Genomic DNA, 71,501 nt, shown 5'->3' on the forward strand with positions numbered 1-71,501 from the left:
GTACTGCAGTATTGTAATGAGAATGTTGCAGTTAAAGCGTCACAAGACGGCTGTTTGTCAGGACGATCGCACACGCAGTAGTTAGGAAGGAAGCATCAGATGTTGTTTTTTAGTTCATAAAGTTTCTGCGAATGTTTAGAACTATTTCAGTTTACTTCACTTTCGAATGACGTTTTAATAGCTGATAAGAGCTTTGTCTTAGTCAGGCGCACGCCCTTGTCGCTGTTTTTTTAATGGAGTAAATTTCATGTCAATTCATGTTTTTAGTGTCATATTTTCACTGCCTTTTATTATTTATTGATTTTAATTTATATATATATAATTTGTTATTTCAAAAAATATATTTCTCCTTCAGATTTTGCAAAATGGAGTCTCTTTCCGTGGCAAACACCAATTTTGCACTTCACCTATTCACCAAGATCAAGGAAGACAAAAAAACCGGGAATGTCTTCTACTCTCCTCTCAGCATCTCTTCTGCGCTGGCCATGGTGTCTCTCGGAGCTGCAGGCAACACAGCAACTCAGATGTCTGAGGTCAGAACAAAAATAATAATCATGCAAAATCATAATAGTTATATTAATACACATAAGACAATAAATGTTAATAATCATGGAGTAAATAAAGGTCGAAACATGCTTGGTTAGAAAAATAGGTGAAGAACCAGTTCATCATTGGAGTGGAGAATGTAGAGTCCTGTAGCTCATCACCTTGGGAAATGTGTTTTGAAGACAGGATGTGGAGGTTGGCTAAAACTTAATTCCAGAGAGATGCTAGAATAGAGAGAGCATGATTACCAGTGCTGTACAGCTTGGTAGCAGGAATAGTACAGTCACAGAAGGGAAAAAAAGGGAAGGTTTGGATGAGTAAGGGTTGGTAAATGGTGACATGTTCAGACAAGTAGCAGTTAGCAAGACTGTTCAGGGATATTGAGGGTATTTTAGTCTAATCGGTACATTTCCACCATTGGCATTTGAACGTGTATTTTATTAATAAAGAAATATTTCATAAATTTCTTACCCGTCTGTGATTTTTCTATCACAGCTTAACTGTGGTGTCTTTCTTGCATGATGTTGTCTTTTGGCAGTATATCATGAATCAAACCTGTTAGTTTGCATACTTGGAGATTTGTGACTGTTCAAACAGGATCAATCCAATGAGTAGCCTGTGAATGTAAAATCCAATCCCAAAACCATTGTGCTGTTAGCCGAAGTGAGTGTTTTAACGTTGAGCATGCTGATACTGAATGGAACTAAATTTCAGCATAGTCTAATTTCAGCCTAGTCATCCATTACAAACCATCCACAGCATGTGAACTAGATACAGCAGTAGGTCATTTACTTTGTACATTTTGGCAATACATAAAGAACAGGTTCCCAATCCTGGTCCTGTAGTCCCTGCTGCCGTGCACATTTGAGTGTTTTTCCAGCTCCCAACACATCTGATTGAACTAGTCGGCTAACAGCTCTTAACACTAAAATGTGCAGGATAAGAGGTACTCCATACCAGTGTTCGGATCCTGTGCTCTGAAGACATGCACATAAATTCATCATTGTCATTTCTTTATAACTGAAGATCTGTTTAGTTGCTACCCCAACTCAGTTCCCTTCTTTTGATGGGGTAGGATTCAGTTTGTCTACTGTGATTATAAAGAAGGAACATCACAGGACGCATGGTGAATGTGGTGGAAATTCACCCAGATGGTACAATAACGTAAGAAGATATGTAAATTTCTTCATGTTCTGTGGTGACTGGTAGAAATTCTGTGGAAAATTGCTCAACTAATGCAAATAAAAAGCAAGACTCATCATACAGCAGCCATTCAGACTGTTTATTGGGCCTTGGCAAAGGTTCTCACCACATGTCACATCCACTGCTTGTGTTTTAGCAACATGCCCCTAAAGCAGTTTGTTTAGGGAGTGTGATTCACTTCACTGGAATTGCACAATAGCGACATCAAGGGTTGTCGAGAGAAATGGAAATCTTGCTATTTACTCTGGGCCTGGTTTGACGTTAGATCATCCTGAAACATGAGTAGGGTGTAGGGGAAAGTGTGTCCGTTTAATTCCTGTATGAACAGTTTGTTCTGTGCAATGGATCTGTATATTATAATAAACATGGTAAAATCCTGCTTCATGATTTTTAAGTCCACATTTATATACTAAGTATATGACCATGCAGGCACGCACAAATTTTACTAATGTTCACGCAAACAACTTGTGTATGCAGTTAAAAAAGATTTTGCAATTCTGATGATTAATATGTTACTGTAGGTCTTGTGCTTCAACAAACCAGTGAAGCCTAAATCTGTTCAACCAGTAGCAGTCCAACAGGCACAGCAATCTCAGAAGGTCCAGTTACCATCGGCTTTACCAAAGGTTATTGGATGCAAATACTCCGTGGAGGCACTAACATCCATGGGGAAAAGGCATTATTTTGGCAATAACATTGGTGATGGTAGTTAATGGGATACATATAGGTGCTTCTCCTTGGTGGCGGATAACTGGGACCAGTGCTGCCCTTCTTTTTGTGCATTTGTACTACACAGCTTACATATTAAAAAGTATGACATATGAACCACAGTTTTCACTTGTTTCTACTCTTTTATTCATGATTTGTTACGTGAATCTAAAATTCTCTCAGGATGGAGGTAATCTTCATTTACCACAAAGATTTCCTGCTTTTTATTAAAAACAAATAAAAAAAACTTTGATTATATCTCCATCCATATTACCTAGGTTCTGCACCACAACAAAGCCACAGACGACGTCCACGTCAGCTTCAACAAGCTGATGGCTGAACTGAACAAAGCAGGAGCTCCGTATGCCCTCAGCACGGCCAATAGGCTTTATGGAGAGCAGACCTACAAATTTGTGGAGGTAAGATTTGTGGATACAAAGATGTGCAAAATAACATTTCTACCATACACACTATGTATCATGATATAGAGCTGTGCTAATAACAACCCAACAACAAAACAGTAGTTACACACAGACACACACACATATATACACGTGTATGTGTGTGTGAACTAACATTTGTAATATAATGAGGCAATTTCTATACAATATATATTATTCTATATGGACATGGTAGTGGGTCCTGTGTAGTGGGTCCTGTGGGGTTTTGACTGGGTCCTGTGGAGTGAGAAATGCTCACTCCATTTTAATTGAAATCATTCTCGTATTCATGACTGAACTCTAGAGCCTTTAAAGCAGTGGTCACCAAACCTCTTCCTTGAGATCTACCTTCCTGCAGGTTTCATCTCCAACCAAAATCTAACACACCTGTTTTAGTTGACCAAGAACTTCTTAAAGCAATGATTGGGTGGTCATGAGGGCATGATTATGTTTGGAGCTAAAGTCTTCAGGAATGTAGATCTCCAGGATCAAGGTTGGTGACCACTGCTGTAAAGACATGTGTGTATACAAGGTTGTAATTCTATCTGGATAAAAACCATGTGTCAAATGATTAAATAAATCTGAATTATCTTAATAATGTGTGGTTGGGGTACTCGATCCCGGACTCTGGTCCAATTATGCACAGACTCGCACTTGTCATGCACTCGGGTAAATCTGTAGTTGAACTTGACACGGACTCGGACACTTCGGAAGTTTTCTGAGTACAGTCGAGTCTGCCTCATGAGACGCATCAAATAATTGAAACGTCAACTCGAACTGCAGGATACAATATAGTGTGATACAAATTAAGCTGTTTTATTATTGTATTTTCACACACTTGTAATATAATAAGTTCTACATACACCTCTATATCCCTTTTTTCATTGAAACCATTTTTTATAGGAAACTATTTGGAGTGCTGACATGAAATAAAAATATTAAATGGCAATGGCAAGATGTAATAGTGGTATTTTTTGTTATGTTTATGTATTATGCCATTGGGTTGTGAAGGTTAAAATATTAATTTAACAGCTCAGTGTTGAGTTTACAATTGTGATTTCAAATCTTTTCAGTTTAATTACTTTCTGGACTCGACTCGGACTCGGCCATTAAGGACTCGGACTTGAGTCTGCCCCTTTTGGACTCTGTTGAAGTTCAACTCGGTTGCATTTATTCTCCAGTAATTGTTGATCTTCATGTATTTCATTGTTTTTAACTGATTTTCTTTTTTTTAAAACAGAAATTTCTGAAGGAGACAAAAACACACTACCATGCTGAGCTGGAAACTGTTGACTTTAAAGCAAATGCAGAATCTGCACGGGTCAATATTAATAACTGGGTGGAGAAGCAAACAAAAGGTTAGTACTTAAACATGTTTTTGAGATTTCCATCTAAAATGTATTCATGTAGTATTTACACTTCCATGGGAAGTAAAATAGTTTGATTAACAGATTGTAAAATCCTTGAATGTAATTTCACTGCATCAAACATTCCCAAAGTAGGAATGTCACAAAGTCGGATAGCAGTTAGCTTTAATCTTCAGAAAATCCGTTGCTGATAAGTTGAGCCATGATATTGTTATTGGAGCAATACCATACAGCACTGTGAAAAAGTATTTGCCCCATCCTGATTTCTTCTGTTTTTGTGTATCTCATACTAAACAGTTTTAGATCTTCAAATGAAATACAACATTAAAACAAACGCAACCTGAGAAAACACACAATAGTTATTTATTTATTTTTTTAAAAATGTATTGATGCAAAAAAAAAAATCCAGCACCTATCGCCCATGTGAAAAAGTAATTGCCCCCTTAAACTTAAAATCTGGTTATGCCACCTTTAACAGCAATAACTGCAACCAAACGCTTCTGATAACAGGAGATCAGTCTTTCATGTAATTTTGACCAGGATTTACTCCTACGCTTTGGATAATTGTCTTGCTGCATAATCCACTTTTCAGCACTGTATAGAGGGCTCTTGTGACTTTAGTGAAACACTGACAATAAATTGTGTGTATTTTATTATCAGCATGCTTCTTAAGCTGATGAACTTTTTCTATCCATGTTTACCTTCCACAGATCTAGTTTAGCTATAATTCAAACCCACTTTGTAGATTGTTCCTGTCATGATTCCCCCTTGAAGCAGCGTGCTCTAAGCGCGAATGCGTGAGCACCTGCTTTTCCATAGTTGACCGTAGTGACATCTGGACACGTGTGTTTTGTTTATGTTTCTGTCATGTCTCCTCCTTGTTCTGTCATTGGCTGGGATTTCACGTGTGTCTGTATTGCCCTCAGCTGCTAGCAGTTTAGACACTGATCATGTCCACATATATACCGCGCGCCTCCCAGCACAGGGCACGGAAGATGATCGTAGAGTTAGATTAGTTCGTTTAGTAGTCCTAGTCCTAGTCCTAGTCACGGTCCATGTTTAGAGTTAGTTGACGCTGGATTATCCGCTCCCAGTTCCTCGTCATAGTTCATGTTTCTCATTTTGTTTATTGACCCTGTTTTCCGTGACCACGACCTTGATTCATGTTTAACCCTGTGTATGCCTGTTTGCCGATCGCCTGACCTTCGCCTGTTTTGGAGTATGTTTTTGGATCACGTTTGGATTTGTCTGCGTGTCTCTCTTTTAAAATAAACAGCTGTTCATACTGCACTTGCATCCGTCCTATCTCCGCTCCGTCATGATACATGACAGTTCCCCTGTGATCTTGTTGATTTTCAGTTATATTATTTTGTGTACTCCCTCAGTACTAGGATACTACTACTTTCTTCTCCTTCTTCTTCTTCTTCTTCTTCTTCTTCTTCTTCTTCTTCTTATCATTATTATTATTATTGTTGTAGTTGTTGTTGTTGTTGTTGTTACTATTATTATTATTATTATTATTATTATTATTATTATCATGATCATGTTCTACTTAACTGCATGAAGAAATGTTTTTTTTTCTATGCAGTGTTTCTATATGAATGTTGTGTCTGCGTAACAATGTTTTTGTGAATTGAAATTCTCACAATAGAAAAGATCAAGAACTTGCTGGAAAAAGGAATTGTTGATCATTCGACCAGACTTGTCTTGGTGAATGCCATCTACTTCAAGGGCAGCTGGGAGAAGCAGTTTAAGGTTGACGCAACACAGGAGCTTCCTTTCAAGCTGAACAAGGTGGGTGCCATGCAGTTACAAAAAAATGCAGCCTCTTACCCTTTCCTCTCCTCCTTCCTGTCCTCCCCTGTGCACTCCTGTCTTCTTTTGTGCACTCCTGCCCTGTCCTATTGTGTTTTGTGAGAAATTGCACTGATATCTTGTGGCCAAGAAACTAAATGGTAAATGGTGCACTTATATAGCGCTTTTATCCAAAGCGCTTTACACGGTGTCTCATTCACCCATCAATGGTGGCAGAGCTGCCATGCAAGGCACTAACTTGTCATTGGGAGCAACTCGGGGTTCAGTGTCTTTCCCAAGGACACTTCGGCATGTGGAGTCACGTGGCCTGGGAATTGAACCACCAACCCTACGATTAGTGGACAACCCGCTCTCCCACCTGATCCACAGCCGCCAGACTAAATATAGATATAGCTATTTCAGGTTTTTTAGAAAAAATTTTAAACTGTAAATCTAAAAAATCTTTACCTAATAAAATAATTGCATGAATCTCGTCTTTCCTCCCTTCTCCTGTGCACCCCATCCTCTTTTGTCTGCTCCTGCTTATTGCCATTTTGGAACCTCTCCTATTTTGCTTTGTGAGAAATTGCACTGATATATAACAAAATATAGGCATTTAAAAAAAAGTAAACAAAAACAACCAAGCAAAAAAACTCCTAAAGATGAAAAAAAGTAGCACTGTAACTTGCGTACATGAATAAGGTTTTCTCTGTAGTGGAGGTAAAATCTCTCCAGTTAAAAATCACAGCATGATCCCCTTGTGGAAACGGTGGTGATCTGTCATGCATGTTTGTGAATTGTGAATTTTTGTGCCCCCCCCCCCCCCCCCCTTACATTAATGCATAATAATGCATTTTAATATGTTTTACATGCAGAAAGAAACTAAACCAGTGCAGATGATGAATCAGGAGGCAAAGTTTCCGCTGGCATTCATTCCTGATCTGCGGTGCAAGATTCTTGAAATGCCATATAAGGGCATGGAGCTCAGCATGCTAATTATGCTACCTGTTGAGATTGAAGACAACACTACTGGCCTTGAGAAGGTGAATGATAAATCTACTTAATTTATGTATAAAATGATTTTTTTTATAGTGATATATATATGTATATATATTATACAGTATCTCACAAAAGTGAGTACACCCCTCACGTTTTTGTAAATATTTGATGATATCTTTTGATGTGACAACACTGAAGAAATGACACTGTGCTACAGTGTAAAGTAGTGAGTGTACAGCTTGTGTAACAGTGTAAATTTGCCGTCCCCTCAAAATAACTCAACACACAGCCATTAATGTCTAAACCGCTGGCAACAAAAGTGAGTACACCCCTAAGTGAAAATGTCCAAATTGGGCCCAGTTAGTCATTTTCCCTCCCCGGTGTCATGTGACTTGTTAGTGCTACAAGGTCTCAGGTGTGAATGGGGAGCAGGTGTGTTAAACTTGGTGTCATCGCTCTCACACTCCCTCGTACTGGTCACTGGAAGTTCAACATGGCACCTCATGGCAAAGAACTCTCTGAGGATCTGAAAAAAAAATGGTTGCTCTACATAAAGATGGCCTAGGCTATAAGAAGATTGCCAAGACCCTGACACTGAGCTGCAGCACGGTGGCCAAGACCATACAGCGGTTTAACAGGACAGGTTCCACTCAGAACAGGCCTCGCCACGGTCGACCAAAGAAGTTGAGTGCACGTGCTCAGCGTCATATCCAGAGGTTGTGTTTGGGAAATAGACGTATGAGTGCTGCCAGCATTGCTGCAGAGGTTGAAGGTGTGGGGGGTCAGCCTGTCAGTCCTCAGACCATACATTGCACACCGCATCAAACTGGTCTGCATGGCTGTCGTCCCAGAAGGAAGCCTCTTCTAAAAATGATGCACAAGAAAGGCTGCAAACAGTTTGCTGAAGACAAGCAGACTAAGGACATGGATTACTGGAACCATGTCCTGTGGTCTGATGAGACCAAGATAAACTTATTTGTTTCAGATGGTGTCAAGCATGTGTGGTGGCAACCAGGTGAGGAGTACAAAGACAAGTGTGTCCTGCCTACAGTCAAGCATGGTGGTGGGAGTGTCATGGTCTGGGGCTGCATGAGTGCTGCCGGCACTGGGGAGCTACAGTTCACTGAGGGAACCATGAATGCCAACATGTACTGTGACATACTGAAGCAGAGCACATACTGCCGCAGGGCAGTATTCCCGCATGATAACGACCCCAAACACACCTCCAAGACGACCACTGCCTTGCTAAAGAAGCTGAGGGTGAAGGTGATGGACTGGCCAAGCATGTCTCCAGACCTAAACCCTATTGAGCATCTGTGGGGCATCCTCAAACAGAAGGTGGAGGAGCACAATGTCTCTAACATCCACCAGCTCCGTGATGTGGTCATGGAGGAGTGGAAGAGGACTCCAGTGGCAACCTGTGAAGCTCTGGTGAACTCCATGCCCAAGAGGGTTAAGGCAGTGCTGGGAAATAATGGTGGCCACACAAAATATCGACACTTTGGGCCCAATGTGGACATTTTCACTTAGGGGTGTACTCACTTTTGTTGCCAGCGGTTTAGACATTAATGGCTGCGTGTTGTGTTATTTTGAGGGGACAGCACATTTACACTGTTACACAAGCTGTACACTCACTACTTTACACTGTAGCAAAGTGTCATTTCTTCAGTGTTGTCACATGAAAAGACATCATCAAATATTTACAAAAATGTGAGGGGTGTACTCACTTTTGTGAGATTATGTGTGTGTGTGTGTGTGTGTGTGTGTGTGTGTGTGTGTATATTATATATATATATATATATATATATATATATATATATATATATATATATATATATATAATATATAATGATGTGTACGTATAGTATTTCTGTATTATATAATTTATTATCTTTTTTTTTTATGTTATTATTTTATTTTAAATAAAATCAGCTTGAGCACAAGCTCACTTATGACAACTTCATGGAGTGGACACGGCCTGATAGGATGCGCACTGTGGAGGTGCAGGTGTCTTTGCCACGATTCAAACTGGAGAAAACCTATGACATGAAGGAGCTGCTCATCAGCATGGGCATGGTAGATGCCTTTGACATGGGGAAGTGTGATTTTTCACACATGTCTCCTTGCGATGACCTGGTGCTCTCCAAGGTGGTGCATAAGTCTTTTGTAGAAGTGAATGAGGAAGGCACTGAAGCAGCTGCAGCCACTGCGGCCGTCATGATGACGCGTTGTTTCAGGCCTACCCCCAAAGAGCGCTTTGTGGCAGACCACCCCTTCCTCTTTTTCATTCAACACAAACCAACCCGAAGCATTCTCTTTTGTGGACGCTACAGCGCTCCTTAAATTGCCCGATGCTCTGAAGTGCAATTATAACTCTATGCAGTCATTTGATGTCATAACTAAATAAGTGTGCACTGACTAAACATGTTTCGCTTAAAATATGGAAATATATTTCCTGACATATTTCCAATAAAGCACTTTGGCAAAATAGGTTGTTATTCATTACTTACATAATGACCTAAACATGTTCTTCACATCACATATCAGTGTCTTTTATTAAACAATCTTTGTCTTTATATTTAAAAAATATGCCGCACGGTGGAGAATTGGGTAGCATTGCCACCTCACAGCTTCAGGGCCCCTGATTCAATCCTTACTCTGTTCCTGTCTGGGTATTCTCCCCCTGTTCATCTGGGTCTCCTCTCACTGTTCAGAAACATGCCGATAGGTGGACTGGCTACACTAAATTGTCCCTATGTGTGAACGAGTGAGTGAATGTGTATGTGCATGGTGCCCTGCAGTGGACTGGCATCCTGCACTACTGCAACCCTGACCAAGATAAACAGTTACTGAAGATGGATGAATGAAAACTATTGAAATAACAGTAATAAGTGTATTTTAACATTAATTAATAGCTTCAATTAATTATCGCTATAATTAATTATTAATTCATCAGTTAATAATAACATTAATTGAAAGTAAGGTTCCACCATCTACAGTTTTAACATATTTAACCAATTACAATGGAAATAAGGGAGGCACTTGAAATGTAATCCTTTCTGCTGTCTCAGATAAAGCAGCAGTCAGACAAAACAAAATGAACACAACAGCCAATTCACTGACGGGGAAAGGAAATGGGAGAAGAAAGTCAGGAAGGAAGAAACTGCTAACTGTTGAGTAGCTGTTTTCTTACTGTTTGGTGTACACATGGCAATATATAGCTGTCTTATCCACTGTCCTACGCTAGGGTTTTTGTGGTAAAATTCAATTTCTGGAGGAGACTCAAGAGGTTATGATCCATGTGCAGGAGGTTTATAATAATGTATGCAGATCCAAGATTTGCCTTTTTTCGTATTGAAAAGGCCATGCAGAGTAGTTCCTAGGCAAAAACATTCCAAATCACAATCTCAAGAATGAGAGTAGAGACTGGTGGTGTTATACTGGTGGAGACTATTATTCTGTTAATAATGAAGTCGTGTCTCTCATGAAATAACAGGTAGCTTCACTAATGGTTCGCCACAGTGGTAGACAGCCAATCAGAACTGATGTTCTGGAAAATGAGTTAGCCAATGATATTTGAGGCTACGGTCAAGCCAGTTGGTCCCGCCCACTGCTGACAAAAAAGAAAAAGTATTCGCGCGAGCAGAGCACAGAGATTGTTCCCCCTTTTCCGTGCGTGAACTTTTGTTTTCCTCTCGCGGTTGTAGTTTACCGCGCGTGCGGGCGTTAATAACTCGCTCGGATTTTTGGCACGGATTTGCCGTCATGTTTTACGCGCTCAAAATATGATCTTGCGCGTGCAGAAATTTGACACAAAAATAACGTCATAACCTTTGTAAGGATCTGGCTAGATCCTCACGAGTTTCTCAGGAAAGTTAATATAACTCAGCCGGACACAAAGTGAAAGTGCTGTTCTTTGTTTATTGCATTGAAGGATACCACAGGCTTACACATGGTTACAGGTCGGTCAGTAGAAGAGGATTAACCGAGTAAAACATCCCAAAAATGGTACCTTACCTGAGACCCTTACCTAAGTAGGGCTACAGAAAACAGTACCATTAATCACACTTTGCCTGTTCCACATAACTATAGTCCAACATTCTGCAACAAGAACAGCATTTCTTTTTTCCAATGTGCACTGAATTAACATCTTCAGAACTTCACACTTGCCTGAAACAATATCATAACATAACAGGCATTAACGGTATTTCAAAATAAAGCAGTATGTCACATTACCCTATTAAGAAATGTTCACGCTTGTAAGACAGTAGACTGCCAAACCAATATAAGACCTTCACAGACATAGCATTAAAATAAATAAATAAATAAATAAATAAATAAATAAAGCAGAATAAGGCCAGAGAATGAGGAAAAACTGAAAACATATCACTTCAATATTCAAATGGAGGAGCAAAATAAGGATTTGTCCACCTGTTAACCTCCCAGTTACAGGTAACCCTTGGTGTGTGCCTAGGGCGAAGGGCGTATGAGTGCGTCCCTGTGTGAGTTAGCTGTGTATGCATATGTGTGAGGTAAGGAACCTCTGCATGCCTAGGGCCAAGGGCGTATGAGTGTGTTTCTGTGTGCACAGACTGTGGGTGAGTAAGGTGCACATCAGTGTGAGGTAAGACAAAGTCAGGGTGTGTGGACACAGGCGTATTGTCTGAGGGAGCTTGTGCCACCACTGGCTTTAGGCAGCCCGCCGGCTTCTGGTTGGTCGGCTTGGACAGCTGGCAGGTTACACAGGACAGTACATACTTCTTAACATCACCCTGCATATCTGGCCAGTAGAACCGCTTCTGTTAGCACTCAAGTGTCTTGGTTACACTCAAGTGGCTAGCCATGCGGTGATCATGGAAGTGTTTCAGCAGAGTGCCCCTTCAGAGCTTCTGGCACTTAGAAGCGTATATCCTTGTGTGGATGAAGCCAGCAGGATGTCCTCTTGTCCACAAAGTAAACCAGCCCATCCAGAATACAGAAGCCTGGCGAATCCACACAGAGGCCGCTCTCCAAGTCAGTATATATTGATAAGATGACTTTGTCAGCCTGCTGGAGTGACTGAAGCTGTTTTTTGTCTTCCAACACCATTTGTGGCTGGCGCCTTAGGTTTAATTTGCCAACTGTGGCGTAAGGTGGTAACAGGTCTATAGACCCCAAAGGGTCACTGATAGGGTTTCGCGAGAGTGCATCTGGAACTAGATTGGCCGAGCCGGGTCTGTGGACAACCTCAAAGTGAAAGAAAGTCCTGCAGTCGTCCTGAGGGAGAGGGCCTTGTCATCAACCACCTCAAGCTATTGTGGTCCGTCACCACTGTGACACTAGAGCCCTCAATGTACGGACGAAAATGTTCCAGAGCCCAAATTATCCCCAGGCACTCCTTCTCTGAAGTGCAATATGGGTGTTCCAACTTGTGCAGGGTATGGCTCGCAAAAGCGACAGCCCTCTCCAACCCATCTTCCCCAGTCTGGGTCAATGCGGCACCAAGGCCCACATCACAGGCATCTGTGTGTACTGCAAAAGACTTCTCAAAGTCAAGCAAAATAAGGACTGGGACACTGATTAGCTGTTGTTTTAAATAATCAAAAGACACCTGGCAGTCAGTGGACCACACAAATGGGGCATCCTCCCTCATGAGGGCAGTCATCGGCTCGGCAATACGGGCGTACGCTGAGATGAGCCTACGGTAGTCATTCCTAGGAATTGTCGCACATTATTAACTGTCTTCGGTGTGGGAAACTGTTTAATCGCAGCCACCTTACCCTCGTCAGGGCCAAGGCCTTCTGGTGTCACCAGATAACCCGAGTAGCGTAATTTTGTTGTACAAAAATGGCACTTAGCCAGCTTCAAGGAAAGGCCTGCATCTGCCAAACGCCCTAACACACTGGCGAGATCTTTCAGGTGCTGGTTGAAGGTCGGTGAGGTGACCACAATGTCATCCAGATACACCGTACAGCAGTTGTGGGTGAGCCGTGCCAATACAGTATTCATCAATCTTTGTTGCAGGTGCATTTGATAACCCGAAAGGCATAACTTTGAACTGATAGAGCCCTTTGTGTGACACGAAAGCTGTCTTTGGTTTTGCATCTGGGGCCACTGACACTTGCCAGTAATCCCGTGCAAGGTCCAGTGTGGAAATAAATCTACCATGTGCCAAAAAAATCTAGAGCGTAATCCACTCTTGGAAGTGGGTAGGAGTCCTACACTGTATATTTGTTCACTTTCCTAAAGTCTACACAAAATCTTGCATCTGCGCCTGGCTTTTCGACTATCACAATTGGAGAGGCCCAGGACCCTGAAGCGGGCTCAACAATGCCATCCTCCAACATTCTGGAAATCTGCTCCTCGATAATCTTTCTTTTTGCAGGTGAAGCACGGTAGGGAAGAAGACACAATGGCTTTGCAGTCCCAGTGTCTATTGTGCGCTCAACCAATGAGGTACGTCCCAGATTTGCCCCAAAAAGATGAACAAAGTCTCCCAATAGGTGTGCCAGTTTTTTCTTGTCCGCTGAAGGCAGGGCTGCTTGTTCCACCACTGGACCAAGATTGGTCTGTACATCCTTAAAGGTGAGGCTAGCTACGTGGCCCTCCAAATCATCAAACTCCAACAAGCATAGGTCTGGTGCTGAGGTGGCATTATCTCCCAATTTAACGCTTCCTGTGGCTGGGTGGATGTGGACATCAACCTGAATCATAAAATCTGTCCCTAAGAGAATGGGACAAGACAGGTCTGGAATCACGGCAAAGCGGTGAGTAAACGGTTGCTCCAGTAGTTGAACAGGTAGCCATACAACACCAGATGGGGTGCATTGTTTTGAGTCCGCCAACTCCAGCAGGGAAAAATTCCAAGGAAGAACGACGTCTCTTTCTATCCCGCATTTAAGAAGGGTGAATGGATGGACTGCTGAAATGGATGCGCCTGTATCCAGGGTTGCCTTCATTGAAACCTGATTGACGACCACCACTGCCGTCAGTGGACTATTCTTTGACCTCTTTGGGTTGTTTTGCACCAAATTAACTGTGTGTGAACTCTCTGTCCGTTGTGCACTGGTCCCTGACTCCGTTCCCTGCTTACCCTCACGAGTCCTTTGAAACCTACGAGGCCAAGCACCAGTCCCACCTCTAGTGACCTCAGAAGTACCTGGGGTCTCCTGGACTATCTTAGAAACTACAGCAACCCCTCTGGTATGTTCAGCACTACCACTCTGCCTATTTTTCCTACAGTTCCCACAATTGCATGTGGTGACCCCCAGAGTCAAACATTTGTAGCAGTGCAGGTCCTGGCGAGGAGGTGTCGGGGCAATGGGGGTTCTACTAGAAGAAACAGGCCCTAATGCAGCATGTAGCTCATGAGCGGTCAGAAGTAGCTCTGTTAAAGTTGTAGGTGCGGTAACATGAAGGGCTAGTCTATACTGATCAGAGACATGCCAGCAGATTACTTCAATCTGTTCTCGCTCAGAAAGCGGTTGCTTTAGTCACTTGAACTCAGTCACTAGGTGAGCTACAAAAGTGGGGAGTGGCTCATTTGAAGTCTGAACTCTGTCCCAAATCCCTCTCCAGAATTTCTCTACATTGTCTGTAGGCAGGAAGGCCTGTCGAAAGAGATCTGAGAAATGCACCCATGAGAGTAGGTGTGGCTGCATGGCAGAATACCACTTCCGGGGCTCCTTTCCAAATAACCTTGTCAACTCAAGGAAGAACTGAGTGTCAGATAAACCAAGCGTTGTCTTGTACCAAGAAACAGACTGAAGCCATTCTTCTGGGTCAAGAGATTTACCCCCATCAAACATGGGTGGCATAAGTCCAGGGAGATGGGCTGAATGAACAGCAGGTGTCTGTGGATGTAACAGCTCAGTGTGGCTAGTGAGAGTGTGTGTAACCGGGGTTGAGCTAATTACAGGGTAGGCATTAGAGGCTTGTCCCTGTGTCTGTTGAGAAGTCTGATGATCTTGGTTGGTGTGGCTAGCGAGTGTGCGCGCTGCAGGGGTTGAGGTAAGCATAGGGTGTGCCTTTTGTGTCCTGTCTACGTGAATGCTGAGAGGTCTGTTCATCTAACTGCTGCAGCAAGCTGCTTTGTAAGTCAACAAACATACTAAACGCCGAGGTCAGCGTGTCTAACTGTCGTTGCAACTTATCTACCTGTCGTTGCAACTTATCTACCTGAGCAGCAAGATAGTTAGCAAGACAGCAGAAAAATATTTTTTGTACAAAACAGCCGTCGTGTTCTCTGGGCCAAAGAGGAAAAGGACCGTCCAGGCTGTTATCAGCGTCAGGAAAAATATGTACACATTTTGGAGCAACATATGCTGCCATTCAGAACAGGACAACATCAAACCACATTCTGCCCGGATTACAAGCGTAAGCAGAGAGTGCGGGTGCTAGCTTGACCTGCCTGCAGTCCTGAACTGTCTCTGATTGAACGTGTGGCACAAAAAAGGCCCCATACAGTTGTGCAGCTGAATAAATGCATAAAGGATGAATGGAGGAAAGTTCTACTTGGAAAACTGAACCAATTGGTGTCTTCACTCGGCCCCCAAACACTGAAGTGTTATTCAAAGAAAAGGTGATGTTACACAGTGGTAAACAGTCGACTGTCCCAACTTTTTTGTAGTGTGTTGCAGTCATCAGATTTTAAATGAGTGTATATTTTCAAAATAAATTAAATGTACAAAGTAAAACATCAAATAATGTGTTAACAATGTTTCCAACATAGTACAGGGTGAAATGAATTTTAAAATGATTCTTTTTGGGTTTTTTGCATTTTCCATACTGTACCAGCTTTTTTGGAACTGGGGTTGTACATTTATTTTTTGTATTTATTTATCCATCCATCCATCCATCCATCCATCCATTCATCCATCCATCCATCCATCTTCAACTGCTTACTCGTTGTCAGGGTCACGGGGAACCTGGAGCCTATCCCAGGGAGCATCGGGCACAAGGCGGGGTACACCCTGGACAGGGTGCCAGTCCATCGCAGAGCACACAATTATTTATGTATTTATTATTTTTTTCTTGATTTTCTTTCTTTAAAAAAAACAATTAATAACTGGGTAGAGAAACAAACACAGCATTAGTACTGAAACATTTTTTAAAATGTATATGTAAATATATATATGTATATATAAATATTTATGCTATCATAAAATATTTTGCTAAAGAGAAACTAAACATATTTTGTGTTTCTTGAAAACTAACTTATTTTACTGCATCAAAATGGAAAATTTTGGCAACATGGACAAATTGTCTGTAGTTTCTAATAGGCACACATGTGAAACGAATTAAGCTAATTAACAACAAAGACATTATTCATATCCTTTGTTATCCATCTTTAACAATGCCAGAATACTCTGCACCTTTTGATTGAAGCAAGCAAGGTGGATCATTAAAGACACTCGGGTACTGTAGCCCATTCAGTTCTATAATAATAGTATTTTGTAATCAATGTGAAATTTTACTGGGAGCCAGTGCAGTGTGGATATGACATGTGGTCATATTTTCTGGTTCTAGTAAGGACTCTGACTGCTGCATTCTTTACGAACTGGATTTTGTTTATGCACCTACTGGAACATCCAGACAGTCAGTGTCAAGAATTAATCAACCTTTTTAGCCTAAGTCAAAAACTGCAGAGACAGAGAGTTTAGTAGATGTCAAAAAGTAAATAAACTTTATTGAAAATCGATAAAGTGTGACAGTCTGCAGAAAGTCCAAATTATGCATATACAATCATGTCTTTATATACCTTTCTCCACAGCATAGTCTTTGTAGGTGGGGTTTTGCCTTTCCTCATTAAAACAGACCAATCTTTTTTGCCAGAATTAAATATTCATGTCTATGTGTTATCTTAAATTTGTGGAGCATGCGCAGTTAGTTGTTTTTCTTTAAAAGGTTTCATGAGGACAAGGTTTCTTTTACAAAAAAAGGTTTCACACAGGCTTGTGTGTCTTGACCTTGGCTCCCTTCTTAGGCCTCAATGAGCATATGTCTGTCTCTATCGGTTGTCCCCGCTGATATGTACCTCCTTTCCCGAGGCCCTCTCCTAACTCCCTAATTGGTATCTGCCTCAAAGTTATTTACTTACGCATGCACATATCTACTGCCAATTTATTGCTGTGGAGACAGGTGCCAGCTAATACAGAAGAACAATCGTTGTACACTGAAACACAGAGTTCATTCAACTCAAATCCACTCAGAATATAACTTGACCAAACTTTGTTCTATGGATTTAGATTATGCTTCTAACTGTTGATTATATATATAATGTTTTTAAACCAATATAGATTATACGATTATGCTCAAGTAATAATTCTAAATGTTGGTTACATATTGAGTACACTTTATTAACATACTCAAATGTCAGTTACACATATTGTTTACACTTCATAGATATTTTCTATATCAGGCATTGCAATTATCCAACCTAGAGGTAACAAAAACATGAACTGTTAATTATTAAGTACTAGATGTGTTGGGAATTTAACATGTAACATTTTAATTATATTCTGCTGAAAGGAACGAAACGACTCGAAAAAATATTCGTTCATTTTTCTGGGCGAGATTCAAAGAACCGAGTCACTAAAATGATCCGAAACTTCCCACCACTATTACAACTTACGACGTCATTTCCTGGACTTGCCTCCAATGAGGTGGGACTCAGAGGGGAGGTGGGACTTAGAGGGGAGATGACAAGGAAATGATATATATAAATATAAAATCGCACAGTTTGAGGAACACAGCATTTCAGACAGCAGGTCAGTGTAACAGTGCAGGAGTTAAGGTAAGTGTACTGCAGTATTGTAATGAGAATGTTGCAGTTAAAGCGTCACAAGACGGCTGTTTGTCAGGACGATCGCACACGCAGTAGTTAGGAGGAAGCATCAGATGTTGGTTTTTAGTTCACAAAGTTTCTGCGAATGTTTAGAACTATTCCAGTTCACTTTCGAATGACGTTTTAATAGCTGATAAGAGCTTTGTCTTAGTCAGGCGCACGCCCTTGTCGCTGTTTTTTAATGGAGTAAATTTGGAGTAAAGTAGTATGGAGGTTATGTGACGGGGCGTGGTGCAGACAGCCCACTGTAAACTACTGGAGTCTGTCCCAGGCGCGGAAGAGAAAGGCGGACACCAGTCCTCATGCAGAACTGAGAAGAGGGACAGTGAGCAGGGACAACGGGGTTGGTTGTAAGAGCACTTGAGTATATTTGATACACCATGGGGTCCTGTTTAAAACGTTGATAATAAAATATTAAGTTATAATATATATGTGTGTGTGTGTGTGTGTGTGTGTGTGTGTGTGTGTGTGTGTGTAATATACATATAGTGCTGGGAAAGTTGTAATCTGATTACATTACTGAATGTAAAAAGTCCTCAGATTACTAATTACTTTACTTTCAAAACCTACAAAAATACACTACAAAGTGAGACTCATAGTTCTTTCAGTAATTTTACCGTTCGTCAATGTATGACATGATCAGAAAAAGTCGGATTTATCATAAAACTTGCCTCGGGTGTTGTTAGTGTTTGTAGGATTACCAGACCGATAAAATATTAATCTTTTCTAACTAGGCTAGTTTAGTGTCGCTAGCCACAGGGAGGCACAGCTAAACTATCAGTGTATGGGTTTAGCTGCTATAGTGCCATGCAAAGTACATTATCTTTCCTTCTGCTCTGTTCATATCATGTTCACGTAAACTGGAAATCATATTTACACACCCTTGTTTTCCTGCTCAGCATCAGAGGATGTTACTGTGTCAATTTCAACACCTTTACTGGTTAAAATTTTTGTAAAATCAGCGTATATCCATTTTTCTTCACAGTGACACTGTGAGTCAGTGTTTGGCAGCCAATAAGACACGAGTGTTTCCATGTATTTTCCTGTGAGCCCTGTCTGATTGGTCTCGCTTCCGTCGACACCGCCGTCTTCTTTCACTGACCTTCAGTTATCTAAAAGTATCTTCAGTTGACCTTCAAGTGCATCTAAAAGTCATCTAAGAGTACAGCTAAAAGGTCTAATTTACCAATAAACCTTACTGTGAAAGACAATTTCATGTCAATTCAAGTGGTTTACCACACAAAAGTATTAAAAAAAAAACCTCTGAAAATTGCATCGTATAATAATAATAATAATAATAATAATAATAATAATAATAATAACAAATAAATAAAGCCACAGCAAAATCAATGTGGGAATATGTGGTGAGAAAAACGTGGGGGGGAAAAAACATCACATCTATCAAAAATGCAGTGTATTATGTTTTTAGTGTCATATTTTCACTACATTTTTATTTATTATTAATTTTTTTTTATTTATTTTTTACCATCCAGGGCTTTCTTTGCCAATTTGCTATTTCAAAAAATATATATTTCTCCTTCAGATTTTGCAAAATGGAGTCTCTTTCAGTGGCAAACACCAATTTTGCACTTCACCTATTCACCAAGATCAAGGAAGGCAACAAAACCGGGAATGTCTTCTACTCTCCTCTCAGCATCTCTTCTGCGCTGGCCATGGTGTCTCTCGGAGCTGCAGGCAACACAGCAACTCAGATGTCTGAGGTCAGAACAAAAATAATAATCATGCAAAATCATAATAGTTATATTAATACACATAAGACAATAAATGTTAATAATCATGGAGTAAATAAAGGTCGAAACATGCTTGGTTAGAAAAATAGGTGAAGAACCAGTTCATCATTGGAGTGGAGAATGTAGAGTCCTGTAGCTCATCACCTTGGGAAATGTGTTTTGAAGACAGGATGTGGAGGTTGGCTAAAACTTAATTCCAGAGAGATGCTAGAATAGAGAGAGCATGATTACCAGTGCTGTACAGCTTGGTAGCAGGAATAGTACAGTCACAGAAGGGAAAAAAAGGGAAGGTTTGGATGAGTAAGGGTTGGTAAATGGTGACATGTTCAGACAAGTAGCAGTTAGCAAGACTGTTCAGGGATATTGAGGGTATTTTAGTCTAATCGGTACATTTCCACCATTGGCATTTGAACGTGTATTTTATTAATAAAGAAATATTTCATAAATTCCTTACCCGTCTGTGGTTTTTCTATCACAGCTTAACTGTGGTGTCTTTCTTGCATGATGTTGTCTTTTGGCAGTATATCATGAATCAAACCTGTTAGTTTGCATACTTGGAGATTTGTGACTGTTCAAACAGGATCAATCCAATGAGTAGCCTGTGAATGTAAAATCCAATCCCAAAACCATTGTGCTGTTAGCCGAAGTGAGTGTTTTAACGTTGAGCATGCTGATACTGAATGGAACTAACTAGCATAGTTTAATTTCAGCATAGTCATCCATTACAAACCATCCACAGCATGTGAACTAGATCTAAATATAAAAGCTTTGTGTCTCTTCAAAGATCTTTGCAGCCTCACGGATTTCCACATTGTTTTACTGTCAAGATAACTGTCTTTAGATACACCCAGTTGCGCAAGCTTAGATTGCCTAGAGTCCATCACATTGTATTTAGCCGAGAGTGGAATTGTTACAAAATCCCCATGTCAGCTCAAAGGATATGTGACCTTTTACAATGAGTACACACTACAGCTTTTATAGTCATGTAGGTGTGACTATGTTGTGTTTCTATGGTTACATCGTTGCTGTCAGCCATAATCTTATCTCTCATTATGATGATGACATGGCTTAGGCCTAGTTAAACAGTCTGTTACTGTTTCTCAGACCGCTCCACATTTTTGCTTTCTTCCCCATCTCCGAACAAGGCTGTACCAGGTATTTGGTGTTCCTTATTGCTTGATTTGATTGAAGTATGTAGAAGTAAAGTGCAGAAATGTGGACCATCTTAATTAAAGGGGAAAAAAAATCATTTTGCATTTTATGTGGATTTTCTAAGATTTCAAGAAAAACTGTTTTCTACACTGCCACAACCAGTTCAGCAGAACTCGAGTATAAAACATTCCTCTGGGTTTGACTGAGTTTGTAGTTCCTGTTCACTAACATTGCAAAATGCTACAGACTCTTCAGTCAGTTAAGGTCACAAATGCCGAGTACAAGAAGCAAAACAGCAATCATCAAAGAGAAAGAAGATCTAACCAAAGATGATGAGTTTAAAATTAAATGAGGCCATACTGATGGCTGATGCACAGGAATCTTTGTGCTGTACTACAGCAGTAGGTCATTTACTTTATACATTTTCGCAATACATAAAGAACAGGTTCCCAATCCTGGTCCTGTTGTCCCTGCTGCCGTGCACATTTGAGTGTTTTTCCAGCTCCCAACACATCTGATTGAACTAGTCGGCTAACAGCTCTTAACACTAAAATGTGCAGGATAAGAGGTACTCCATACCAGTGTTCGGATCCTGTGCTCTGAAGACATGCACATAAATTCATCATTGTCATTTCTTTATAACTGAAGATCTGTTTAGTTGCTACACCAACTCAGTTCCCTTCTTTTGATGGGGTAGGATTCAGTTTGACTACTGTGATTATAAAGAAGGAACATCACAGGACGCATGGTGAATGTGGTGGAAATTCACCCAGATGGTACAATAACGTAAGAAGATATGAAAATTTCTTCATGTTCTGTGGTGACTGGTAGAAATTCTGTGGAAAATTTCTCAACTAATGCAAATAAAGCAAGACTCATCATACAGCAGCCATTCAGACTGTTTATTGGGCCTTAGCAAAGGTTCTCACCACATGTCACATCCACTGCTTGTGTTTTAGCAACATGCCCCTAAAGCAGTTTGTTTAGGGAGTGTGATTCACTTCACTGGAATTGCACAATAGCGACATCAAGGGTTGTCGAGAGAAATGCAAATCTTGGTATTTACTCTGGGCCTGGTTTGTCACGTGGACAATATACAGTACAGTGTAGTAGTTGATAAATTATGTTTTACCAGGCACTCCTTATTTGCAGTCCTTCTTATTATAAAGGCATTTTTGTGCTTGTTTAGGCAAGGCCACTTGCGCAAAGCTTAGATCATCCTGAAACATGAGTAGGGTGTAGGGGAAAGTGTGTCCGTTTAATTCCTGTATGAACAGTTTGTCCTGTGCAATGGATCTGTATATTATAATAAACATGGTAAAATCCTGTTTCATGATTTTTAAGTCCACATTTATATACTAAGTATATGACCATGCAGGCACGCACAAATTTTTACTAATGTTCACGCAAACAACTTGTGTATGTAGTTAAAAAAGATTTTGCAATTCTGATGATTAATATGTTACTGTAGGTCTTGTGCTTCAACAAACCAGTGAAGCCTAAGTCTGTTCAACCAGTAGCAGTCCAACAGGCACAGCAATCTCAGAAGGTCCAGTTACCATCGGCTTTACAAAAGGTTATTGGATGCAAATACTCCGTGGAGGCACTAACATCCATGGGGAAAAGGCATTATTTTGGCAATAACATTGGTGATGGTAGTTAATGGGATACATGTAGGTGCTTCTCCTTGGTGGCGGATAACTGGGACCAGTGCTGCCCTTCTTTTTGTGCATTTGTACTACACAGCTTACATATTAAAAAGTATGACATATGAACCACAGTTTTCACTTGTGTCTACTAATTTATTCATGATTTGTTACGTGAATCTAAAATTCTCTCAGGATGGAGGTAATCTTCATTTACCACAAAGATTTCCTGCTTTTTATTAAAAACAAATAAAAAAAACCTTTGATTATATCTCCATCCATATTACCTAGGTTCTGCACCACAACAAAGCCAAGGACGACGTCCACGTCAGCTTCAACAAGCTGATGGCCGAACTGAACAAAGCAGGAGCTCCGTATGCCCTCAGCATGGCCAATAGGCTTTATGGAGAGCAGACCTACAAATTTGTGGAGGTAAGATTTGTGGATACAAAGATGTGCAAAATAACCTTTCTACCATACACACTATGTATCATTGTTACGAAATGAGACTAGAAGCAGAAGCTTCTAGAAGCAGATCAAAGTCTTTATTTACAAACTGAAGTCACTAAACAAGAAATGCGGTCTAGACTGGAAGAGATAATCGAGGTTAAACATAAAACTGGACACGTAAACACAACCACTAAGCATGCTTGAACGTCTTCACCTTTGCATTCACTTATTCCGTTGATACTGCACAAAGTGCACAGCAACACGAGGGCTTTACATAACAAACATAATTACTCTTGAACATAGACAGCTGGGACCAATAATGAGACACCCTCGAACATCAACCAATGCCTGAACAGGAAGAGAACAGAACCAAAACAAAGGCACGTGTCCATAGGAAATAGTTCTCATTCTGTGATATCGTGTGCGCGCGCTCTGCAGCCGTCCGTGCACGTCGATGCTGCAGCGCAATCTGCCTGCGAGATCGTGACCATCATGATGTAGAGCTGTGCTAATAACAACCCGACAACAAAACAGTAGTGTTACACACACACACACGCACACACACACGCACATATATACACATGTGTTAGTGTGAACTAACATTTGTTAGTTGATATTATTGTCTGTCTATTAGTATAATGAGGCAATTTCTATAATATATATATTATTCTATATGGACATGGTAGTGGGTCCTGTGGGGTTTTGACTGGGTCCTGTGGAGTGAGAAATGCTCACTCCATTTTAATTGAAATCATTCTCGTATTCATGACTCAACTCTAGAGCCTTTAAAGCAGTGGTCACCAAACCTCTTGCTTGAGATCTACCTTCCTGCAGGTTTCATCTCCAACCAAAATCTAACACACCTGTTTTAGTTGACCAAGAACTTCTTAAAGCAATGATTGGGTGGTCATGAGGGCATGATTATGTTTGGAGCTAAAGTCTTCAGGAATGTAGATGTCCAGGATCAAGGTTGGTGACCACTGCTCTAAAGACATGTGTGTATACAAGGTTGCAATTCTATCTGGATAAAAACCATGTGTCAAATGATTAAATAAATCTGAAATATGTTAATAATGTACGGTTGGGGTACTCGATCCCGGACTCTGGTCCAATTATGCACAGACTCGCACTTGTCATGCACTCGGGTAAATCTGTAGTTGAACTTGACACGGACTCGGACACTCCGGAAGTTTTCTGAGTACAGTCGAGTCTGCCTCATGAGACGCATCAAATAATTGAAACGTCAACTCGAACTGCAGGATACAATATAGTGTGATACAAATGAAGCTGTTTTGTTATTGTATTTTCACACACTTGTAATATAATAAGTTCTACATACACCTCTATATCCCTTTTTTCATTGAAACCATTTTTTATAGGAAACTATTTGGAGTGCTGACATGAAATAAAAATATTAAATGGCAATGGCAAAATGTAATAGTGGTATTTTTTGTTATGTTTATGTATTATGCCATTGGGTTGTGAAGGTTAAAATATTAATTTAACAGCTCAGTGTTGAGTTTATAATTGTGATTTCAAATCTTTTCAGTTTAATTACTTTCTGGGCTCGACTTGGACTCGGCCATTAAGGACTCGGACTTGAGTCTGCCCCTTTTGGACTCTGTTGAAGTTCAACTCTGTTGCATTTATTCTCCAGTAATTGTTGATCTTCATGTATTTCATTGTTTTTAACTGATTTTCTTTTTTTTAAAACAGAAATTTCTGAAGGAGACAAAAACACACCACCATGCTGAGCTGGAAACTGTTGACTTTAAAGCAAATGCAGAATCTGCACGGGTCAATATTAATAACTGGGTGGAGAAGCAAACAAAAGGTTAGTACTTAAACATGTTTTTGAAATTTCCATCTAAAATGTATTCATGTAGTATTTACACTTCCATGGGAAGTAAAATAGTTTGATTAACAGATTGTAAAATCCTTGAATGTAATTTCACTGCATCAAACATTCCCAAAGTAGGAATGTCACAAAGTCGGATAGCAGTTAGCTTTAATCTTCAGAAAATCTGTTGCTGATAAGTTGAGCCATGATATTGTTATTGGAGCAATACCATACAGCACTGTGAAAAAGTATTTGCCCCATCCTGATTTCTTCTGTTTTTGTGTATCTCATACTAAAGTTTTAGATCTTCAAATGAAATACAACATTAAAACAAACGCAACCTGAGAAAACACACAATAGTTATTTATTTTTTAAAATTTTATTGATGCAATAATAAAAAAAATCCAACACCTATCACCCATGTGAAAAAGTAATTGCCCCCTTAAACTTAAAATCTGGTTACGCCACCTTTAACAGCAATAACTGCAACCTAACGCTTCTGATAACAGGAGATCAGTCTTTCATGTAATTTTGACCAGGATTTACTCCTACGCTTTGGATAATTGTCTTGCTGCATAATCCACTTTTTTCAGCACTGTATAGAGGGCTCTTGTGACTTTAGTGAAACACTGACAATAAATTGTGTGTATTTTATTATCAGCATGCTTCTTAAGCTGATGAACTTTTTCTATCCACGTTTACCTTCCACAGATCTAGTTTAGCTATAATTCAAACCCACTTTGTAGATTGTTCCCCTGTGATCTTGCTGATTTTCACTTATATTATTTTGTGTCAGTACTAGGATACTACTACTTTATTTTTATTATTATTATTATTATTATTATTATTATTATTATTATTATTATTATCATGATCATGTTCTACTTAACTACATGAAGAAATGTTTTTTTTCTATGCAGTGTTTCTATATGAATGTTGTGTCTGCTTAACAATGTTTTTGTGAATTGAAATTCTCACAATAGATAAGATCAAGAACTTGCTGCAAAAAGGAATTGTTGATGATTCGACCAGACTTGTCTTGGTGAATGCCATCTACTTCAAGGGCAGCTGGGAGAAGCAGTTTAAGGTTGACGCAACACAGGAGCTTCCTTTCAAGCTGAACAAGGTGGGTGCCATGCAGTTACAAAAAAAATGCAGTCTCTTACCCTTTCCTCTCCTCCTTCCTGTCCTCCCCTGTGCACTCCTGTCTTCTTTTGTGCACTCCTGCCCTGTCCTATTGTTTGTTGTGAGAAATTGCACTGATATCTTGTGGCCAAGAAACTAAATGGTGCACTTATATAGCGCTTTTATCCAAAACGCTTTACACTGTGTCTCATTCTCTCTCACACACACACACACACTCACAAACCAATGGTGGCAGAGCTGCCATGCAAAGCAGTAACTTGCCATCGGGAGCAACTTGGGGTTCAGTGTCCTTCCCAAGGACACTTCGGCATGTGGAGTCACGTGGCCTGGGAATCGAACCACCAACCCTACGTTGGACAACCTGCTCTACCACCTGATCCACAGCCGCCAAACTAAATTTAGATATAGCTACTTCATGTTTTTTAGAAAAAATGTTAAACCGTAAAGCTAAAAAATCTTTACCTAATAAAATAATTGCAGAAATTGCACTGATATCCAACAAAATATAGGCGTAAAAAACAACCAAACAAAAAACTCCTAAAGATAAAAAAAAAGTAGCACTGTAACTTGCGTACATGAATAAGGTTTTCTCTGTAGTGGAGGTAAAAACTCTCCAGTTAAAAATCACAGCATGATCCCCTTGTGGAAACGGTGGTGATCTGTCATGCATGTTTGTGAATTGTGAATTTTTGTCCCACCCCCCCTTCTTTATTTACATTAATGCATAATAATGTATTTTAATATGTTTTACATGCAGAAAGAAACTAAACCAGTGCAGATGATGAGTCAGAAGGCAAAGTTTCCCTTGGCCTTTATTCCTGATCTGCGGTGCAAGATTCTTGAAATGCCATATAAGGGCATGGAGCTCAGCATGCTAATTATGCTACCTGTTGAGATTGAAGATAACACTACTGGCCTTGAGAAGGTGAATGATAAATCTACTTAATTTATGTATAAAATCACTTTTTTAAAAATATAGTTTGTGTGTTTATATGTTTATATATATATATATATATATATATATATATATATATATATATATATATATATATATATATATATATATATATATATATACACACGTGTGTGTGGTTTTTTTTTTTTTTTTTTTTTTTTTTTTTTTTTTTTTTAATATACACACACTGTATCTCACAAAAGTGAGTACACCCCTCACATTTTTGTAAATATTTGATGATATCTTTTCATGTGACAACACTGAAGAAATGACACTGTGCTACAATGTAAAGTAGTGAGTGTACAGCTTGTGTAACAGTGTAAATGTGCTGTCCCCTCAAAATAACTCAACACACAGCCGTTAATGTCTAAACCGCTGGCAACAAAAGTGAGTACACCCCTAAGTGAAAATGTCCAAATTGGGCCCAAAGTGTCAATATTTTGTGTGGCCACCATTATTTTCCAGCACTGCCTTCCAACATGGAGTTCACCAGAGCTTCACAGGTTGCCACTGGAGTCCTCTTCCACTCCTCCATGACCACATCACGGAGCTGGTGGATGTTAGAGACATTGTGCTCCTCCACCTTCTGTTTGAGGATGCCCCACAGATGCTCAATAGGGTTTAGGTCTGGAGACATGCTGGGCCAGTCCATCACCTTCACCCTCAACTTCTTCAGCAAGGCAGTGGTCGTCTTGGAGGTGTGTTTGGGGTCATTATCATGCGGGAATACTGCCCTGCGGCAGCATGTGCTCTGCTTCAGTATGTCACAGTACATGTTGGCATTCATGGTTCCCTCAATGAACTGTAGCTCCCCAGTGCCGGCAGCACTCATGCAGCCCCAGACCATGACACTCCCACCACCATGCTTGACTGTAGGCAGGACACACTTGTCTTTGTACTCCTCACCTGGTTGCCGCCACACACACTTGACACCATCTGAACCAAATAAGTTTATCTTGGTCTCATCAGACCACAGGACATGGTTCCAGTAGTCCATGTCCTTAGTCTGCTTGTCTTCAGCAAACTATTTGCCGCAGTGTGCGGTGTATGGTCTGAGCACTGACGGACTGACCCCCACCCCTTCAACCTCTGCAGCAATGCTGGCAGCACTCATACGTCTATTTCGCAAAGACAACCTCTGGATATGACGCTGAGCACGTGCACTCAACTTCTTTGGTCGACCGTGGCGAGGCCTGTTCTGAGTGGAACCTGTCCTGTTAAACCGCTGTATGGTCTTGGCCACTGTGCTGCAGCTCAGTGTCAGGGTCTTGGCAGTCTTCTTATAGCCTAGGCCATCTTTATGTAGAGCAACAATTCTTTTTTTCAGATCCTCAGAGAGTTCTTTGCCATGAGGTGCCATGTTGAACTTCCAGTGACCAGTATGAGGGAGTGTGAGAGCGATGACATCAAATTTAACACACCTGCTCCCCATTCACACCTGAGACCTTGTAGCACTAACAAGTCACATGACACCGGGGAGGGAAAATGGCTAATTGTTCCCAATTTGGACATTTTCACTTAGGGGTGTACTCACTTTTGTTGTCAGCGGTTTAGACATTAATGGCTGTGTGTTGAGTTATTTTGAGGGGACGGCAAATGTACACTGTTACACAAGCTGTACACTCACTACTTTACATTGTAGCAAAGTGTCATTTCTTCAGTGTTGTCGCATCAAAAGATATAATCAAATATTTACAAAAATGTGAGATTGTGTGTGTGTGTGTGTGTGTGTGTGTGTCTATATATATATATATATATATATATATATATATATATATATATATATATATATATATATATATATATATATATATATATATATATATATATATATATATATATATAAATATATAATAAATATTAGTTCTGTATTATATAATTTATCAATTTTTTTATGTTTTGTTTTTTTTAATAAAATCAGCTTGAGCACCAGCTCACTTATGACAACTTCATGGAGTGGACACGGCCTGATATGATGGACACTGTGGAGGTGCAGGTGTCTTTGCCGCGATTCAAACTGGAGGAAACCTATGACATGAAGGAGCTGCTCATCAGCATGGGCATGGTAGATGCCTTTGACAAGGGCAAGTGTGATTTTTCACACATGTCTCCTTGCGATGACCTGGTGCTCTCCAAGGTGGTGCATAAGTCTTTTGTAGAAGTGAATGAGGAAGGCACTGAAGCAGCTGCAGCCACCGCGGCCATCATGGTGATGCGTTGTGCCATGCTTCCCCCAGAGCGCTTTGTGGCAGACCACCCCTTCCTCTTTTTCATTCAACACAAACCAACCCGAAGCATTCTCTTTTGTGGACGTTACAGCGCTCCTTAAATTGCCCGATGCTCTGAAGTGCAATTATAACTCTATGCAGTCATTTGATGTCATAACTAAATAAGTGTGCACTGACTAAACATGTTTAGCTTAAAATATGCAAATATATTTCTGTACTCTGTTCCTGTCTGGGTCTCCTCTGTGAGTGAGGGAGTGAGGGAGTGAGGGATGAATTGAACAATAGAACAATATTATTCCTAATTCAAAATGTTCATGGCTATGGAACCTGACACATAGCACCACAGATACACACAAGTGGTCATCTGAGTTACTGCAACCTTTCTGTCAGCTCAAATCATTATCTGGACATTCTTAGTTGACCTCTTTCATCGATATGGAGTTTCCATCAGCAGAACTGCTGCTCACTGCAAGTTTTTTCTTTATTTCACCATTCTGAGTAAACTCTATAGATGTATGTGTCCCCGACCCAGGAGATCAGCAGATATATAAATACTCAAACCAGACTAGACTGCACCAACAATCATGCCACGGTCAAAATCACTGAGATCACGTTTTCTCTGATGGCTGATATGAACATTATTTAAGTTGCTGGCCTGCATCTGCATGATTTAATGCTTTGCACTGCTGCCATTTGACTGGCTTATTAGATAACTGCATGAATAAGTAGGTGTACCAGTGTTCCTAATAAAGTGCTCGTGAGGATATACTAATATACTAATTAAAGTGTCAAAACATAAAAATACATGCTGTCACTAGTCTAAACCTGGGATAGTCATGCTGGAATTCCACAAGTAAACATATACAGTAAATGTGTTGTATTTAAAGGTGTATCGCATCACCTTATCAAAACTACAATAACGCTACAGTTTAAAGACATTTAAGCTTTTATTTATATCCCTTTCTGTAGATAGTTACAAGATTGCACTGTACACGTAATCTGCCATGTTGAAAGCCATTACAATCTAGTGAAGTGTCGTTCATGAACAATTCGTTCATTTTGAATGAATATATAAATGGTAAATGGCGCACTTATATAGCGCTTTTATCCAAAACGCTTTACACTGTCTCATTCACCCATTCACACACACACTCACACACCAATGGTAGCAGAGCTGCCATGCAAGGCGCTAACTTGCCATCGGGAGCAACTTGGGGTTCAGTGTCTTTCCCAAGGACACTTCGGCATGTGGAGTCACGCGGGCCAGGAGTCGAACCTCCAACCCTACGATTGGTGGACAACCCGCTCTACCACCTGAGCCACAGCCGCCCCTATTTATATTTAATATGACTCGGGAACAATGAGTTGTCTCAGAGAGTGATTCGTTCACTTTTGACCGGGCATGCGCTGTAACATCCCCATAGGTTCTGTATAGGAAACAGAAATGATTAGTTCAGCTCTCGAGTCTTCGGGTTCGAGTCGTTCGTTCTTCTGGTGACAGCCGCATAGGCAACGCACCATGCCGTACCGGAAACGGGAGGAACGAACGACTCGAACCCAAAGACTCGAGGTGTGAACTAATCATTTCTGTTTCCGGGGAATGGACGTGACAAATGTGACGTGACAAAACGTGAGGTGAGGTGAACTATTAGACTGCATAGCCTCAAGACCCAGCTAAGCTATTAATGAATCATTTCTGTTTCTCATAATCCGGCCTTGGTTGCATTAGCCTATAGTTTATTTGATAATTTATTAAGTACTAGATGTGTTGGGAATTTAACATGTAACATTTTAATTATATTCTGCTGAAAGGAACGAAACGACTCGAAAATATCATTTTGCTGAACGAGACTCAAAGTCAGTAAAATGATCTGAACTTCCCATCACTTACCTCCAATGAGGTGGGACTCAGAGGGGAGGTGGGACTTAGAGGGGAGATGACAAGGAAATGATATATATAAATATAAAATCGCACAGTTTGAGGAACACAGCATTTCAGACAGCAGGTCAGTGTAACAGTGCAGGAGTTAAGGTAAGTGTACTGCAGTATTGTAATGAGAATGTTGCAGTTAAAGCGTCACAAGACGGCTGTTTGTCAGGACGATCGCACACGCAGTAGTTAGGAGGAAGCATCAGATGTTGGTTTTTAGTTCACAAAGTTTCTGCGAATGTTTAGAACTATTTCAGTTCACTTTCGAATGACGTTTTAATAGCTGATAAGAGCTTTGTCTTAGTCAGGCGCACGCCCTTGTCGCTGTTTTTTAATGGAGTAAATTTGGAGTAAAGTAGTATGGAGGTTATGTGACGGGGCGTGGTGCAGACAGCCCACTGTAAACTACTGGAGTCTGTCCCAGGCGCGGAAGAGAAAGGCGGACACCAGTCCTCATGCAGAACTGAGAAGAGGGACAGTGAGCAGGGACAACGGGGTTGGTTGTAAGAGCACTTGAGTATATTTGATACCCCATGGGGTCCTGTTTAAAACGTTGATAATAAAATATTAAGTTATAATGGATATGTGTGTATAATATACATATAGTGTTGGGAAAGTTGTAATCTGATTACATTACTGAATGTAAAAAGTCCTCAGATTACTAATTACTTTACTTTCAAAACCTACAAAAATACACTACAAAGTGAGACTCATAGTTCTTTCAGTAATTTTACCGTTCGTCAATGTATGACATGATCAGAAAAAGTCGGATTTATCATAAAACTTGCCTCGGGTGTTGTTAGTGTTTGTAGGATTACCAGACCGATAAAATATTAATCTTTTCTAACTAGGCTAGTTTGGTGTCGCTAGCCACAGGGAGGCACAGCTAAGCTATCAGTGTATGGGTTTAGCTGCTATAGTGCCATGCAAAGTACATTATCTTTCCTTCTGCTCTGTTCATATCATGTTCACGTAAACTGGAACTCATATCTACACACCCTTGTTTTCCTGCTCAGCATCAGAGGATGTTACTGTGTCAGTTTCAACACCTTTACTGGTTAAAAATAAAAGAAATCGGCGTATATCCATTTTTCTTCACAGTGACACTGTGAGTCAGTGTTTGGCAGCCAATAAGACACGAGTGTTTCCATGTATTTTCCTGTGAGCCCTGTCTGATTGGTCTCGCTTCCGTTCATTGAAGATATAAAATTACGACACCGCCGTCTTCTTTTCACCTTCAGTTATGTAGTAACAAACCACTCCAAGTGGATAATTATTCGAGACTGAGGGAAAAATCTTCAGGGCTACAGCCTGGGTCAAGTGCATCGAACATGAGTACAGCTAAAAATGGCTAATTTACCAATAAACCTTACTGTGAAAGACAATTTCATGTCAATTCAAGTGGTTTACCACACAAAAGTATTAAAAAAAACCTCTGAAAATTGCATCTGATAATAATAATAATAATAATAATAACAAAAAAGCCACAGCAAAATCAACATGGGAATATGTGGGGAGAAAAATGTGGGGAGAAAAACGTGGGGAAAAAACTCCCCCACAGCTATCAAAAATGCAGTGAATTATGTTTTTAGTCTAATATTTTAACTGCTTTTTTAAAATTATTATTTATTGATTTTTATTTATTATTAATTTCTTTTACCATCCAGGGCTTTCTTTGCCAATTTGCTATTTCAAAAAAATATATTTCTCCTTCAGATTTTGCAAAATGGAGTCTCTTTCAGTGGCAAACACCAATTTTGCACTTCACCTATTCACCAAGATGAAGGAAGACAACAAAACCGGGAATGTCTTCTACTCTCCTCTCAGCATCTCTTCTGCGCTGGCCATGGTGTCTCTCGGAGCTGCAGGCAACACAGCAACTCAGATGTCTGAGGTCAGAACAAAAATAATAATCATGCAAAATCACAATAGTTATATTAATACACATAAGACAATAAATGTTAATAATCATGGAGTAAATAAGGGTCGAAACATGCTTGGTTAGAAAAATAGGTGAAGAACCAGTTCATCATTGGAGTGGAGAATGTAGAGTCCTGTAGCTCATCACCTTGGGAAATGTGTTTTGAAGACAGGATGTGGAGGTTGGCTAAAACTTAATTCCAGAGAGATGCTAGAATAGAGAGAGCATGATTACCAGTGCTGTACAGCTTGGTAGCAGGAATAGTACAGTCACAGAAGGGAAAAAAAGGGAAGGTTTGGATGAGTAAGGGTTGGTAAATGGTGACATGTTCAGACAAGTAGCAGTTAGCAAGACTGTTCAGGGATATTGAGGGTATTTTAGTCTAATCGGTACATTTCCACCATTGGCATTTGAACGTGTATTTTATTAATAAAGAAATATTTCATAAATTCCTTACCCGTCTGTGGTTTTTCTATCACAGCTTAACTGTGGTGTCTTTCTTGCATGATGTTGTCTTTTGGCAGTATATCATGAATCAAACCTGTTAGTTTGCATACTTGGAGATTTGTGACTGTTCACACAGGATCAATCCAATGAGTAGCCTGTGAATGTAAAATCCAATCCCAAAACCATTGTGCTGTTAGCCGAAGTGAGTGTTTTAACGTTGAGCATGCTGATACTGAATGGAACTAACTAGCATAGTTTAATTTCAGCATAGTCATCCATTACAAACCATCCACAGCATGTGAACTAGATCTAAATTAAAAAGCTGTGTTTGTTCAAAGATCTTTGTAGCCTCACAGATTTCCACATTGTTTTACTGCCAAGATACCTGTCTTTAGATACACCCAGTTGCGCAAGCTTAGATTGCCTAGACTACATCACATTGTATTTAGCCGAGAGTGGAATTGCTACAAAATCTCCCTGTCAGATCAAAGGATATGTGACCTTTTAAAATGAGAACATGCTACAGCTTGAAGCTTGAAGAAATGTGGACCATCTTAATTAAAGGAAAAAAAATCATTTTGCATTTTGTGTGGATTTTCTATGCTTCAAGAAAAACTGTTTTCTACACTGCCACAACCAGTTCAGCAGAACTCGAGTATAAAACATTCCTCTGGGTTTGACTGAGTTTGCAGTTCCTGTTCACTAACATTGCAAAATGCTACAGACTCTTCAGTCAGTTAAGGTCACAAATGCCGAGTACAAGAAGCAAAACAGCAATCATCAAAGAGAAAGAAGATCTAACCAAAGACGATGAGTTTAAAATGAAATGAGGCCATACTGATGGCTGATGCACAGGAATCTTTGTGCTGTACTACAGCAGTATGTCATTTACTTTATACATTTTCGCAATACATAAAGAACAGGTTCCCAATCCTGGTCCTGTAGTCCCTGCTGCCGTGCACATTTGAGTGTTTTCCCAGCTCCCAACACATCTGATTGAACTAGTCGGCTAACAGCTCTTAACACTAAAATGTGCAGGATAAGAGGTACTCCATACCAGTGTTCGGATCCTGTGCTCTGAAGACATGCACATAAATTCATCATTGTCATTTCTTTATAACTGAAGATCTGTTTAGTTGCTACCCCAACTCAGTTCCCTTCTTTTGATGGGGTAGGATTCAGTTTGTCTACTGTGATTATAAAGAAGGAACATCACAGGACGCATGGTGAATGTGGTGGAAATTCACCCAGATGGTACGTTAACATAAGAAGATATGTAAATTTCTTCATGTTCTGTGGTGACTGGTAGAAATTCTGTGGAAAATTTCTCAACTAATGCAAATAAAAAGCAAGACTCATCATACAGCAGCCATTCAGACTGTTTATTGGGCCTTAGCAAAGGTTCTCACCACATGTCACATCCACTGCTTGTGTTTTACCAACATGCCCCTAAAGCAGTTTGTTTAGGGAGTGTGATTCACTTCACTGGAATAGGAATTGAACAATAACAACATCAAGGGTTGTCGAGAGAAATGCAAATCTTGCTAATTACTCTGGGCCTGGTTTGTCACGAGGACAATATAGAGTACGATGTAGTAGTTGATAAATTATGTTTTATCAGGCACTCCTTATTTGCAGTCCTTCTTATTATAAAGGCATTTTTGTGCTTGTTTAGGCAAGGCCACTTACGCAAAGCTTAGATCATCCTGAAACATGAGTAGGGTGTAGGGGAAAGAGTGTCTGTTTAATTCCTGTATGAACAGTTTGTTCTGTGCAATGGATCTGTATATTATAATAAACATGGTAAAATCCTGTTTCATGATTTTTAAGTCCACATTTATATACTAAGTATATGACCATGCAGGCACGCACAAATTTTACTAATGTTCACGCAATCAACTTGTGTATGCAGTTAAAAAAGATTTTGCAATTCTGATGATTAATATCTTACTGTATGTCTTGTGCTTCAACAAACCAGTGAAGCCTAAGTCTGTTCAACCAGTAGCAGTGCAACAGGCACAGCAATCTCAGAAGGTCCAGTTACCATCGGCTTTACAAAAGGTTATTGGATGCAAATACTCCGTGGAGGCACTAACATCCATGGGGAAAAGGCATTATTTTGGCAATAACATTGGTGATGGTGGTTAATGGCATACATATAGGTGCTTCTCCTTGGTGGTGGATAACTGGGACCAGTGCTGCCCTTCTTTTTGTGCATTTGTACTACACAGCTTACATATTAAAAAGTATGACATATGAACCACAGTTTTCACTTGTTTCTACTCTTTTATTCATGATTTGTTACGTGAATCTAAAATTCTCTCAGGATGGAGGTAATCTTCATTTACCACAAAGATTTCCTGCTTTTTATTAAAAACAAATAAAAAAAAACTTTGATTATATCTCCATCCATATTACCTAGGTTCTGCACCACAACAAGGACAAGGACAACGTCCACGTCAGCTTCAACAAGCTGATGGCCGAACTGAACAAAGCAGGAGCTCCGTATGCCCTCAGCATGGCCAATAGGCTTTATGCAGAGCAGACCTACAAATTTGTGGAGGTAAGATTTGTGGATACAAAGATGTGCAAAATAACCTTTCTACCATACACACTATGTATCATGATATAGATCTGTGCTAATAACAACCCGACAACAAAACAGTAGTGTTACACACACGCACACACACACACACACACACACACACACACACACACATATATATATATATATATAGGTGTGTGTGTATGTGTATGTGAACTAACATTTGTTAGTTGATATTATTGTCTGTCTATTAGTATAATGAGGCAAGTCTTCAGGAATGTAGATCTCCAGGATCAAGGTTGGTGACCACTGCTCTAAAGACATGTGTGTATACAAGGTTGTAATTCTATCTGGATAAAAACCATGTGTCAAATGATTAAATAAATCTGAAATATGTTAATAATGTACAGTTGGGGTACTCGATCCCGGACTCTGGTCCAATTATGCACAGACTTGCACTTGTCATGCACTCGGGTAAATCTGTAGTTGAACTTGACACGGACTCGGACACTCCGGAAGTTTTCTGAGTACAGTCGAGTCTGCCTCATGAGAGGCATCAAATAATTGAAACGTCAACTCGAACTGCAGGATACAATATAGTGTGATACAAATGAAGCTGTTTTATTATTGTATTTTCACACACTTGTAATATAATAAGTTCTACATGCACCTCTATATCCCTTTTTTCATTGAAACCATTTTTTATAGGAAACTATTTGGAGTGCTGACATGAAATAAAAATATTAAATGGCAATGGCAAGATGTAATAGTGGTATTTTTTTGCTATGTTTATGTATTATGCCATTGGGTTGTGAAGGTTAAAATATTAATTTAACAGCTCAGTGTTGAGTTTATAATTGTGATTTCAAATCTTTTCAGTTTAATTACTTTCTGGACTCGACTCGGACTGAGCCATTAAGGACTCGGACTTGAGTCTGCCCCTATTGGACTCTGTTGACGTTCAACTCGGTTGCATTTATTCTCCAGTAATTGTTGATCTTCATGTATTTCATTGTTTTTAACTGATTTTCTTTTTTTTAAAACAGAAATTTCTGAAGGAGACAAAAACACACTACCATGCTGAGCTGGAAACTGTTGACTTTAAAGCAAATGCAAAATCTGCACGGGTCAATATTAATAACTGGGTGGAGAAGCAAACAAACAGTTAGTACTTAAACATGTTTTTGAAATTTCCATCTAAAATGTATTCATGTAGTATTTACACTTCCATGGGAAGTAAAATAGTTTGATTAACAGATTGTAAAATCCTTGAATGTAATTTCACTGCATCAAACATTCCCAAAGTAGGAATGTCACAAAGTCGGATAGCAGTTAGCTTTAATCTTCAGAAAATCCGTTGCTGATAAGCAACACTTTTAGATCTTCAAATGAAATACAACATTAAAACAAAGGCAACCTGAGAAAACACACAATAGTTATTTATTTTTTAAAAAATTTTATTGATGCAATAATAATAAAAAAATCCAACACCTATCACCCATGTGAAAAAGTAATTGCCCCCTTAAACTTAAAATCTGGTTATGCCACCTTTAACAGCAATAACTGCAACCTAACGCTTCTGATAACAGAAGATCAGTCTTTCATGTAATTTTGACCAGGATTTACTCCTACGCTTTGGATCATTGTCTTGCTCCATAATCCATTTGCACTTGAGTTTCAATTTACGGACTGAAGCCCAGACATTCTCCGCTACGATTTTCTGGTAGAGAGCAGAATTCATGTTTCCCTCAATTACTGCAAGTTGCCCAGAACCTGAAGCAGCAAAGCATCCCCACACCATCACACTGCCTCCACCATGCTTGACCGTAGGTGTGATGTTCTTTTTGTGGAATTCTGTCTCCCAAACAGTTCCACTTTAAACTCATCAGTCCACAGAACATTCTCCCAAAAGGTTTGAAGATCATCAAGGTGTCACGAACCTCGAATCGGCACGGTGTCGGGAAGTTCAAGAAACGTAGTCGTAAGACAGGCAATGGTCAAGCGAACAGACGAACAGCACAAACGGGGTCAGGCAGAGAGCGTAGTCGAAACGGAAACAAGGGTCGAGGATCACGAGAAGACTAACTAACTAGATCGGCTTGGTAACGCAAAGAAACGAGTTGACTGAACGTATACTTCGCCTTGGCTCTAGGTGAATGACATCCCTACATACTAGCGGTGACAGTGTGTGTGTGTGTGATTGGTGCCAGGTGTGTCTGATCAGAACTCCGGGGATGGTGAGCGCATGCGTGCATGAGAAGTGAGTGTTGCATCTTGGGAAATTGAGTTCTGATCTGACTGAGCTGTGACACAAGGTGCATTTTGGCAAAATTCAGTCGAGTCTTAATGTTCTTCTGGGTTAGCAGTGGTTTTCACCTCGCCACTCTTCCATGGATGTTATTTTTCCCAGTGTCTTTCTGATAGTGGAGTCATGAACAGTGACCTTTATTGATACAAGAGAGGCCTGTAGGTCCTTTGTGTTGTCCTTGGCTCTTGTGTGACTTCCTGGATGGGTCTTTGCTGTGCTCTTGGAGGAAATTTGGAAGGTCAACCACTTTTGGGAAAGTTCACTACCGTGCCGAGTTTTTCCATTTGGAGATCACGGCTCTCACTGTGGTCCTTTGGAATCCTAGTGCCTTTGAAATAGCTTTGTAACCCTTCCCAGACTGATGTCTTTCAATCACTTTCCTCCTCATTCTCTTTTCTGGAATTTCATTCAACTTTGGCGTAGTGTGTTACTGGGTAAAACGTTTTAACTCCTGTATCATGTACTCTCTTATTTTATGAACTGCTATCAGATATATATGATGAATGTATTCACTTAATTACCTCTTTGAATAAGCTGATCAATTGCCATCCTTTATTATAGCTGATACATGTATGTTCTATACCTTGAAAAGGCTTATTTTTGTGACTTATTTTTATGTGCTGTGTGCTTTGTCTGAGTCTGTCTAAGCACCTGCAAAAGTTGCTATGCTGTTGAGAAAGTTCTATTTAAGTGTAGATGTGATGGAACAGGATTTGCAGTAATCGGGCCTAGTTGTGTCTCGTGCAGCTGAACCCCATTATGAATGCAGCTTCATTGATTTGGTGAATAAGTAACTATGGGGGCAAATACATTTTCACACAGGCCCAGTTGGTATTGGATAACTTTTTTTGCTTCAATAAATAATATTTATCATTTAAAAACTGTATTTTGTGTTTACTCAGGTTGTCTTTGTTTTATCTTAGATTTATTTTTGATTTCTGAAACAGTTTAGTGCGAGATCTACACAAAAACAGAAGAAATCAAATACAAATACTTTATTTCAGCACTGTATAGAGGGCTCTTGTGACTTTAGTGAAACACTGACAATAAATTGTGTGTATTTTATTATCAGCATGCTTCTTAAGCTGATGAACTTTTTCTATCCATGTTTACCTTCCACAGATCTAGTTTAGCTATAATTCAAACCCACTTTGTAGATTGTTCCCCTGTGATCTTGCTGATTTTCACTTATATTATTTTGTGTCAGTACTAGGATACTACTACTTTATTATTATTATTATTATTATTATTATTATTATTATTATTATTATTATTATTATCACAATCATGTTCTACTTAACTGCATGAAGAAATGTTTTCTTTCTATGCAGTGGTTCTATATGAATGTTGTGTCTGCTTAACAATGTTTTTGTGAATTGAAATTCTCACAATAGAAAAGATCAAGAACTTGCTGGAAAAAGGAACTGTTGGTGATTCAACCAGACTTGTCTTGGTGAATGCCATCTACTTCAAGGGCAGCTGGGAGAAGCAGTTTAAGGTCAGAGCAACACAGAAGCGTCCTTTCAAGCTGAACAAGGTGGGTGCCATGTACTTACAAAAAAATGCAGTCTCTTACCCTTTCCTCTCCTCCTTCCTCTTGCATTCCTGTCTTCTTTTGTGCACTCCTGCCCTGTCCTATTGTGTTTTGTGAGAAATTGCACTGATATCTTGTCATTTATTAAAAAATGTTAAACCGAAAATCTAAAAAATCTTTACCTAATAATATAATTGCATGAATCTCGTCTTTCCTCCCTTCTCCTGTGCACCCCATCCTCTTTTGTCTGCTCCTGCTTATTGCCATTTTTGAACCTCTCCTATTTTGCTTTGTGAGAAATTGCACTGATATCCAACAAAATATAGACATTAAAAAAAAGTAAAAAACAAAAACAACCAAACAAAAAAAACCCTAAAGATAAAAAAAGTAGCACTGTAACTTGCGTACATGAATAAGGTTTTCTCTGTAGTGGAGGTAAAAACTCTCCAGTTAAAAATCACAGCATGATCCCTTTGTGGAAACGGTGGTGATCTGTCATGCATGTTTGTGAATTGTGAATTTTTGCCCCCCCCCCTTTACATTAATGCATAATAATGTATTTTAATATGTTTTACACGCAGAAAGAAACTAAACCAGTGCAGATGATGAATCAGGAGGCAGAGTTTCCCCTGGCCTTTATTCCTGATCTGCGGTGCAAGATTCTTGAAATGCCATATAAGGGCATGGAGCTCAGCATGCTAATTATGCTACCTGTTGAGATTGAAGATAACACTACTGGTCTTGAAAAGGTGAATGATAAATCTACTTAATTTATGTATAAAATGATTTTTTTTATAGTGGGTGTGTTTATATATATATATATATATATATATATATATAGTATTAATGTATAATTTAATTGTTTTATTATTATTTTTTATATAAAATCAGCTTGAGCACCAGCTCACTTATGACAACTTCATGGAGTGGACACGGCCTGATAGGATGCGCACTGTGGAGGTGCAGGTGTCTTTGCCACGATTCACACTGGAGGAAACCTATGGCATGAACGAGCTGCTCATCAGCATGGGCATGGTAGATGCCTTTGACATGGGGAAGTGTGATTTTTCACACATGTCTCCTTGCGATGACCTGGTGCTCTCCGAGGTGGTGCATAAGTCTTTTGTAGAAGTGAATGAGGAAGGCACTGAAGCAGCTGCAGCCACCGCGACCGGCGTGCTGGAGTGTTGTCTCACTCCTCCCCGAAAAGAGCGCTTTGTGGCAGACCACCCCTTCCTCTTTTTCATTCAACACAAACCAACCCGAAGCATTCTCTTTTGTGGACGCTACAGCGCTCCTTAAATTGCCCGATGCTCTGAAGTGCAATTATAACTCTATGCAGTCATTTGATGTCATAACTAAATAAGTGTGCACTGACTAAACATGTTTCGCTTAAAATATGCAAATATATTTCCTGACATATTTCCAATAAAGCACTTTGGCAAAATAGCTTGTTATTCATTACTTACATAATGACCTAAACATGTTCTTCACATCACATATCAGTGTCTTTTATTAAACAATCTTTGTCTTTATATTTAAAAATATGCCGCACGGTGGAGAATTGGGTAGCATTGCCACCTCACAGCTTCAGGGCCCCTGATTCAATCCTTACTCTGTTCCTGTCTGGGTATTCTCCCCCTGTTCATCTGGGTCTCCTCTCACTGTTCAGAAACATGCCGATAGGTGGACTGGCTACACTAAATTGTCCCTATGTGTGAACGAGTGAGTGAATGTGTATGTGCATGGTGCCCTGCAGTGGACTGGCATCCTGCACTACTGCAACCCTGACCAAGATAAACAGTTACTGAAGATGGATGAATGAAAACTATTGAAATAACAGTAATAAGTGTATTTTCACGTTAATTAATAGCTTCAATTAATTATCGCTATAATTAATTATTAATTCATCAGTTAATAATAACATTAATTGAAAGTAAGGTTCCACCATCTACAGTTTTAACATATTTAACCAATTACAATGGAAATAAGGGAGGCGCTTGAAATGTAATCCTTTCTGCTGTCTCAGATAAAGCAGCAGTCAGACAAAACAAAATGACCAGAAAAGCCAATTCACTGACGGGGAAAGGAAATGGGAGAAGAAAGTCAGGAAGGAAGAAACTGCTAACTGTTGAGTAGCTGTTTTCTTACTGTTTGGTGTACACATGGCAATATATAGCTGTCTTATCCACTGTCCTACGCTAGGGTTTTTGTGGTAAAATTCAATTTCTGGAGGAGACTCGAGGGTCTTTATGATCCATGTGCAGGAGGTTTATAATAATGTATGCAGATCCAAGATTTGAATTTTATCGTATTGAAAAGGCCATGCACAGTAGTTCCTAGGCAAAAACATTCCAAATCTCAGGAATGAGAGTAGAGTCTGGTGGTGTTATACTGGTGGAGACTATTATTCTGTTAATAAACAGAATGGATATAAACTATGTGATTATAGTTTATATATGTAAATGAGACTACACTGAGAGATTAGGCTATAACTTTGAACAAAGTGTAAGTACATTTACAGAATCTATTGCAACCGCTAACATGTGACTTTACCTTGGCATAAATATCATGTGTTTCTTTTAAGCACAGCTATATCCCAAGACAGAACATACTGTTGAACACAATAGGGCTAGCAGATTTGCTCACAGTGGAGCAACAGAATGAGAGAAGGAAATCAAATTTATTGATTGCTTATGAGGCACTATATTGACATGGTTGCACCGTAAGTACACATGGGTAGAGGATAATGAATAATAAATAAAAGAGGTGCAGTAAAATAAACGATTTTATATGTCGTTCCTATCAAAGGGAAGCCAATATTTTACAATGACAACATCTAAGAAGAATTTTATTTTATTGAAACTGGAGCCAGATCCATCTGCTGATGTCTTTTGTATCATGTAGTATTGTAACTGCCCATATTTATTGTTCCTCTGGAACGAGTTGGAATCTAAGGATCCTACCTTTTTCAATGAGCCCTTTTTTCTAAGGGTATAGAGGATTAAAAAATAATAATAATTTAGTATTACCAAGAATAGTCAAGATATCTACTATATATTAACAGAATCTCGTTCCCAGATGTATGCAGATGCAGATGTATTCTCTGCTCCATAACCTACCATGAAACCTACCACACCAAGTAGAGGCGAGATAAGATGTGTGCAGACAAACCACACACGCTAACATTTGAACACGCAAACACGACTTTTAAACCAACTTAGAAAGGATGGCTACCTGTGAAACTAACTTCAACACTGTACATGTTGTAAATACAATTTCCCCCACGGATGCTTCCAAGCAAAGGCATTCAAAGGGAAAAAATATTTTAGGAAATTTTCGAAGAATATGAAACAAAGATGTAGAATCTTTACAGACACATGAAATCATTCTACTTCAGATTCACCTCTTACAAAGTAGTGAAATCGCTATCAACATGAGAAATGGTTCATTTACTCAAATATTTTTCTATTTCAACAACACCCACTAGATGGTGGCAAAATGCAAGAAATCGCACCTGCCAAATAGAGATATGCATTTTCCAGTAGTAGCAAATAGACTAACTTTTAATGGGTACAAATTACATATCCCAAATATGTTCATGTAAACAATGCGACTACAACAACCAATGCTGTACTTGAACATATGACAGATTATTCCTTTATCAAAGAAAAAAAAATCGCAATAGACTTCCAGTAGATGACTAACTGCATTGTGACCAGATACCATTATTTTCCCAGAAGAGCAATGACTGACTTAGATGATCATTTTAATTTGATAAACTGAATATTCTGTTCGTGTAACTGGTGTCATTTATTATATATCGCAAACTGCCATAACTAGTTCTGAATGGATAGACACAGTATGGCCACAACTCAGACGTTAGTTCCATATCTCTCGTTGCCAAGCTAGCACATCTCAGCATTATGCTGAGCCTTATATTTGTAAAATCACTTAGTTGTTCTTAGCCCAAATGTACTGTAAAGGAATGAAATGCTGTGCAACTTTCCTCACTTTCACTCACATTTATAACAGTCTGTCACTACGTGAGGCTATGCAAGTGAATGTAACGTTAATGGTCAAAAACTGGAACTGACGTTAGCCTAGCCCAGGGCGTCCCAAACTTTTCCAGGGCAGGGCCCCCCAGATGGCATTGACCAAGGCCCCCCTTTTGCAAGATGTCTTTTAAACACATAAAAAATACAGACTTCTGAGTATATCCTCCTTATATAACATGTTATAGTAATAAAAAGAATACAAAAAAAACTAAAAATAACATGTTATTGTGATATGTGTGTGTGTGTGTGTGTGTGTGTGTGTGTGTGTGTGTGTGTATATATATATATATATATATATATATATATATATATATATATATATATATATATATATATATATATATATAAATATTTATAGTTTTTTTCCACACCAAATTGTTGAGGCCCCCGGGTGCCCCCTGGCGGCTCCCACATTGAAAACCACTGGCCTAGCCTACTTCGTGGGTGTGCAAATATCAAAAGTTAATTGATGTTCTTAAGAACAAACCTAGCCATGGTATGATGCCTTTTATACTAAGCTAAGGTTACCTACTATTTAGGTATCTATTTACTTACTGTCTGAACAAAAAGCTCGTATGTTCTGCTGCACTTTTCTACGCTTGGCTGCTGTCTCCATTTCTTACAGACTGAGCTGCTAAAATATATCAACCAACTTGCGTTGAGTATGGGCCCAACCAAGTGTACAACTGGAGCGGGGCACACACCTTTTTTCCTTAACAAACACAAATATATTCAAAAGTAATAGATATAAATAAATAGAATAGCTGAAGAAAAGACAGATCCTTTGTTAGGGTTCATTAAACGGGGACATATAGAAAATATTTTCTACTGTATATTGGTGGGACAGATTGGTATTTCCTCAACATTGGTGGGGACACGACCCCTTCAAAGAATGCGTGGTTATGCCCATGCAGAGATCACATTTTTTCTGATGGTTGATATGAACATTACTTTAAGTTGCTGGCCTGCATCTGCATGATTTAATGCTTTGCACTGCTGCCATTTGACTGGCTTATTAGATAACTGCATGAATAAGTAGGTGTACCAGTGTTCCTAATAAAGTGCTCGTGAGGATATACTGATATACTAATTAAAGTGTCAAAACACAAAAATACATGCTGTCACTAGTCTAAACCTGGGATAGTCATGCTGGAATTCCACAAGTAAACATATACAGTAAATGTGTTGTATTTAAAGGTGTATCGCATCACCTTATCAAAACTACAATAACGCTACAGTTTAAAGACATTTAAGCTTTTATTTATATCCCTTTCTGTAGATAGTTACAAGATTGCACTCTACACATAATCTGCCATGTTGAAAGCCATTACAATCTAGTGAAGTTCATTTTGAACGATATTTAATATGACTCGGGAACAATGAGTTGTCTCAGAGAGTGATTCGTTCACTTTTGACTGGGCATGCGCTGTAACATCCCCATAGGTTCTGTATAGGAAACAGAAATGATTAGTTCAGCTCTCGAGTCTTCGGGTTCGAGTCGTTCGTTCTTCCGGTGACCGCCGCATAGGCAACGCACCATGCCGTACCGGAAACGGGAGGAACGAACGACTCGAACCCGAAGACTTGAGGTGTGAACTAATCATTTCTGTTTCCGGGGAATGGTCGTGACAAAACGTGAGGTGAAGTGAACTAACAGACTGCATAGCCTCAAGACCCAGCTAAGCTATTAATGAATCATCTCTGTTTCTCATAATTCGGCCTTGGTTGCATTAGCCTATAGTTTATTTGATAATTTATTAAGTACTAGATGTGTTGGGAATTTAACATGTAACATTTTAATTAGATTCTGCTGAAAGGAACGAAACGACTCGAGAAAAGATTCGTTCATTTTGCTGAATGAGATTCAAAGAACAGAGTCAGTAAAATGATCTGAACTTCCCATCAGTTGCCTCCAATGAGGTGGGACTCAGAGGGGAGGTGGGACTTAGAGGGGAGGTGGGACTTAGAGGGGAGGTGGGCTGGGAAATGATATATATAAATATAAAATCACACAGTTTGAGGAACACAGTTTGAGGAACACAGCATTTCAGACAGCAGGTCAGTGTAACAGTGCAGGAGTTAAGGTAAGTGTACTGCAGTATTGTAATGAGAATGTTGCAGTTAAAGCGTCACAAGACGGCTGTTTGTCAGGACGATCGCACACGCAGTAGTTAGGAGGAAGCATCGGATGTTGGTTTTTAGTTCACAAAGTTTCTGCGAATGTTTAGAACTATTTCAGTTCACTTTCGAATGACGTTTTAATAGCTGATAAGAGCTTTGTCTTAGTCAGGCGCACGCCCTTGTCGCTGTTTTTTAATGGAGTAAATTTGGAGTAAAGTAGTATGGAGGTTATGTGACGGGGCGTGGTGCAGACAGCCCACTGTAAACTACTGGAGTCTGTCCCAGGCGCGGAAGAGAAAGGCGGACACCAGTCCTCATGCGGAACTGAGAAGAGGGACAGTGAGCAGGGACAACGGGGTTGGTTGTAAGAGCACTTGAGTATATTTGATACCCCATGGGGTCCTGTTTAAAACGTTGATAATAAAATATTAAGTTATAATGGATGTGTGTGTGTGTGTGTGTGTGTGTGTGTGTGTGTGTTACTTTACTTTCAAAACCTACAAAAATACACTACAAAGTGAGACTCATAGTTCTTTCAGTAATTTTACCGTTCGTCAATGTATGACATGATCAGAAAAAGTCGGATTTATCATAAAACTTGCCTCGGGTGTTGTTAGTGTTTGTAGGATTACCAGACCGATAAAATATTAATCTTTTCTAACTAGGCTAGTTTGGTGTCGCTAGCCACAGGGAGGCACAGCTAAGCTATCAGTGTATGGGTTTAGCTGCTATAGTGCCATGCAAAGTACATTATCTTTCCTTCTGCTCTGTTCATATCATGCTCACGTAAACTGGAACTCATATTTACACACCCTTGTTTTCCTGCTCAGCATCAGAGGATGTTACTGTGTCAGTTTCAACACCTTTACTGGTTAAAAATAAAAGAAATCAGCGTATATCCATTTTTCTTCACAGTGACACTGAGAGTCATTGTTTGGCAGCCAATAAGACACGAGTGTTTCCATGTATTTTCCTGTGAGCCCTGTCTGATTGGTCTCGCTTCCGTTCATTGAAGATATAAAATTACGACACCGCCGTCTTCTTTTCACCTTCAGTTATGTAGTAACAAACCACTCCAAGTGGATAATTATTCGGGACTGAAGGAAAAATCTTCAGGGCTACAGCCTGGGTCAAGTGCATCGAACATGAGTACAGCTAAAAGGTCTAATTTACCAATAAACCTTACTGTGAAAGACAATTTCATGTCAATTCACGTGGTTTACCACACAAAAGTATTAAAAAAAAACCTCTGAAAATTGCATCTGATGATAATAATAATAATAATAATAATAATAATAATAATAATAATAATAATAACAACAACAACAACAACAACAAAAAAGCCACAGCAAAATCAACATGGGAATATGTGGGGAGAAAAATGTGGGGAGAAAAACGTGGGGAAAAAACCCCTCGCATCTATCAAAAATGCAGTGTATTATGTTTTTAGTCTAATATTTTAACTGCTTTTTTTATTATTATTTATTATTAATTTCTTTTTACATCCAGGGCTTTCTTTGCCAATTTGCTATTTAAAAAAAATATATTTCTCCTTCAGATTTTGCAAAATGGAGTCTCTTTCAGTGGCAAACACCAATTTTGCACTTCACCTATTCACCAAGATCAAGGAAGGCAACAAAACCGGGAATGTCTTCTACTCTCCTCTCAGCATCTCTTCTGCGCTGGCCATGGTGTCTCTCGGAGCTGCAGGCAACACAGCAACTCAGATGTCTGAGGTCAGAACAAAAATAATAATCATGCAAAATCATAATAGTTATATTAATACACATAAGACAATAAATGTTAATAATCATGGAGTAAATAAAGGTCGAAACATGCTTGGTTAGAAAAATAGGTGAAGAACCAGTTCATCATTGGAGTGGAGAATGTAGAGTCCTGGTTTTTTCTATCACAGCTTAACTGTGGTGTCTTTCTTACATGATGTCTTTTGGCAGTATATCATGAATCAAACCTGTTAGTTTGCATACTTGGAGATTTGTGACTGTTCACACAGGATCAATCCAATGAGTAGCCTGTGAATGTAAAATCCAATCCCAAAACCATTGTGCTGTTAGCCGAAGTGAGTGTTTTAACGTTGAGTATGCTGATACTGAATGGAACTAACTAGCATAGTTTAATTTCAGCATAGTCATCCATTACAAACCATCCACAGCATGTGAACTAGATCTAAATTAAAAAGCTTTGTGTCTGTTCAAAGATCTTTGTAGCCTCATGGATTTCCACATTGTTTTACTGCCAAGATACCTGTCTTTAGATACACTCAGATGCACAAGCTTAGATTGCCTAGAGTCCATCACATTGTATTTAGCCGAGATTGGAATTGTTACAAAATCTCCCTGTCAGATCAAAGGATATGTGACCTTTTGTTTAGGGAGTGTGATTCACTTCACTGGAATTGCACAATAACATCATCAAGGGTTGTCGAGAGAAATGCAAATCTCGCTAATTACTCTGGGCCTGGTTTGTCACGAGGACAATATACAGTACAGTGTAGTAGTTGATAAATTATGTTTTATCAGGCACTCCTTATTTGCAGTCCTTCTTAATATAAAGGCATTTTTGTGCTTGTTTAGGCAAGGCCACTTATGCAAAGCTTAGATCATCCTGAAACATGAGTAGGGTGTAGGGGAAAGTGTGTCCCTTTAATTCCTGTATGAACAGTTTGTTCTGTGCAATGGATCTGTATATTATAATAAACATGGTAAAATCCTGTTTCATGATTTTTAAGTCCACATTTATATACTAAGTATATGACCATGCAGGCACGCACAAATTTTTACTAATGTTCACGCAAACAACTTGTGTATGTAGTTAAAAAAGATTTTGCAATTCTGATGATTAATATGTTACTGTAGGTCTTGTGCTTCAACAAACCAGTGAAGCCTAAGTCTGTTCAACCAGTAGCAGTCCAACAGGCACAGCAAGCTCAGAAGGTCCAGTTACCATCGGCTTTACCAAAGGTTATTGGATGCAAATACTCAGTGGAGGCACTAACATCCATGGGGAAAAGGCATTATTTGGCAATAACATTGGTGATGGTGGTTAATGGCATACATATAGGTGCTTCTCCTTGGTGGTGGATAACTGGGACCAGTGCTGCCCTTCTTTTTGTGCATTTGTACTACACAGCTTACATATTAAAAAGTATGACATATGAACCACAGTTGTCACTTGTTTCTACTCTTTTATTCATGATTTGTTACGTGAATCTAAAATTCTCTCAGGATGGAGGTAATCTTCATTTACCACAAAGATTTCCTGCTATTTAAAAAAAAACAAATAAAAAAACCTTTGATTATATCTCCATCCATATTACCTAGGTTCTGCACCACAACAAAGCCAAGGACAACGTCCACGTCAGCTTCAACAAGCTGATGGCCGAACTGAACAAAGCAGGAGCTCCGTATGCCCTCAGCACGGCCAATAGGCTTTATGCAGAGCAGACCTACAAATTTGTGGAGGTAAGATTTGTGGATACAAAGATGTGCAAAATAACCTTTCTACCATACACACTATGTATCATGATATAGATCTGTGCTAATAACAACCCGACAACAAAACAATAGTGTTACACACACACACACACACACACACACACACACACACACACACACACACACACACACACAGTGAGGAATTAGCCCGGGGAAGGGCGGCGTACAGACCCACATATATAACATTTGTTAGTTGATATTATTGTCTGTCTATTAGTATAATGAGGCAAGTCTTCAGGAATGTAGATCTCCAGGATCAAGGTTGGTGACCACTGCTCTAAAGACATGTGTGTATACAAGGTTGTAATTCTATCTGGATAAAAACCGTGTCAAATGATTAAATAAATCTGAAATATGTTAATAATGTACGGTTGGGGTACTCGATCCCGGACTCTGGTCCAATTATGCACAGACTTGCACTTGTCATGCACTCGGGTAAATCTGTAGTTGAACTTGACACGGACTCGGACACTTCGGAAGTTTTCTGAGTACAGTCGAGTCTGCCTCATGAGACGCATCAAATAATTGAAACATCAACTCGAACTGCAGGATACAATATAGTGTGATACAAATGAAACTGTTTTATTATTGTATTTTCACACACTTGTAATATAATAAGTTCTACATACACCTCTATATCCCTTTTTTCATTGAAACCATTTTTTATAGGAAACTATTTGGAGTGCTGACATGAAATAAAAATATTAAATGGCAATGGCAAGATGTAATAGTGGTATTTTTTGTTATGTTTATGTATTATGCCATTGGGTTGTGAAGGTAAAAATATTAATTTAACAGCTCAGTGTTGAGTTTATAATTGCAATTTCAAATCTTTTTTCAGTTTAATTACTTTCTGGACTCGACTTGGACTCGGCCATTAAGGACTCGGACTTGAGTCTGCCCCTCTTGGGCTCTGTTGACGTTCAACTCTGTTGCATTTATTCTCCAGTAATTGTTGATCTTCCTGTATTTCATTGTTTTTAACTGATTTTCTTTTTTTTCTTTTTTTTAAATAAAAAACAAACAAACAAAAAAAAACAGAAATTTCTGAAGGAGACAAAAACACACTACCATGCTGAGCTGGAAACTGTTGACTTTAAAGCAAATGCAGAATCTGCACGGGTCAATATTAATAACTGGGTGGAGAAGCAAACAAAAGGTTAGTACTTAAACATGTTTTTGAAATTTCCATCTAAAATGTATTCATGTAGTATTTACACTTCCATGGGAAGTAAAATAGTTTGATTAACAGATTGTAAAATCCTTGAATGTAATTTCACTGCATCAAACATTCCCAAGGTAGGAATGTCACAAAGTCGGATAGCAGTTAGCTTTAATCTTCAGAAAATCCGTTGCTGATAAGTTGAGCCATGATATTGTTATTGGAGCAATGCCATACAGCGCTGTGAAAAAGTATTTGCCCCATCCTGATTTCTTCTGTTTTTGTGTATCTCATACTAAACAGTTTTAGATCTTCAAATGAAATACAACATTAAAAAAGGCAACCTGAGAAAACACACAATAGTTTTTATTTATTTTTTAAAAAAAATTTATTGATGCCAAAAAAAAAAAAAAAAAATCCAACACCTATCACCCATGTGAAAAACTAATTGCCCCCTTAAACTTAAAATCTGGTTATGCCACCTTTAACAGCAATAACTGCAACCAAACGCTTCTGATAACAGGAGATCAGTCTTTCATGTAATTTTGACCAGGATTTACTCCTACGCTTTGGATAATTGTCTTGCTCCATAATCCATTTGCACTTGAGTTTCAATTTACGGACTGAAGAGAGGACATTCTACTCTACGATTTTCTGGTAGAGAGCAGAATTCATGTTTCCCTCAATTATTGCAAGTTGCCCAGAACCTGAAGCAGTAAAGCATCCCAACACCATCACACTACCTCCACCATGCTTGACCGTAGGTGTCATGATTCCTCCTTGAAGCAGCGTGCTTTAAGCGCGAATGCGCGAGCACCTGCTTTTCCAGTGTTGACAGCAGTGACATTTCAACATGTGCTTTTGTTATTGTTTATGTCATGTCTCCTCCCCGTCCTGTTATTGGTTGTCATGTCACGTGTGTCTGGATTACCCTCAGCTGTTAGCAGTTGCGAGGGTAATCATGTCAGCATATATACCGCATGCCTCGCAACACTTAATGCGGAATATTAGACTAGAATAGAGTAGATGTGTTTAATGCGTTCCATAGTCATAGTCATAGTCATAGTCAGTTCCATGTTTAGGCTCGTTAGTTTAGTTTACTGGTTTCTCCACTACCAGTCCCTCGCCGTATGCCACGTTTCATGTTTTGTTTATCGACCCTGTTTTCCGTACCACGACCTTGATCTCTGCCTAGCCCAAGTTAATGCCTGTTTGCCGATCGTCTGACCTTGCATATTTTGGATTACGTTTTGGATTACGATTTGGATTTGTCTGCCTGTCTTTCTTTAAATAAAACTCTCGTTTGAACTGCGATTGCATCCGCCTTATCTTCCGCTCCGTCACGAGACGTGACAGAATATTCCGCCACGCAATGGATGCAGCACGAGAATGAAGAGAACGCAAAACCCGGAAATCCACGCCAATCATCCCTGCCTTGGATTCTATGCAGTTTTCGCAGTGGACTTTCATAGACCTTCTCGATTGGTATGATGGCTTCTTTGGTTATCTGGACTATTTTATGATTGACTGCCAGAGTTACTTCTTAAGCCTGTTTGACCCGACGCCAAGGGAGAAACAATGGCTTAAGTTCATGATGTCCAGAATTTTTGGGCCAGCTCGCAAGTGGGCACAGCGAGTAGCAGCCATGAGACCCCGGGTACTGGAGAACAGTAGGCAGTTCTCGGACCTGTTTCTGAGGGAGTTTGGAGAACCAGGGCAGAGCTACAACTTGGATGAGCTGTTGAAGGGAGTTAATGTGGTGAACAGTGCTGATCTTCCATTCCATATGCAGTATGAGCGGATGAACCACCAAGTTGATGTTAACACGAACAACCAAGCTCTGCGCACACCCAAGCCTGTTAACCAAGTTCTGTTCACGTCCAAGCCTGCTGACCTAGTTGACCAAGTCATGCTCATGTCCAAGCCTGCTGATCAAGTCATGCTCAGGTTCAAGCCTCCTGACCCAGTTGACCGAGTCATGCTCATGTCCAAGCCTGCTAACCAAGTCATGCTCAAGTCCAAACCTGCTGACCAAGTTCTGTTCAAGTCCAAGCCTGCTGACCCACTTGACCAAGTCATGCTCATGTCCAAGCCTGCTAACCAAGTCATGCTCATGTCCAAGCCTGCTAACCAAGTCATGCTCAAGTCCAAACCTGCTGACCAAGTTCAGCCCACGCCCAAGTCTACCGACCCGGTCGCCCAAGTTCAGCCCACGCCCAAGACTACCGAACCAACAACCCAAGTCCTGCGCAACCCACGGCTGCCCAAGTTCTGCCCATGCCCAGGGTTCACCTGGTGACCTCAGAGCCCCAGCCTGAGATCTACAAGGAGATTTCAACTCCAGAGCTGCAACCTTCCTGTTCAGCTGTGGACGTCGCTCAGCATTCCTGTTCAGCTGAGGTCATCGCTCAGACTACCTGTTCAGCTGAGGTCGTCGCTCAGCCTCCCTGTTCAGCTGTGGACGTCGCTCAGCCTCCCTGTTCAGCTTTGGACGTCGCTCAGCCTCCCTGTTCAGCTTTGGACGTCGCTCAGCCTCCCTGTTCAGCTGTGGATGTCGCTCAGCCTCCCTTCTCAGCTGTGGACGTCGCTCAGCCTCCCTGTTCAGCTGGGGTCGTCGCTCAGCCTCCCTGTTCAGCTGTGGTCGTCATTCAGCCTCCCTGTTCAGCTGAGGTCGTCGCTCAGCCTCCCTGCTCGGCTGAGGTCGTCGCTCAGCCTTCCTGCTCCATGGCGAACATCGTTTCCCCCTCCTGCTTCGAGGTGAGCTACGCTCCTCTCCCTGGCCTCACGGAGACCCACGCTCCTCTCCCTGGCCTTACAGGGGACTTCGCTTCGCTTTCCTGCACTCCTGAGTACAACGCTCTGTTTCCCTGTTCAGCCGAGGACGTCGCTCTGCTTCCCTGCTCTGCCGAGGATGTCGCTCAGCCTGTCTGCCCAGCTGTGGTTGTTGCTCTGCCTACCTGTTCAGCCAGGGACGTCGCTCCGCTTTCATGCTCCGACAAGGACGTCGCCCTGCTTCCCTGCTCTGCTGAGTACAGCCCTCTGTTTCCCTGTTCAGCCGAGGACGTCGCTCTGCTTTAGTGCTCCGCCAAGGACGTCGCTCTGCCTTCATGCTCCATCGAGGACTTCGCTCAGCCTGTCTGCCCGGCTGTGGTTGTCGCTCTGCCTACCTGTTCAGCCGGGGATGTCGCGCCGCTTTCATGCTCCAACGAGGATGTCGCCCTGCTTCCCTGCTCTACTGAGTACAGCGCTTTGTTTCCCTGCTCTGCCAAGAACACCGTGCGGTGGCCTGGCTCTGCTTGGGACATTCTGCCCAGGGGGCCGGGGCCGTCAAAGAAGTTGGATGTCTCGGGGCACTCCGAGAGAGGTGCCTTTGGGGTGGGGGTTCTGTCATGATTCCCCCTTGAAGCAGCATGCTTTAAGCACGAATGCGCGAGCACCTGCTTTTCCAATGTTGACAGCAGTGACATTTCAACATGTGCTTTTGTTATTGTTTATGTCATGTCTCCTCCCCGTCCTGTTATTGGTTGTCATGTCACGTGTGTCTGGATTACCCTCAGCAGCATATATACAGCACATGCAGCATATATACCGCATGCCTCGCAACACTTAATGCGGAATATTAGACTAGAATAGAGTAGATGTGTTTAATGCGTTCCATAGTCATAGTCAGTTTCATGTTTAGGCTCGTTAGTTTAGTTTACTGGTTTCTCCGCTATCGGTCCCTTGCTGTATGCCACGTTTCATGTTTTGTTTATCGACCCTGTTTTCCGTGCCACGACCTTGATCTCTGCCTTGCCCAAGTTAATGCCTGTTTGCCGATCGTCTGACCTTGCATGTTTTGGATTACGATTTGGATTTGTCTGCCTGTCTTTCTTTAAATATAACTCTCGTTCGAACTGCGATTGCATCCGCCTTATCTTCCGCTCCGTCATGAGACGTGACAGTAGGTATGATGTTCTTTTTGTGGAATTCTGAAAATTTGGTTTACTCCAGATGAAACGGGACCCCCGTCTTCCAAACAGTTCCACTTTAAACTCATCAGTCCACAGAACATTCTCCCAAAAGGTTTGAGGATCATCAAGGTGTGTTCAAAATTCAGATGCAACTTGATGTTCTTGTGGGTTAACTGTGGTTTTCACCTCGCCACTCTTCCATGGATGTTATTTTTGCCCAATGTCTTTCTGATAGTGGAGTCATGAACAGTGACCTTTATTGATACAAGAGAGGCCTGTAGGTCCTTTGTGTTGTCCTTGGCTCTTGAGTGACTTCCTGGATGGGTCTTTGCTGTGCTCTTGGAGGAAATTTGGAAGGTCAACCACTTTTGGGAAAGTTCACTAGCGTGCCGAGTTTTTCCATTTGGAGATCACGGCTCTCACTGTGGTCCTTTGGAATCCTAGTGCCTTTGAAATAGCTTTGTAACCCTTCCCAGACTGATGTCTTTCAATCACTTTCCTCCTCATTCTCCTTTCTGGAATTTCATTCAACTTTGGCGTAGTGTGTTACTGGGTAAAACCTTTAACTCCTGTATCATGTACTCTCTTATTTTATGAACTGCTATCAAATATCTATGATGAATGTATTCACTTAATTACCTCTTTGAATAAGCTGATCAATTGCCATCCTTTATTATAGCTGATACATGTATGTTCTATACCTTGAAAAGGCTTATTTTTGTGACTTATTTTTATGTGCTGTGTGCTTTGTCTGAGACTGTCTAAGCACCTGCAAAAGTTGCTATGCTGTTGAGAAAGTTCTATTTAAGTGTAGATGTGATGGAACAGGATTTGCAGTAATCAGGTCTGGTTGTGTCTCGTGCAGCTGAACCCCATTATGAATGCAGCTTCATTGATTTGGTGAATTAGTAACTATGGGGGCGAATACATTTTCACACAGGCCCAGTTGGTATTGGATAACTCTTTTTGCTTCAATAAATAATATTTATCATTTAAAAACGGTATTTTGTGTTTACTCAGGTTGCCTTTGTTTTATCTTAGATTTTATTTTAATTTCTGAAACAGTTTAGTACGAGATCTACACAAAAACAGAAGAAATCAAATACAAATATTTTATTTCAGCACTGTATAGAGGGCTCTTGTGACTTTAGTGAAACACTGACAATAAATTGTGCGTATTTTATTATCAGCATGCTTCTTAAGCTGATGAACTTTTTCTATCCATGTTTACCTCCCACAGATCTAGTTTAGCTATAATTCAAACCCACTTTGTAGATTGTTCCCCTGTGATCTTGCTGATTTTCACTTATATTATTTTTGTGTACTCCCTCAGTACTAGGATACTACTTTATTATTATTATTATTATTATTATTATTATTATTATTATTATTATTATTATTATGTTCTACTTAACTGCATGAAGAAATGTTTTCTTTCTGTGCAGTGGTTCTATATGAATGTTGTGTCTGCTTAACAATATGTTTTTGTGAATTGAAATTCTCACAATAGATAAGATCAAGAACTTGTTGGAAAAAGGAGCTGTTGATAATTCGACCAGACTTGTCTTGGTGAATGCCATCTACTTCAAGGGCAGCTGGGAGGAGCAGTTTAAGGTCGAAACAACACAGGAGCGTCCTTTCAAGCTGAACAAGGTGGGTGCCATGCAGTTACAAAAAAAATGCAGTCTCTTACCCTTTCCTCTCCTCCTTCCTGTCCTCCCCTGTGCACTCCTGTCTTCTTTTGTGCACTCCTGTCTTCTTTTGTGCACTCCTGCCCTGTCTATTGTGTTTTGTGAGAAATTGCACTGATATCTTGTGGCCAAGAAACTAAATGGTAAATGGTGCATTTACAGTGAGGGAAAGAAGTATTTGATCCCCTGCTGATTTTGTATGTTTGCCCACTGACAAAGAAATGATCAGTCTATAATTTTAATGGTAGTTGTATTTGAACAGTGAGAGACAGAATAACAACAAGAAAATCCAGAAAAACGCATGTCAAAAATGTTATAAATTGATTTGCATTTTAATGAGGGGAAATAAGTATTTGACCCCCTCTCAATCAGAAAGATTTCTGGCTCCCAGGTGTCTTTTATACAGGTAACGAGCTGAGATTAGGAGCACACTCTTAAAGGGAGTGCTCCTAATATCAGTTTGTTACCTGTATAAAAGACACCTGTCCACAGAAGCAATCAATCAATCAGATTCCAAACTCTCCACCATGGCCAAGACCAAAGAGCTCTCCAAGGATGTCAGGGACAAGATTGTAGACCTACACAAGTCTGGAATGGGCTACAAGACCATTACCAAGCAGCTTGGTGAGAATGTGACAACAGTTGGTGCGATTATTCGCAAATGGAAGAAACACAAAAGAACTGTCAATCTCCCTCAGCCATCAAAGGGACGATGGACGGGGCCATGTACCTTCAAATCTTGGGTGAGAACCTCCTTCCCTCAGCCAGGGCATTGAAAATGGGTCGTGGATGGGTATTCCAGCATGACAGTGACCCAAAACACACAGCCAAGGCAACAAAGGAGTGGCTCAAGAAGAAGCACATTAAGGTCCTGGAGTGGCCTAGCCAGTCTCCAGACCTTAATCCCATAGAAAATCTGTGGAGGGAGCTGAAGGTTCGAGTGGCCAAAAATCAGCCTCGAAACCTTAATGATTTGGAGAAGATCTGCAAAGAGGAGTGGGACAAAACCCCTCCTGAGATGTGTGCAAACCTGGTGGCCAACTACAAGAAACGTCTGACCTCTGTGATTGCCAACAAGGGTCTTGCCAGCAAATATTAAGTCATGTTTTGCAGAGGGGTCAAATACTTATTTCCCTCATTAAAATGCAAATCAATTTATAACATTTTTGACATGCGTTTTTCTCGATTTTTCTGTTGTTATTCTGTCTCCCACTGTTCAAATAAATCTACCATTAAAATTATAGAGTGATAATTTCTTTGTCAGTGGGCAAACGTACAAAATCAGCAGGGGATCAAATACTTTTTTCCCTCACTGTATATAGCGATTTTATCCAAAGCGCTTTGCACTGTGTCTCATTCACCAATTCACACACACACACACACTCACACACCAATGGTAGCAGAGCTGCCTTGCAAGGCGCTAATTTGCCATTGGGAGCAACTTGGGGTTCAGTGTCTTTCCCAAGGACACTTCGGCATGTGGAGTCACGTGGCCTGGGAATTGAACCACCAACCCTACTATTAGTGGACAACCCGCTCTACCACCTGATCAACAGCCGCCAAACTAAATATAGATATATCTACTTCAGGTTTTTTTAGAAAAAATGTTAAACCAAAAATCTAAAAAATCTTTACCTAATAATATAATTACATGAATCTTGTCTTTCCTCCCTTCTCCTTTGCACCACATCCTCTTTTGTCTGCTCTTGCTTATTGCCATTTTTGAACCTCTCCTATTTTGCTTTGTGAGAAATTGCACTGATATCTAACAAAATATAGGCATTAAAAAAAGTAAAAAACAAAAACAACCAAACAAAAAAAACCCTAAAGATAAAAAAGTAGCACTGTAACTTGCGTACATGAATAAGGTTTTCTCTGTAGTGGAGGTAAAAACTCTCCAGTTAAAAATCACAGCATGATCCCCTTGTGGAAACGGTGGTGATCTGTCATGCATGTTTGTGAATTGTGAATTTTTGTCCCCCCCCCCCCCCCCCCCCTTTACATTAATGCTTAATAATGTATTTTAATATGTTTTACATGCAGAAAGAAACTAAACCAGTGCAGATGATGAATCAGGAGGCAGAGTTTCCCCTGGCCTTCATTCCTGATCTGCGGTGCAAGATTCTTGAAATGCCATATAAGGGCATGGAGCTCAGCATGCTAATTATGCTACCTGATGAGATTGAAGATAACACTACTGGCCTTGAGAAGGTGAATGATAAATCCACTTAATTTATGTATAAAATGAAATTTTTTATAGTGTGTGTGTTTATTTATATATATATATATATATATATATATATATATATATATATATATATATATTAGTATTAATGTATTATTTAATTGTTTTATTATTTTTTTTATATAAAATCAGCTTGAGCGCCAGCTCACTTATGACAACTTCATGGAGTGGACACGGCCTGATATGATGGACACTGTGCAGGTGCAGGTGTCTTTGCCGCGATTCAAACTGGAGAAAACCTATGACATGAACGAGCTGCTCATCAGCATGGGCATGGTAGATGCCTTTGACAAGGGCAAGTGTGATTTTTCACACATGTCTCCTTGCGATGACCTGGTGCTCTCCGAGGTGGTGCATAAGTCTTTTGTAGAAGTGAATGAGGAAGGCACTGAAGCAGCTGCAGCCACCGCGACCGGCATGCTGACGTGTTGTCTCACTCCTCCCCGAAAAGAGCGCTTTGTGGCAGACCACCCCTTCCTCTTTTTCATTCAACACAAACCAACCCGAAGCATTCTCTTTTGTGGACGCTACAGCGCTCCTTAAATTGCCCGATGCTCTGAAGTGCAATTTATAACTCTATGCAGTCATTTGATGTCATAACTAAATAAGTGTGCACTGACTAAACATGTTTAGCTTAAAATATGGAAATATATTTCCTGACATATTTCCAATAAAGCACTTTGGCAAAATAGCTTGTTATTCATTACTTACATAATGACCTAAACATGTTCTTCACATCACATATCAGTGTCTTTTATTAAACAATCTTTGTCTTTATATTTAAAAAATATGCCGCACGGTGGAGAATTGGGTAGCATTGCCACCTCACAGCTTCAGGGCCCCTGATTCAATCCTTACTCTGTTCCTGTCTGGGTATTCTCCCCCTGTTCATCTGGGTCTCCTCTCACTGTTCAGAAACATGCCGATAGGTGGACTGGCTACACTAAATTGTCCCTATGTGTGAACGAGTGAGTGAATGTGTATGTGCATGGTGCCCTGCAGTGGACTGGCATCCTGCACTACTGCAACCCTGACCAAGATAAACAGTTACTGAAGATGGATGAATGAAAACTATTGAAATAACAGTAATAAGTGTATTTTAACATTAATTGATAAACTGAATATTCTGTTTGTGTAACTGGTGCCATTTATTATGTAAGCAATATATATATCGCAAACTGCCATAACTAGTTCTGAATGGATAGCTACAGTATGGCCACAACTCAGACATTAGTTCCATATCTCTTGTTGCCAAGTTAGCACATCTCAACATTATGCTGAGCCTTATATTTGTAAAATCACTTAGTTGTTCTTAGCCCAAATGTACTGTAAAGGAATGAAATGCTGTGCAACTTTCCTCACTTTCACTCACATTTATAACAGTCTGTCACTACGTGAGGCTATGCAAGTGAATGTAACGTTAATGGTCAAAAACTGGAACTGACGTTAGCCTAGCCCAGGGCTTCCCAAACTTTTCCAGGGCAAGGCCCCCCAGATGGCATTGACCAAGGCCCCCCTTTTGCAAGATGTCTTTAAAACACATAAAAAATACAGACTTCTGAGTATATCCTCCTTATATAACATGTTATAGTAATAAAAAGAACAACTAAAAAAAACTAAAAATAACATATTATTGTAATATGTGTGTGTGTGTGTGTGTGTGTGTGTGTATATATATATATATATATATATATATATATATATATATATATATATATATATATATATATATATATATATATATAATTTTTTATATTTTCTTTCCACACCAAATTGTTGAGGCCCCCGGGTGCCCCCTGGCGGCTCCCACTTTGAAAACCACTGGCCTTAAAAGTGTACAACTGGAGCGGGGCACACACCTTTTTTCTTTAACAAACGGAAATATATTAAAAAGTAATAGATATAAATAAATAGAATAGCTGAAGAAAAGACAGATCCTTTGTTAGGGTTCATTAAACGGGGACATATAGAAAATATTTTCTACTGTATATTGGTGGGACAGATTGGTATTTCCTCAACATTGGTGGGGACACGACCCCTTCAAAGAATGCGTGGTTATGCCCATGCTGAGATCACATTTTTTCTGATGGTTGATATGAACATTACTTTAAGTTGCTGGCCTGCATCTGCATGATTTAATGCTTTGCACTGCTGCCATTTGACTGGCTTATTAGATAACTGCATGAATAAGTAGGTGTACCAGTGTTCCTAATAAAGTGCTCGTGAGGATATACTAATATACTAATTAAAGTGTCAAAACACAAAAATACATGCTGTCACTAGCCTAAACCTGGGCTAGCCATGTTTGTATTCCCCACGTAAACATATACAGTAAATGTGTTGTATTTAAAGGTGTATCGCATCACCTTATCAAAACTACAATAACGCTACAGTTTAAAGACATTTAAGCTTTTATTTATATCCCTTTCTGTAGATAGTTACAAGATTGCACTCTACACGTAATCTGCCATGTTGAAAGCCATTACAATCTAGTGAAGTTCATTTTGAACGATATTTAATATGACTCGGGAACAATGAGTTGTCTCAGAGAGTGATTCGTTCACTTTTGACCGGGCATGCGCTGTAACATCCCCATAGGTTCTGTATAGGAAACAGAAATGATTAGTTCAGCTCTCGAGTCTTCGGGTTCGAGTCGTTCGTTCTTCCGGTGACCGCCGCATAGGCAACGCACCATGCCGTACCGGAAACGGGAGGAACGAACGACTCGAACCCAAAGACTCGAGACGTGAACTAATCATTTCTGTTTCCGGGGAACGGTCGTGACAAATGTGACGTGGCAAAAGATCAGGAGGTGAAGTGAACTAACAGACTGCATAGCCTCAAGACCCAGCTAAGCTATTAATGAATCATCTCTGTTTCTCATAATCCGGCCTTGGTTGCATTAGCCTATAGTTTATTTGATAATTTATTAAGTACTAGATGTGTTGGGAATTTAACATGTAACATTTTAATTATATTCTGCTGAAAGGAACGAAACGACTCGAAAATATCATTTTGCTGAACGAGACTCAAAGAACCGAGTCAGTAAAATGATCTGAACTTCCCATCACTTGCCTCCAATGAGGTGGAACTCAGAGGGGAGGTGGGACTTGGAGGGGAGGTGGGCTGGGAAATGATATATATATAAATATAAAATCACACAGTTTGAGGAACACAGCATTTCAGACAGCAGGTCAGTGTAACAGTGCAGGAGTTAAGGTAAGTGTACTGCAGTATTGTAATGAGAATGTAGCAGTTAAAGCGTTACAAGACGGCTGTTTGTCAGGACGATCGCACACGCAGTAGTTAGGAGGAAGCATCAGATGTTGGTTTTTAGTTCACAAAGTTTCTGCGAATGTTTAGAACTATTTCAGTTCACTTTCGAATGACGTTTTAATAGCTGATAAGAGCTTTGTCTTAGTCAGGCGCACGCCCTTGTCGCTGTTTTTTAATGGAGTAAATTTGGAGTAAAGTAGTATGGAGGTTATGTGACGGGGCGTGGTGCAGACAGCCCACTGTAAACTACTGGAGTCTGTCCCAGGCGCGGAAGAGAAAGGCGGACACCAGTCCTCATGCGGAACTGAGAAGAGGGACAGTGAGCAGGGACAACGGGGTTGGTTGTAAGAGCACTTGAGTATATTTGATACACCATGGGGTCCTGTTTAAAACGTTGATAATAAAATATTAAGTTATAATGGCTATATGTATGTATGTATGTATGTATGTGTGTGTGTGTGTGTGTGTGTGTGTGTGTGTGTGTGTGTGTGTGTGAGTGTGTATAATATGCATACAGTGTTGGGAAAGTTGTAATCTGATTACATTACTGAATGTAAAAAGTCCTCAGATTACTAATTACTTTACTTTCAAAACCTACAAAAATACACTACAAAGTGAGACTCATAGTTCTTTCAGTAATTTTACCGTTCGTCAATGTATGACATGATCAGAAAAAGTCGGATTTATCATAAAACTTGCCTCGGGTGTTGTTAGTGTTTGTAGGATTACCAGACCGATAAAATATTAAACTTTTCTAACTAGGCTAGTTTGGTGTCGCTAGCCACAGGGAGGCACAGCTAAGCTATCAGTGTATGGGTTTAGCTGCTATAGTGCCATGCAAAGTACATTATCTTTCCTTCTGCTCTGTTCATATCATGTTCACATAAACTGGAACTCATATTTACACACCCTTGTTTTCCTGCTCAGCATCAGAGGATGTTACTGTGTCAGTTTCAACACCTTTACTGGTTAAAAATAAAAGAAATCGGCGTATATCCATTTTTCTTCACAGTGACACTGTGAGTCAGTGTTTGGCAGCCAATAAGACACGAGTGTTTCCATGTATTTTCCTGTGAGCCCTGTCTGATTGGTCTCGCTTCCGTTCATTGAAGATATAAAATTACGACACCGCCGTCTTCTTTTCACCTTCAGTTATGTAGTAACAAACCACTCCAAGTGGATAATTATTTGGGACTGAAGGAAAAATCTTCAGGGCTACAGCCTGGGTCAAGTGCATCGAACATGAGTACAGCTAAAAAGGGCTAATTTACCAATAAACCTTACTGTGAAAGACAATTTCATGTCAATTCAAGTTTTTTTACCACACAAAAGTATTAAAAAAAACCTCTGAAAATTGCATCTGATAATAATAATAATAATAACAAAAAAGCCACAGCAAAATCAACATGGGAATATGTGGGGAGAAAAACGTGGGGAAAAAACTCCCCCACAGTTATCAAAAATGCAGTGTATTATGTTTTTAGTCTAATATTTTAACTGCTTTTTTTTTATTATTATTTATTGATTTTTATTTATTATTAATTTCTTTTTACATCCAGGGCTTTCTTTGCCAATTTGCTATTTCAAAAAAAATATATTTCTCCTTCAGATTTTGCAAAATGGAGTCTCTTTCAGTGGCAAACACCAATTTTGCACTTCACCTATTCACCAAGATCAAGGAAGGCAACAAAACCGGGAATGTCTTCTACTCTCCTCTCAGCATCTCTTCTGCGCTGGCCATGGTGTCTCTCGGAGCTGCAGGCAACACAGCAACTCAGATGTCTGAGGTCAGAACAAAAATAATAATCATGCAAAATCATAATAGTTATATTAATACACATAAGACAATAAATGTTAATAATCATGGAGTAAATAAAGGTCGAAACATGCTTGGTTAGAAAAATAGGTGAAGAACCAGTTCATCATTGGAGTGGAGAATGTAGAGTCCTGGTTTTTTCTATCACAGCTTAACTGTGGTGTCTTTCTTGCATGATGTTGTCTTTTGGCAGTATATCATGAATCAAACCTGTTAGTTTGCATACTTGGAGATTTGTGACTGTTCAAACAGGATCAATCCAATGAGTAGCCTGTGAATGTAAAATCCAATCCCAAAACCATTGTGCTGTTAGCCGAAGTGAGTGTTTTAACGTTGAGCATGCTGATACTGAATGGAACTAACTAGCATAGTTTAATTTCAGCATAGTCATCCATTACAAACCATCCACAGCATGTGAACTAGATCTAAATTAAAAAGCTTTGTTTGTTCAAAGATCTTTGTAGCCTCACGGATTTCCACATTGTTTTACTGCCAAGATACCTGTCTTTAGATACACCCAGTTGTGCAAGCTTAGATTGCCTAGACTACATCACATTGTATTTAGCCGAGAGTGGAATTGTTACAAAATCTCCCTGTCAGATCAAAGGATATGTGACCTTTTAAAATGAGAACATGCTACAGCTTGAAGCTTGGAGAAATGTGGACCATCTTAATTAAAGGAAAAAAAAAAAAACATTTAGCATTTTGTGAGGATTTTCTAAGATTTCAAGAAAAACTGTTTTCTACACTGCCACAACCAGTTCAGAAAAACTCGAGTATAAAACATTCCTCTGGGTTTGACTGAGTTTGCAGTTTCTGTTCACTAACATTGCAAAATGCTACAGACTCTTCAGTCAGTTCAGGTCACAAATGCCGAGTACAAGAAGCAAAACAGCAATCATCAAAGAGAAAGAAGATCTAACCAAAGATGATGAGTTTAAAATGAAATGAGGCCATACTGATGGCTGATGCACAGGAATCTTTGTGCTGTACTACAGCAGTAGGTCATTTACTTTATACATTTTGGCAATACATAAAGCACAGGTTCCCAATCCTGGTCCTGTTGTCCCTGCTGCCCTGCACATTTGAGTGTTTTCCCAGCTCCCAACACATCTGATTGAACTAGTCGGCTAACAGCTCTTAACACTAAAATGTGCTGGATAAGAGGTGTTCGGATCCTGTGCTCTGAAGACATGCACATAAATTCATCATTGTCATTTCTCTATAATTGAAGATCTGTTTAGTTGCTACCCCAACTCAGTTCCCTTCTTTTGATGGGGTAGGATTCAGTTTGTCTACTGTGATTATAAAGAAGGAACATCACAGGACGCATGGTGAATGTGGTGGAAATTCACCCAGATGGTACATTAATATAAGAAGATATGAAAATTTCTTCATTTTCTGTGGCGACTGTTAGAAATTCTGTGGAAAATTTCTCAACTAATGCAAATAAAAAGCAAGACTCATCATACAGCAGCCATTCAGACTGTTTATTGGGCCTTGGCAAAGGTTCTCACCACATGTCACATCCACTGCTTGTGTTTTAGCAACATGCCCCAACGCAGTTTGTTTAGGGAGTGTGATTCACTTCACTGGAATAGGAATTGCACAATAACAACATCAAGGGTTGTCGAGAGAAATGCAAATCTTGCTAATTACTCTGGGCCTGGTTTGTCACGAGGACAATATAGAGTACAGTGTAGTAGTTGATAAATTATGTTTTACCAGGCACTCCTTATTTGCAGTCCTTCTTAATATTAACTGTTGTTACCCAGATGAGGATGGGTTCCCTTCTGAGTCGGGTTCCTCTCAAGGTTTCTTCCTATTAAAACATCTTAGGGAGTTTTTCCTTGCCACCGTCGCCACTCAGTGGCTTGCTCAGTTGGGATAAATTCGCACCTTTAATATCTGTATACCATGTTGATATTTCTGTAAAGCTGCTTTGAGACAATGTCTATTGTAATAATCATGGAGTAAATAAAGGTCGGTAGACGAGAGGGTCACCTCCTTATGCCTACGGGTTGTGGGGGGGGGACTCTGACTGTTGTCTGTGCATATGCACCGAACACTAGTTCAGAGTACTCGGCCTTCTTGGAGACCCTGAATGGAGTCCTGTATGGGGCACCAGTAGGGACTCCATACTTCTGCTGGGAGACTTCAATGCACACGTGGGCAATGATGGAGATACCTGGAGAGTCGCGATTGGGAGGAACGGCCTCCCTAAGATCTAAACCTGAGTGGGCGTTTGCTGTTGGACTTCTGTGCTAATCATGGACTGTCTATAATGAATACCATGTTTGAACATAAGGAGGCTCATAAGTGTACGTGGTACCAGGGCACCCTAGGCCGAAGGTCGATGATCAATTTTGTAATCGTATCATCTGATCTGAGGCCGCATGTTCTGGACACTCGGGTGAAGAGAGGGGCAGAGCTGTCAGCTGATCACCATCTGGTGGTGAGTTGGGTCAAGGGGTGGGGGAGGACTCGGGACAGACCTTGGTCAGCCCAAAAGGGTAGTGCGGGTGAACTGGGAACGCCTGGAGGAGGTCTTCAACTCACGCCTCCAGCTGAGTTTTTCTGGCACCCCTGTGGAGGTTGGGGGCATTGAGCCTTAGTGGGCAATGTTCAAAGCCTCCATTGCTGAAGCTGCAGTGGAGAGCTGTGGTCTCAAGGTCTTAGGTGCCTCAAGGGGCGGTAACCCTTGAACATCATGGTGGACACTGGTTGGCAGGGACGCCGTCCAACTGATTGTTGCAAGGTACCGACAGGCCCGATGGGCTGCAGCCTCTGCCGGGAAAAAGGCAAAGCAGCGGGTGTGGGAGAAGTTCGGAGAGGACATTGAGAAGGACTTTCGGTCGGCACCAAGGTGTTTCTGGAAAACCATCCGCCACCTCAGAAAGGGGAAACGGGGAACCATCCAAGCTGTGTACAGTACAGATTGGACGCTGTTGACCTCAACTGAGGAGGTAATTGCATGGTGGAAAGAGCACTTTGAGGAACTCCTGAATCCGACTAACATGCCCTTTATGGTAGAGGCAGAGGTGGAGGCTGATCATCGTCAATTTCCCTGGTGGAGGTCACTGAGGTAGTCAAACGACTACACAGTGGCAAAGCCCCGGGGATTGATGAGATCCATCCAGAAATGCTGAAAGCTCTGGGTGTGGAGGGGATGTCTTGAATGACACGCCTCTTTAACATTGTGTGGAAGTCTGGGACAGTGCCCAAGGAGTGGCAGACCGGGGTGGTGGTTCCCCTGTTCAAAAAGGGGGACCAGAGAGCGTGTGCCAATTATAGAGGTATCACACTTCTTAGCCTCCCTGGTAAAGTCTACTCCAAGGTGCTGGAACGGAGGGTTTGGCCAATAGTCAAACCTCGGATTGAAGAGTAACAATGCGGATTCTGGCCTGGTCGTGGAAAAGTGGCCCAGCTCTTTACTCTCGCAAGGATTTTGGAGGGGGCCTGGGAGTATGCCCATCCGGTCTACATGTGTTTTGTGGATCTGGAGAAGGCGTATGACCGGGTCCTCAGGGGATTACTGTGGGAGGTGCTGAGGGAGTATAAGGTGAGGGGTTCCCTTCTTAGGGCTATTCAATCGCTGTACGCACAAAGTGAGAGCTGTGTCCGCATTCTTGGCAAAAAGTTGGACTCGTTCAAGGTGGGGGTTGGTCTCCGCCATGGCTGCACTTTGTCACCAATGCTGTTTGTGATGTTCATGGACAGGATATCGAGGCGTAGTCATGGTGGGGAGGGGTTGCGGTTTGGTGGCCTGATGATCTCATTGCTGCTTTTTGCAGATGATGTGGTCCTGATGGCATCAACGGTCCGTGACCTTCAGCACTCACTGGATCGGTTCGCAGCTGAATGTGAAGTGGCCGGGATGAGGATTAGCACCTCTAAATCTGAGGCCATGGTTCTCAGCAGGAAACCGATGGAGTACCTACTCCGGGTAGGGAATGAGTACTTAACCCAAGTGAAGGAGTTCAAGTACCTCAGGGGACATTGTAGCGGGAGATTGGCTGGAGAATCGGAGCAGTGGGAGTGGTATTGCAATTGCTTTACCACACCGTTATGACTAAAAGAGAGCTGAGCCAGAAGGCAAAGCTCTCGATCTACCGGACAATTTTCGGTCCTACCCTCACCTATGGTCATGAGGGCTGGGTAGTGACCAAAAGAACTAGATCGTGGATACAAACGGCCGAAATGGGTTTTCTCAGGAGGGTGGCTGGCTTCTCCCTTAAGAGATAGAGTGAGAAGCTCGGCTATCCAAGAGGAACTCAGAGTAGAGCCGTTGCTCCTTTGCATTGAAAGGAGCCAGTTGAGGTGGTTCGGACACCTGGTAAGGATGCCCCCGGGTGCCTCCCTAGGGAGGTGTTCCAGGTACGTCCAGCTGGGAGGAGACCTCGGGGAAGACCCAGGACTAGGTGGAGAGATTATATCTCCACACTGGTCTGGGAACACCTCAGGATCCCCCAGTCAGAGCTGGTTAATGTGGCTTGGGAAAGGGAAGTCTGGGGTCCCCTGCTGGAGCTGCTGCCCCCACGACCCGATAACGGATAAGCAGTTGAGGATGGATGGATGGATGGATGGATGATTGCTGATGCACAGGAATCTTTGTGCTGTACTATAGCAGTATGTCATTTACTTTATATATTTTGGCAATACATAAAGCACAGGTTCCCAATCCTGGTCCTGTAGTCCCTGCTGCCGTGCACATTTTAGTGTTTTCCCAATTCTCAACACATCTGATTGAACTAGTTGGCCAACAGCTCTTAACATTAAAATGTGCAGGATAAGAGGTACTCCAGACCAGTGTTCGGATCCTGTGCTCTGAAGACATGCACATAAATTCATCATTGTCATTTCTTTATAACTGAAGATCTGTTTAGTTGCTACCCCAACTCAGTTCCCTTCTTTTGATGGGGTAGGATTCAGTTTGTCTACTGTGATTATAAAGAAGGAACATCACAGGACGCATGGTGAATGTGGTGGAAATTCACCCAGATGGTACATTAACATAAGAAGATATGAAAATTTCTTCATGTTCTGTGGCGACTGGTAGAAATTCTGTGGAAAATTTCTCAACTAATGCAAATAAAAAGCAAGACTCATCATACAGCAGCAATTCAGACTGCTTTTTGGGCCTTGGCAAAGGTTCTTACCATGTGACACATCTACTGCTTGTGTTTTAGCAACATGCCCCTAAAGCAGCTTGTTTACTGAGTGTGATTCACTTCACTGGAATAGTAATTGCACTGAAATTGCAACATCAAGCGTTGTCGAGAGAAATGCAAATCTTGGTAATTACTCTGGGCCTGGTTTGTCACGAGGACAATATACAGTACAGTGTAATAGTTGTTAATTATGTTTTACCAGGCACTCCTTATTTGCAGTCCTTCTTAATATAAAGGCATTTTTGTGCTTGTTTAGGCAAGGCCACTTATGCAAAGCTTAGATCATCCTGAAACATGAGTAGGGTGTAGGGGAAAGTGTGTCCCTTTAATTCCTGTATGAACAGTTTGTTCTGTGCAATGGATCTGTATATTATAATAAACATGGTAAAATCCTGTTCATGATTTAAGTCCACATTTATATACTAAGTATATGACCATGCAGGCACGCACAAATTTTACTAATGTTCACGCAAACAACTTGTGTATGTACTTTAAAAAGGTTTTGCAATTCTGATGATTAATATCTTACTGTAGGTCTTGTGCTTCAACAAACCAGTGAAGCCCAAGTGTTCAACCAGTAGCAGTCCAACAGGCACAGCAATCTCAGAAGATCCAGTTACCATCGGCTTTACAAAAGGTTATTGGATGCAAATACTCCGTGGAGGGACTAACATCCATGGGGAAAAGGCATTATTTTGGCAATAACATTGGTGATGGTGGTTAATGGCATACATATAGGTGCTTCTCCTTGGTGGCGGATAACTGGGACCAGTGCTGCCCTTCTTTTTGTGCATTTGTACTACACAGCTTACATATTAAAAAGTGTGACATATGAACCACAATTTTCACTTGTGTCTACTCTTTTATTCATGATTTGTTACGTGAATCTAAAATTCTCTCAGGATGGAGGTAATCTTCATTTACCACAAAGATTTCCTGCTTTTTATTAAAAACAAATAAAAAAAACTTTGATTATATCTCCATCCATATTACCTAGGTTCTGCACCACAGCAAAGCCAAGGACGACGTCCACGTCAGCTTCAACAAGCTGATGGCTGAACTGAACAAAGCAGGAGCTCCGTATGCCCTCAGCATGGCCAATAGGCTTTATGGAGAGCAGACCTACAAATTTGTGGAGGTAAGATTTGTGGATACAAAGATGTGCAAAATAACCTTTCTACCATACACACTATGTATCATGATATAGAGCTGTGCTAATAACAACCCAACAAAACAGTAGTGTTACACACAGACACACACACACACACACACATATATACACGTGTATGTGTATGTGTGTGTGTGAACTAACATTTGTCATATAATGAGTCAATTTCTATACGATATATATTATTCTATATGGACATGGTAGTGGGTCCTGTGGGGTTTTGACTGGGTCCTGTGGAGTGAGAAATGCTCACTCCATTTTAATTGAAATCATTCTCGTATTCATGACTCAACTCTAGAGCCTTTAAAGCAGTGGTCACCAAACCTCTTCCTTGAGATCTACCTTCCTGCAGGTTTCATCTCCAACCAAAATCTAACACACCTGTTTTATTTGACCAAGAACTTCTTAAAGCAATGATTGAGTGGTCAAGAGGGCATGATTATGTTTGGAGCTAAAGTCTTCAGGAATGTAGATCTCCACAAGCAAGGTTGGTGACCACTGCTCTAAAGACATGTGTGTATACAAGGTTGCAATAATATCTGGATAAAAACCATGTGTCAAATGATTAAATAAATCTAAATTATGTTAATAATGTGTGGTTGGGGTACTCGATCCCAGACTCTGGTCCAATTATGCACAGACTCGCACTTGTCATGCACTCGGGTAAATCTGTAGTTGAACTTGACACGGACACTTCGGAAGTTTTCTGAGTACAGTCGAGTCTGCCTCATGAGACGCATCAAATAACTGAAATGTCAACTCGAACTGCAGGATACAATATAGTGTGATACAAATGAAGCAGTTTCGTTATTGTATTTTCATACACTTGTAATATAATAAGTTCTACATACACCTCTATATCCCTTTTTTCATTGAAACCATTTTTTTATAAGAAACTATTTGGAGTGCTGACATGAAATAAAAATATTAAATGGCAATGGCAAGATGTAATAGTGGTACTTTTTGCTATGTTTATGTATTATGCCATTGGGTTGTGAAGGTTAAAATATAAATTTAACAGCTCACTGTTGAGGTTATAATTGCAATTTCAAATCTTTTCAGTTTAATTACTTTCTGGACTCGACTCAGACTCAGCCATTAAGGACTTGGACTTGAGTCTGCCCCTATTGGACTCTGTTAACGTTCAACTTGTTACAAAACAGAGGGATAGACAGGAAGTAAGTGCAGGAGCACTGTCGTTATTAATAAATGAATGACACAAGCAAACATGGGAACGCGGTCTATCCAGAGTTAGCGAGAAAACATGGGACTAGAGTCGAGGCAGAGACAAGAGACATGCTAAACACAGATGCTACACCGTTAAGACTGATCCTTCTCACACAGGTATTCCAACTACAAATAATATCGCGCAACGTGCGCATAGACCCAAGGGGTTTAAATACCCAACATAATTAATCTAAACCAAATACACCTGGGTTAAATCAAGCACAATCTCAAAACAGAAACTAGAACTCGGGCAGAAAGCGAATGAAAACAAAACAGTCATGTGACCAGTCCAGAGCCATGCCACAGTACCCTCTGCTGGCCGTGGTGTAACAGAATCCCCCTCCAAAGGGTGCTCCTCCCGGA

The 71,501-nt window shown here is 40.3% G+C and overlaps 4 protein-coding genes and 1 long non-coding RNA gene across 16 annotated transcripts in view; all 5 read left to right on the forward strand.

The window, feature by feature from the left end:
* Positions 1–9,545, forward strand: part of LOC108257918 (leukocyte elastase inhibitor) — a 9,640-nt gene extending 95 nt beyond the window's left edge. For 2 of the 3 annotated variants that reach the window (XM_053675832.1, XM_053675833.1), the window contains exons 2-8: positions 356–533; positions 2,271–2,375; positions 2,736–2,876; positions 4,138–4,255; positions 5,916–6,058; positions 6,934–7,101; positions 8,990–9,545. In XM_053675832.1, the coding sequence (XP_053531807.1) occupies positions 366–533; positions 2,271–2,375; positions 2,736–2,876; positions 4,138–4,255; positions 5,916–6,058; positions 6,934–7,101; positions 8,990–9,400 (1,254 nt within the window). In that variant the 5' untranslated portion in view covers positions 356–365 and the 3' untranslated portion in view covers positions 9,401–9,545. The remainder of the gene's footprint in view (positions 1–355; positions 534–2,270; positions 2,376–2,735; positions 2,877–4,137; positions 4,256–5,915; positions 6,059–6,933; positions 7,102–8,989) is intronic. The other variant, XM_053675834.1, reaches the window with a different exon arrangement.
* An 8,130-nt stretch (positions 9,546–17,675) lies between these two features.
* On the forward strand, positions 17,676–29,272 carry LOC108257915 (leukocyte elastase inhibitor). Of its 4 annotated transcripts, none has more exons than XM_017456063.2 (8): positions 17,676–17,831; positions 19,426–19,603; positions 22,257–22,361; positions 22,723–22,863; positions 24,598–24,715; positions 25,705–25,847; positions 26,625–26,792; positions 28,744–29,272. In XM_017456063.2, the coding sequence occupies exons 2-8, from the start codon at positions 19,436–19,438 to the stop codon at positions 29,149–29,151; spliced, it is 1,251 nt and encodes a 416-aa protein (XP_017311552.1). In that variant the 5' UTR covers positions 17,676–17,831; positions 19,426–19,435; the 3' UTR covers positions 29,152–29,272. The 4 variants fall into 4 exon arrangements, with proteins under 4 accessions (XP_017311552.1, XP_017311554.1, XP_017311553.1 ...); XM_017456064.3 differs by having other exon boundaries at positions 17,714–17,805; XM_053675840.1 differs by lacking the exon at positions 17,676–17,831 and adding an exon at positions 18,056–18,232.
* Positions 29,273–30,937: 1,665 nt separating this feature from the next.
* On the forward strand, positions 30,938–41,182 carry LOC108257917 (leukocyte elastase inhibitor). 3 transcript variants are annotated; one of them, XM_053675843.1, is made up of 7 exons: positions 30,938–31,056; positions 32,697–32,874; positions 35,771–35,911; positions 36,940–37,057; positions 39,596–39,738; positions 40,317–40,484; positions 40,627–41,182. In XM_053675843.1, the coding sequence occupies exons 2-7, from the start codon at positions 32,707–32,709 to the stop codon at positions 41,035–41,037; spliced, it is 1,149 nt and encodes a 382-aa protein (XP_053531818.1). In that variant the 5' UTR covers positions 30,938–31,056; positions 32,697–32,706; the 3' UTR covers positions 41,038–41,182. The 3 variants fall into 3 exon arrangements, with proteins under 3 accessions (XP_053531818.1, XP_053531816.1, XP_053531817.1); XM_053675841.1 differs by having other exon boundaries at positions 30,939–31,082; XM_053675842.1 differs by lacking the exon at positions 30,938–31,056 and adding an exon at positions 31,107–31,483.
* A 4,554-nt stretch (positions 41,183–45,736) lies between these two features.
* LOC108261526 (leukocyte elastase inhibitor) lies at positions 45,737–59,171 on the forward strand. 5 transcript variants are annotated; one of them, XM_053675835.1, is made up of 8 exons: positions 45,737–45,877; positions 47,473–47,650; positions 48,791–48,895; positions 49,256–49,396; positions 50,471–50,588; positions 56,055–56,197; positions 58,279–58,446; positions 58,613–59,171. In XM_053675835.1, the coding sequence occupies exons 2-8, from the start codon at positions 47,483–47,485 to the stop codon at positions 59,021–59,023; spliced, it is 1,254 nt and encodes a 417-aa protein (XP_053531810.1). In that variant the 5' UTR covers positions 45,737–45,877; positions 47,473–47,482; the 3' UTR covers positions 59,024–59,171. The 5 variants fall into 5 exon arrangements, with proteins under 5 accessions (XP_053531810.1, XP_053531814.1, XP_053531812.1 ...); XM_053675837.1 differs by having other exon boundaries at positions 45,783–45,851; XM_053675836.1 differs by lacking the exon at positions 45,737–45,877 and adding an exon at positions 46,200–46,278.
* A 4,235-nt stretch (positions 59,172–63,406) lies between these two features.
* Positions 63,407–69,878, forward strand: LOC128629153 (uncharacterized). The gene is made up of 3 exons (XR_008393454.1): positions 63,407–63,543; positions 69,278–69,380; positions 69,741–69,878. It is a non-coding gene; the product is annotated as an uncharacterized LOC128629153 (long non-coding RNA).
* The last annotated feature ends 1,623 nt before the right edge of the window (positions 69,879–71,501 follow it).

This window comes from Ictalurus punctatus, chromosome 25 (genome assembly GCF_001660625.3).
Source record: "Ictalurus punctatus breed USDA103 chromosome 25, Coco_2.0, whole genome shotgun sequence".
Lineage (NCBI taxonomy): Eukaryota > Metazoa > Chordata > Actinopteri > Siluriformes > Ictaluridae > Ictalurus > Ictalurus punctatus.

Bases quoted from the DNA above. Each gene is read 5' to 3' on its own strand.
- LOC108257915 (XM_017456063.2), top strand. From the start codon at position 19,436: ATGGAGTCTCTTTCAGTGGCAAACACCAATTTTGCACTTCACCTATTC. The intron at 22,864-24,597 runs GTAAGATTTGTG...TTTTTAAAACAG, and splicing joins AGACCTACAAATTTGTGGAG to AAATTTCTGAAGGAGACAAA. The intron at 25,848-26,624 runs GTGGGTGCCATG...TTTTACATGCAG, and splicing joins TTCCTTTCAAGCTGAACAAG to AAAGAAACTAAACCAGTGCA.
- LOC108257917 (XM_053675843.1), top strand. From the start codon at position 32,707: ATGGAGTCTCTTTCAGTGGCAAACACCAATTTTGCACTTCACCTATTC. The intron at 37,058-39,595 runs GTTAGTACTTAA...TTCTCACAATAG, and splicing joins GGTGGAGAAGCAAACAAACA to AAAAGATCAAGAACTTGCTG. The intron at 39,739-40,316 runs GTGGGTGCCATG...TTTTACACGCAG, and splicing joins GTCCTTTCAAGCTGAACAAG to AAAGAAACTAAACCAGTGCA.
- LOC108261526 (XM_053675835.1), top strand. From the start codon at position 47,483: ATGGAGTCTCTTTCAGTGGCAAACACCAATTTTGCACTTCACCTATTC. The intron at 48,896-49,255 runs GTTATTGGATGC...CATATTACCTAG, and splicing joins TACCATCGGCTTTACCAAAG to GTTCTGCACCACAACAAAGC. The intron at 58,447-58,612 runs GTGAATGATAAA...ATATAAAATCAG, and splicing joins ACACTACTGGCCTTGAGAAG to CTTGAGCGCCAGCTCACTTA.